General features: G+C 44.5%; 2 protein-coding genes across 3 annotated transcripts; one reads left to right on the top strand and one right to left on the bottom strand.

The window, feature by feature from the left end:
• The first annotated feature begins 48,035 nt into the window (after positions 1–48,035).
• On the top strand, positions 48,036–51,960 carry LOC123104995 (transmembrane emp24 domain-containing protein p24beta3). Its single transcript, XM_044526953.1, has 4 exons — positions 48,036–48,407; positions 50,271–50,457; positions 50,641–50,748; positions 51,530–51,960. Exons 1-4 carry the CDS (start codon positions 48,195–48,197, stop codon positions 51,661–51,663), a joined length of 642 nt encoding a protein of 213 aa, XP_044382888.1. The 5' UTR covers positions 48,036–48,194; the 3' UTR covers positions 51,664–51,960.
• Positions 51,961–52,229: 269 nt separating this feature from the next.
• LOC123104994 (uncharacterized) lies at positions 52,230–55,062 on the bottom strand. Of its 2 annotated transcripts, none has more exons than XM_044526951.1 (7): positions 54,895–55,062; positions 54,050–54,379; positions 53,844–53,963; positions 53,592–53,747; positions 53,053–53,225; positions 52,751–52,856; positions 52,230–52,661 (listed from the first exon to the last, which is right to left on the bottom strand). In XM_044526951.1, exons 2-7 carry the CDS (start codon positions 54,290–54,292, stop codon positions 52,632–52,634), a joined length of 828 nt encoding a protein of 275 aa, XP_044382886.1. In that variant the 5' UTR covers positions 54,293–54,379; positions 54,895–55,062; the 3' UTR covers positions 52,230–52,631. The 2 variants fall into 2 exon arrangements, with proteins under 2 accessions (XP_044382886.1, XP_044382887.1); XM_044526952.1 differs by having other exon boundaries at positions 54,889–54,971.
• Positions 55,063–72,089: the final 17,027 nt, after the last annotated feature.

Here is a 72,089-nt window from a genome sequence, read left to right as displayed (position 1 = left end):
TTGTATGCAATGCAATCGCCCTGTAATGCTTTACTTTATCACTAAGCGGTAGCGATAGTCGTAGAAGCATAATATTGGCGTAACAACAATGATGCTACGATGGAGATCAAGGTGCCGCGCCGGTGATGATGGTGATCATGACAGTGCTTCAGAGATGGAGATCACAAGCACAAGATGATGATGGCCATATCATATCACTTATATTGATTGCATGTGATGTTTATCTTTTATGCATCTTATCTTGATTTGATTGACAGTAGCATTATAAGATGATCCCTCACTAAATTATCAAAGTGTAAGTGTTCTCCCTGAGTATGCACCATTGCAATAGTTCTTCGTGCTAAGACACCACGTGATGATCGGGTGTGATAGGCTCTACGTTCAAATACAACGGGTGCAAAACAGTTGCACACGCGGAATACTCAGGTTAAACTTGACGAGCCTAGCATATAACAGATATGGCCTCAGAACACGGAGACCGAAAGGTCGAGCATGAATCATATCGTAGATATGATCAACATAGTGATGTTCACCATTGAAACTACTCCATCTCACGTGAAGATCGGACATGGTTTAGTTGATATGGATCACGTGATCACTTAGACTTGACGAGCCTAGCATATAACAGATATGGCCTCGGAACACGGAGACCGAAAGGTCGAGCATGAATCATATCATAGATATGATCAACATAGTGATGTTCACCATTGAAACTACTCCATCTCACGTGAAGATCGGACATGGTTTAGTTGATATGGATCACGTGATCACTTAGAGGATTAGAGGGATGTCTATCTAAGTGGGATTCTTAAGTAATATGATTAATTGAACTTAAATTTATCATGAACTTAGTCCTGGTAGTATTAGCATATCTATGTTGTAGATCGAAACCTCGCGTTTAGCTCCCCTGTTTTATTTTTGATATGTTCCTAGAGAAAACTAAGTTGAAAGATGTTAGTAGCAAGGATGCGGATTGGATTCGTGATCTAAGGTTTATCCTCATTGATGCATAGAAGAATTATGTCCTTGATGCACCGCTAGGTGACAAACCTATTGCAGGAGCAGATGCAGATGTTATGAACGTTTGGCTAGCTCAATATGATGACTACTTGATAGTTTAGTGCACCATGCTTAAACGTCTTAGAATCAGGATTTCAAAGATGTTTTGAACGTCATGGACCATATGAGATGTTCTAGGAGTTGAAGTTAATATTTCAAGCAAATACCCAAGTTGAGAGATATGAAGTCTCCAACAAGTTCTATAGCTAAAAGATGGAGGAGAATAGCTCAAGCAGTGAGCATGTGCTTAGATTGTCTGGGTACTACAATCGCTTGAATCAAGTGGGAGTTAATCTTCCAGATAAAATAGTGATTGACAAAATTCTCTAGTCACCATCACCAAGTTAGTAGAACTTCGTGATGAACTATAATATGCAAGGGATAACGGAAACGATTCCCAAGCTCTTCGTGATGCTGAAATCGGCGAAGGTAGAAAGCAAGAAAAGCATCAAGTGTTGATGGTAAACAAAACCACTAGTTTCAAGTAAAGGGACAAAGGGAAGAAAGGGGAACTTCAAGAAGAACGGCAAGCAAGTTCCTGCTCAAGTGAAAAAACCCAAGTCTGGACCTAAGCCTAAAACTGGGTGCTTCTACTACAAAGGGACTGCTCACTGAAAGCGGAACTACCCCAAGTAATTGGCGGATAAGAAGGATGGCAAAGTGAACATAGGTATATTTGATATACATGTTATTGATGTGTACTTTACTAGTGTTTATAGCAACCCCTCAGTATTTTATACTAGTTCAGTTGCTAAGAATAGTAACTCGAAACAGGAGTTGCAGAATGAAAGAGACTAGTTAAGGGTGAAGTGACGATGTGTATTGGAAATGGTTCCAAGATTGATATGATCATCATCGCACACTCCCTATACTTTCGGGATTAGTGTTAAACCTAAAATAAATGTTATTTAGTGTTTGCGTTGAGCATGAATATGATTGGATCATGTTTATTGCAATACAATTATTCATGTAAGTTGGAGAATAATTGTTGTTCTGTTTACATGAATAAAACCTTCTATGGTCATACACCCAATGAAAATGGTTTGTTGGATCTCGATCGTGGTGATACACATTTTTATAATATTGAAGTCAAAAGATGCAAAATTAATAATGATAGTGCAACTTATTTGTGGCACTGCCGTTTAGGTCATATTGGTGTAAAGCGCATGAAGAAAATCCATGCTGATGGGCTTTTGGAATCACTTGATTATGAATCAGTTGATGCTTGCGAACCATGCCTCATGGGCAAGATGACTAAGACTTCATTCTCCGGAACAATGGAGCGAGCAACAAATTTGTTGGAAATCATACATACTGATGTATGTGGTCCGATGAATATTGAGGCTCTCGGCAGGTATCATTATTTTCTGATCTTCACAGATGATTTGAGCAGATATGAGTATATCTACTCAATGAAACACAAGTCTGAAACATTTGAAAAATTCAAAGAATTTCAGAGTGAAGTGGAGAATCATCGTAACAAAAATAAAAGTTTCTACGATATGATCGCAGAAGTAAAATATATGAGTTACGAGTTTGGGCTTCAGTTAAAACAATGTGAAATAGTTTTACTACTCACGCCACCTGGAACACCACAGTGTAATGGTGTGTTCGAACGTCGTAACCGTACTTTATTATATATGGTGCGATCTATGATGTCTCTTACCAATTTACCACTATTGTTTTGGGTTATGCATTAGAGATAGCTACATTCACGTTAAATAGGGCACCATCTAAATCCGTTGAGACGACACCGTATGAACTATGGTTTGGCTAGAAACCTAAGCTGTCGTTTCTTAAAGTTTGAGGTTGCAATGCTTATGTGAAAAAGTTTCAACCTGATAAGCTCAAACCCAAATCAGAGAAGTGCGTCTTCATAGGATACCCAAAAAGAAAATGTTGGGTACACCTTCTATCACAGATCTGAAGGCAAGATATTCATTGCTGAGAATGGATCCGTTCTAGAGAAGGAGTTTCTCTCGAAAGAAGTGAGTGGGAGGATAGTAGAACTTAATGAGGTAACTGTACCCGCTCCCTTATTGGAAAGTAGTTCATCACAGAAATCTATTTCTGTGACTACTACACCAATTAGTGAGGAAGCTAATGATGATGATCATGTAACTTCAGATCAAGTTACTACCAAACCTTGTAGGTAAACCAGAGTGAGATCCGCACCAGAGTGGTATGGTAATCCTGTTCTAGAGGTCATGTTACTTGACCTTGACGAACCTACGAACTATGAGGAAGCGATGATGAGCCCAGATTCCGCGAAATGGCTTGAGGCCATGAAATCTGAGATGAGATCCATGTATAAGAACAAAGTATGGACTTTGATTGACTTTCCCAAAGATCAGCGAGCCATTGAGATTAAATGGATCTTCAATAGGAAGACGGACGCTGATAGTAGTGTTACTATCTACAAATCTAGAATTGTCGCAAAAGGTTTTCGACAAGTTCAAGGTGTTGACTACGATGAGAGTTTCTCACTCGTATCTATGCTTAAGTCTGTCCGAATCATGTTAGCAATTGCCACATTTTATGAAATCTGGCAAATGGATAAACAAACTACATTCCTTAATGGATTTATTAAAGAAGAGTTGTATATGATGCAACAAGAAAGTTTTGTCAATCCTAAAGGTGCTAACAAAATATGCAAGCTCTAGCGATCCATCTATGGACTAGTGCAAGCATCTCGGAGTTGGAATATACACTTTGATAAGTTGATCAAAGCATATAGTGTTATACAGACTTGCGGTGAAGCTTGTATTTACAAGAAAGTGAGTGGGAGCACTACATCATTTCTGATAAGTATATGTGAATGACATATTGTTGATCGGAGATAATGTAGAATTATTCTGCAAAGCATAAAGGAGTGTTTGAAAGGAGTTTTTCAAAGAAAAACCTCAGTGAAGCTGCTTACATATTAAGCATCAAGATCTATAGAGATAGATCAAGACGCTTGATAAGTTTTTTCAATGAGTACATACATTGACAAGATTTTGAAGTAGTTCAAAATGGAACAGTCAAAGAAGGAGTTCTTGCCTGTGTTACAAGGTGTGAAGTTGAGTAAAGACTCAAAACCCGACCACGGCAGAAGATAGAGAGAGAATGAAAGTCATTCCCTATGCCTCAGCCATAGGTTCTATAAAGTATGCCATGTTGTGTACCAGACCTATTGTATACCCTGCCCTGTTTTTGGCAAGGGGTACAATAGTGATCTAGGAGTAGATCACTGGACAGCGGTCAAAATTATCCTTATTGGAATAAGGATATGTTTCTCGATTATGGAGGTGACAAAAAGGTTCGTCATAAAGGGTTACGTCGATGCAAATTTTGACACTGATCTAGATGACTCTAAATCTCAATCTGGATACATATTGAAAGTGGGAGCAATTAGCTAGAGTAGCTCCGTGCAGAGCATTGTTGACATAGAAATTTGCAAAATACATATGGATCTGAATGTTGCAGACCCGTTGACTAGACTTCTCTCACAAGCAAAACATGATCACACCTTAGTACTCTTTGGGTGTTAATCACATAGTGATGTGAACTAGATTATTGACTCTAGTAAACCCTTTGGGTGTTGGTCACATGACGATGTGAACTATGGGTGTTAATCACATGGTGATGTGAACTATTGATGTTAAATCACATGGCGATGTGATCTAGATTATTGACTCTAGTGCAAGTGGGAGACTGAAGGAAATATGCCCTGGAGGCAATAATAAAGTTATTATTTATTTCCTTATTTCATGATAAATGTTTATTATTCATGCTAGAATTGTATTAACCGGAAACATAATACATGTGTGAATACATAGACAAACAGAGTGTCACTAGGATGCCTCTACTTGACTAGCTCATTGATCAAAGATGGTTAAGTTTCCTAACCATAGACATGAGTTGTCATTTGATTAATGGGATCACATCATTAGGAGAATGATGCGATTGACTTGACCCATTCCGTTAGCTTAGCACTTGATCGTTCAGTTTGTTGCTATTGCTTTCTTCATGACTTGTACATGTTCCTATTACTATGAGATTATGCAAGTCCCGTTTACCGGAGGAACACTTTGTGTGCCACCAAACGTCACAACCTAACTGGGTGATTATAAAGGTGCTCTACAGGTGTCTCCGAAGGTACTTGTTGGGTTGGCTTATTTCGATATTAGGATTTGTCACTCCGATTGTCAGAGAGGTATCTCTGGGCCCACTCGATAATGCACATCACTATAAGCCTTGCAAGCATTGCAACTAATGAGTTAGTTGCGGGATGATGTATTACGGAACGAGTAAAGAGACTTGCCGGTAACGAGATTGAACTAGGTATTGAGATACTGACGATCGAATCTCGGGCAAGTAACATACCGATGACAAAGGGAACAACATATGTTGTTATGCGGTCTGACCGATAAAGATCTTCGTAGAATATGTAGGAGACAATATCGGCATCCAGGTCCCGCTATTGGTTATTGACCAAAGAGGTGTCTCGGTCATGTCTACAAACTTCTCGAACACGTAGGGTCCGCACGCTTAACGTTCGTTGACGATATAGTATTATATGAGTTATGTATGTTGGTGACCGAATGTTGTTCGGAGTCCCGGATGAGATCACGAACATGACGAGGAGCTCTGAAATGGTCCGGAGGTAAAGATTCATATATTGGATGACATGGTTTGGCCAAGGGGTCACGCCCATGGGGCTATAAGTTAGTGCAAAAGGAGTTTTGCAGAGGCCAGGGGGCCAAACACCAGAGACCCTGGCGTCTGGCCCTGGGCCAGACGCCAAGGATTGTGGCGTTTGGTCCTGGAGTCCGAGTGGGACTCTTGCCTTTCGGGCAAAACCGACTTTGAGGAGGCTTTTGCTCCAAGTTTTGACCCCGGGGCTCAACATATAAATAGAGGGGCAGGGCTAGCACCAAAGACACATCAAGAAACACCAAGCCGTGTGTCGGCAACCCCGTCCCCTCTAGTTTATCCTCCGTCATAGTTTTCATAGTGCTTAGGTGAAGCCCTACAGAGATTGTTCTTCACCAATACCATCACCACGCCGTCGTGCTGCCGGAACTCATCTACTACTTCGCCCCTCTTGCTGGATCGAGAAGGCGAGGACGTCACCGAGCCGAACGTGTGCAGAACTCGGAGGTGCCGTGCTTTCGGTACTTGGATCGGTCGGATCGTGAAGACGTACGACTACATCAACCGCGTTGATATAACGCTTCCGCGAACGGTCTACAAGGGTATGTAGACAACACTCTCCCCTCTCGTTGCTATGCATCACCATGATCCTGCGTGTGCGTAGGATTTTTTTTGAAATTACTACGTTCCCCGACACTATGAGGGTACATAAACAACACTCTCCCCTCTCATTGCTATGCATCACCTAGATGGATCTTGCATGTGCGTAAGAATTTTTTTGAAATTACTGCGTTCCCCAACAGTGGCATCCGAGCCAGGTCTATGCGTAGATTTTATATGCACAAATAGAACACAAAGGAGTTGTGGGCGTGGGTATATAAATATTGCTTGCCATGAGTAGTTGATTCTTGATTCAGCGGTATTGTTGGATGAAGCGGCTCAGACCGACATTACGCGTACGCTTACGCGAGACTGGTTCTACCGACGTGCTTCGCACAAAGGTGGCTGGTGGGTGTTAGTTTCTCCAACTTTAGTTGAATCGGATTCAATGAACTGGGTCCTTTCTGAAGATCAAAAAGCAATCACTATACCGCGTTATGGTTTTTGATGCGTAGGTAAGAACGGTTCTTGCTCAGCCCCTAGCAGCCACGTAAAACTTGCAACTACAAAGTAGAGGACGTCTAACTTGATTTTGCAGGCCATGTTGTGATGTGATATGGTCAAGACATGATGCTAAATTTTATTGTATGAGATGATCATGTTTTGTAACAGAGTTATCGACAACTGGCAGGAGCCATATGGTTGTCGCTTTATTGTATGAAATGCAATCGCCGTGTAATTGCTTTACTTTATCACTAAACGGTAGCAATAGTCATAGAAGAAATAGTTGGTGAGACAAAAACGATGCTTCGATGGAGATCAAGGTGTCAAGCCGGTGGTGATGGTGATCATGATGGTGCTTTGGAGATGGAGATCAAAGGCACAAGATGATGATGGCCATATCATATCACTTATGTTGATTGCATGTGATGTTTATCTTTTATGCATCTTAGTTTTCTTAGTTCGGCGGTAGCATTATAAGATGATCTCTCACTGAATTTCAAGGTATAAGTGTTCTCCCTAAGTATGCACCGTTGCTACAGTTCATCGTGCCAAGACACCATGTGATGACCGGGTGTGATAAGCTCTACGTTCACATACAATGGGTGCAAGCCAGTTTTGCACACGCGGAATACTCGGGTTAAACTTGATGAGCCTAGCATATGCAGATATGGCCTCGGAACACTGAGACCGAAAGGTTGAGCGTGAATCATATAGTAGATATGATCAACATAGTGATGTTCACCATTGAAAACTACTCCAGCTCACGTGATGATCGGACATGCTTTAGTTGATATGGATCACGTGATCACTTAGATGATTAGAGGGATTTCTATCTAAGTGGGAGTTCTTAAGTAATTTGATTAATTGAACTTTAATTTATCATGAACTTAGTACCTGATAGTATTTTGCATGTCTATGTTGTTGTAGATAGATGGCCCGTGTTGTTGTTCCGTTGCATTTTAATGCATTCCTATAGAAAGCTAAGTTGAAAGATGATGGTAGCAACTACATGGACTGGGTCCGTAACTTGAGGATTATCCTCATTGCTGCACAGAAGAATTACGTCCTGGAAGCACCGCTAGGTGACAAACCCGCTGCAGGAGCAACGCCAGATGTTGTGAACACCTGGCAGAGCAAAGCTAATGACTACTTGATAGTTCAGTGTGCCATGCTTTACGGCTTAGAACCGGGACTTCAAACGACGTTTTGAACATCATGGAGCATATGAGATGTTCTAGGGGTTGAAGTTAATATTTCAAGCAAATGCCCGGATTGAGAGATAGGAAGTCTACAATAAGTTCTACAGCTACAAAATGGAGGAGAATAGTTCTGTCAGTGAACATATACTCAGAATGTCTGGGTACCATAACCACTTGACTCAACTGGGAGTTAATCTTCCTGATGATAGTGTCACTGACAGAGTTCTTCAATCACTGCCACCAAGCTACAAGAGCTTTGTGATGAACTATAATATATAAGGGATGGATAAGACGATTCATGAGCTCTTCGCAATGCTAAAGGCTGCGGAGGTAGAAATCAAGAAAGAGCATCAAGTGTTGATGGTCAACAAGACCACCAGTTTCAAGAAAAAGGGTAAAGGCAAGAAGGGGAACTTCAAGAAGAATGGCAAGCAAGTTGCTGCTCAAGTGAAGAAGCCCAAGTCTGGACCTAAGCCTGAGACTGAGTGCTTCTACCGCAAAGGGACTGGTCACTGGAAGCGGAACTGCCCCAAGTATTTGGCGGAGAAGAAGGATGGCAAAGTGAAAGGTATATTTGATATACATGTTATTGATGTGTACCTTACTAATGCTCACAATAGAGCCTGGGTATTTGATACTGGTTCAGTTGCTAATATTTGCAACTCGAAACAGGGGCTACGGATTAAGCGAAGATTGGCTAAGGGCGAGGTGACGATGCGTGTGGGAAATGGTTCCAAAGTCGATGTAATCGCCGTTGGCACGCTACCTCTACATCTACCTTCGGGATTAGTATTAGACCTAAATAATTGTTATTTGGTGCCAGCGTTGAGCATGAACATTATATCTGGATCTTGTTTGATGCGAGATGGTTATTCATTTAAATCAGAGAATAATGGTTGTTCTATTTATATGAGTAATATCTTTTATGGTCATGCACCCTTGATGAGTGGTCTATTTTTACTAAATCTTGATAGTAGTGATACACATGTTCATAGTATTGAAGCCAAAAGGTATAAGTTTAATAATGATAGTGCAACTTATTTGTGGCACTTCCGTTTAGGTCATATTGGTGTAAAGCGCATGAAGAAACTCCATGCTGATGGGCATTTGGAATCACTTGATTATGAATCACTTGATGCTTGCGAACCATGCCTCATGGACAAGATGACTAAGACTCCATTCTCCGGAACAATGGAGCGAGCAACAGACTTGTTGGAAATAATACATACTGATGTATGTGGTCCGATGAGTGTTGATGCTCGCGGCGGGTATCGTTATTTTCTTACCTTCATAGTGATTTGAGCAGATATGGGTATATCTACTTAATGAAACATAAGTCTAAAACATTTGAAAAGTTCAAAGAATTTCAGAGTGAAGTGGAAAATCATCGTAACAAGAAAATTCAGTTTCTACGATCTGATCGTAGAGGTGAATATTTGAGTTATGAGTTTGGTCTTCATTTGAAACAATGCGGAATAGTTTCGCAACTCACGCCACCTGGAACACCACAACATAATGGTGTGTCCGAATGTCGTAACTGCACTTTATTAGATATGGTACGATCTATGATGTCTCTCACTGATTTACCGCTATCATTTTGGGGTTATGCTTTAGGGACGGCTACATTCACGTTAAATAGGGCACCATCAAAATCCGTTGAGACGGCACCTTACAAACTATGGTTTGGAAAGAAACCCAAGTTGTCATTTCTTAAAGTTTGGGGTTGCGATGCTTATGTGAAAAAGCTTCAACCTGATAAGCTCGAACCCAAATCGGAGAAATGTGTCTTCATAGGATACCCAAAGGAAACTTTTGGGTACACCTTCTATCATAGATTCGAAGGCAAGATATTCATTGCTAAAAATGGATCCTTTTTAGAGAAGGAGTTTCTCTTGAAAGAAGTGAGTGGGAGGAAAGTAGAACTTGATGAGGTAATTGTACCTACTCCCTTATTGGAAAGTAGTTCATCACAGAAATCAGTTCCAGTGATTCTTACACTAGTAAGTGAGGAAGCTAATGATGATGATCATGAAACTTCTAATCAAGTTACTACCGAACCTCATAGGTAAAGCAGAGTAAGATCCGCACCAGAGTGGTACGGTAATACTGTTCTGGAGGTCATGTTACTTGACCATGACGAACCTACAAACTATGAGGAAGCCATGATGAGCCCAGATTCCGCAAAATGGCTTGAGGCCATGAAATCTGAGATGGGATCCATGTATGAGAACAAAGTGTGGATTTTGGTTGACTTGCCCGATGATCGGCATGCCATAGAGAATAAATGGACCTTCAAGAAGAAGACTGACGCTGACGGTAATGTTATTGTCTAAAAAGCTCGACTTGTTGCAAAAGGTTTTTGACAAGTTCAAGGAGTTGACTATGGTGAGACCTTCTCACCCGTAGCGATGCTTAAGTCCGTCTGAATCATGTTAGCAATTGCCGCATTTTATGATTATGAAATTTGGCAAATGGATGTCAAAACTGCATTCCTTAATGGATATCCTAAAGAAGAGTTGTATATGATGCAAACAGAAGGTTTTGTCGATCCAAAAGGTGCTAACAAAGTGTGCAAGCTCCAGCGATCCATTTATGGACTGGTGCAAGCCTCTCGGAGTTGGAATATACGCTTTGATAGTGTGATCAAAGCATATGGTTTTATACAGACTTTTGGTGAAGCCTGTATTTACAAGAAAGTGAGTGGGAGCTCTGTAGCATTTCTGATATTATATGTGGATGACATATTGCTAATCGGAAATGATAGTGAATTTCTGAATAGCATAAAAGGATACTTGAATAATAATTTTTCAATGAAAGACCTTGGTGAAGCTGCTTATATATTGGGCATCAAAGTATCGAACGAATACCAAATTCACATGACTACTTATAGCAAGACTTCTCCCATGTCCTTAGTGTTGGGGAACGTAGCAGAATTTTTAAATTTTCTACGCATCACCAAGATCAATCTATGGAGTCATCTAGCAACGAGGGAGAGAGGAGTGCATCTACATACCCTTGTAGATCACGAGCGGAAGCGTTCAGAGAACGGGGATGATGGAGTCGTACTCGCCGTGATCCAAATCACCGATGACCAAGTGCCAAACAGACGGCACCTCCGCGTTCAACACACATACGAAGTGGATGACGTCTCCTCCTTCTTGATCCAGCAAGGGGGAAGGAGAGGTTGATGAAGATCCAGCAGCACGACGGCGTGGTGGTGGATGCAGCAGTGATCGCAGTAGGGCTTCGCCGAGCTTCTGCGAGAGGGAAAGGTGTAGCAGGGGAGAGGGAGGCGCCAAGGCTTGGGGTGCGGCTGCCCTCCCTCCCCCCTCCTTTATATAGGCCCCCTGGGGGGGCCGGCCCTGGAGATGGGATCTCCCAAGGGGGCGGCGGCCAAGGGGGGTGGAGTGCCCCCCAAGGCAAGTGGAGGCGCCCCCCACCCTAGGGTTTCCAACCCTAGGCGCAGGGGGCCCAAGGGGGGCGCACCAGCCCACTATGGGATGGTTCCCCTCCCCACTTCAGCCCATGGGGCCCTCCGGGATGGGTGGCCCCACCTGGTGGACCCCCGGGACCCATCCGGTGGTCCCGGTACAATACCGGTGACCCCGAATCTTTCCCGATGGCCGAAACTACACTTCCTATATATAATTCTTCACCTCCGGACCATTCCGGAACTCCTCGTGACGTCCAGGATCTCATCCGGGACTCCGAACAACTTTTGGATTACTGCATACTCATATCTCTACAACCCTACCGTCATCGAACCTTAAGTGTGTAGACCCTATAGGTTCGGGAGACAAGCAGACATGACCGAGACGACTCTCCGGTCAATAACCAAGAGCGGGATCTGGATACCCATGTTGGCTCCCACATGCTCCTCGATGATCTCATCGGATGAACCACGATGTCGAGGACTTAATCAATCCCGTATTCAATTCCCTTTGTCATTCGGTACGTTACTTGCCCGAGACTCGATCGTCGGTATCCCAATACCTTGTTCAGTCTCGTTACTAGCAAGTCACTTTACTCATACTGTAATGCATGATCCCATGATCAACCACTTGATCACATTGAGCTCATTATGATGATGCATTACCGAGTGGGCCCAGAGATACCTCTCCGTCATACGGAGTGACAAATCCTAGTCTCGATTCGTGCCAACCCAACAAACACTTTCGGAGATACCTGTAATGTAACTTTATAGTCACCCAGTTACGTTGTGACGTTTGGCACACCCAAGGCACTCATACGGTATCCGGGAGTTGCACAATCTCATGGTCTAAGGAAATGATACTTGACATTCAGAAAAGCTACAGCAAACGAACTACACGATCTTTGTGCTATGCTTAGGTTTGGGTCTTGTCCATCACATCATTCTCCTAATGATGTGATCCCGTTATCAATGACATCCCCATGTCCATAGCCAGGAAACCATGACTATCTGTTGATCAACGAGCTAGTCAACTAGAGGCTCACTAGGGACACATTGTGGTATATGTATTCACACATGTATTACGATTTCCGGATAATACAATTATAGCATGAATAATAGACAATTATCATGAACAAGGAAATATAATAATCATTTTATTATTGCCTCTAGGGCATATTTCCAACAGTCTCCCACTTGCGCTAGAGTCAATCATCTAGTTACATTGTGATGAATCGAACACCCATGGAATTCTATTGTTGATCATGTTTTGCTCTAGGGAGAGGTTTAGTCAACGGATCTGCTACATTCAGGTCCGTATGTACTTTACAAATTTCTGTGTCTCCATTTTGAACACTTTCACGAATGGAGTTGAAGCAATGCTTGATATGCCTGGTCTTCCTGTGAAACCTGGGCTCCTTGGCAAGGGCAATAGCTCCAGTGTTGTCACAAAAGAGAGTCATCGGCCCCTACGCATTGGGTATGACTCCTAGGTCGGCGATGAACTCCTTCACCCAGATTGCTTCTTGTGCTGCCTCCGAGGCTGCCATGTACTCCGCTTCACATGTAGATCCCGCCACCACGCTTTGCTTGCAACTGCACCAGCTTACTGCCCTACCATTCAAAATATTCACGTATCCGGTTTGTGACTTAGAGTCATCCAGATCTGTGTCGAAGCTAGCATCAACATAACCCTTTATGACGAGCTCTTCGTCACCTCCATAAACGAGAAACATTTCCTTAGTCCTTTTCAGGTACTTCAGGATATTCTTGACCGCTGTCTAGTGTTCCATGCCGAGATTACTTTGGTACCTTCCTACCAAACTTACGGCAAGGTTTACATTAGGTCTGGTACACAGCATAGCATACATGATAGACCCTATGGCTGAGGCATAGGGGACGACACTCATCTTTTCTCTATCTTCTGCCGCGGTCGGGCTTTGAGCCGTGCTCAATCTCGTACCTTGCAATACAGGAAAGAACCCCTTCTTTGACTGATCCATCTTGAACTTCTTCAATATCTTGTCAAGGTACGTACTCTGTGAAAGACCAATGAGGCATCTCGATCTATCTCTATAGATCTTGATGCCTAATATATAAGCAGCTTCTCCAAGGTCCTTCGTTGAAAAACACTTGTTCAAGTAGGCCTTTATGCTTTCCAAGAATTCTATATCATTTCCCATCAACAGTATGTCATCCACATACAATATGACAAATGCTACAGAGCTCCCACTCACTTTCTTGTAGATGCAGGCTTCTCCATAAGTCTGCATAAACCCAAACGCTTTGATCATCTCATCAAAGCGAATGTTCCAACTCCAGATGCTTGCACCAGCCCATAAATCGAGCGTTGGAGCTTGCACACCTTGTCAGCATTCTTAGGATCGACAAAACCTTCCGGCTGCATCATATAGAATTCTTCCTTAAGGAAACCATTAAGGAATGCTGTTTTGACGTCCATTTGCCATATTTCATAATCATAGAATGCGGCAATTGCTAACATGATTCGGACGGACTTCAGCTTCGCTACAGGTGAGAAAGTCTCAACGTAGTCAACCCCTTGAACTTGTCGATAACCCTTAGCGACAAGCCGAGCTTTATAGATGGTCACATTACCATCCGCGTCTGTCTTCTTCTTAAAGATCCATTTATTTTCTATGGCTCGCCGATCATCGGGCAAGTCAGTCAAAGTCCATACTTCGTTTTCATACATTGATCCTATCTCGGATTTCATGGCTTCCAGCCATTTGTCGGAATCCGGGCCCGCCATCGCTTCTTCATAGTTCGAAGGTTCACAGTTGTCTAACAACATGATTTCCAAGACAGGGTTGCCGTACCACTCTGGTGCGGAACGTGTCCTTGTGGACCTACGAAGTTCAGTAGCAACTTGATCTGACGTTTCATGATCATCATCATTAACTTCCTCTCTGGTCGGTGCAGGCACCTCAGGAACATTTTCCTGTGTTGCGCCACTTTCCGGTTCAAGAGGTAATACTTCATCAAGTTCTACTTTCCTCCCACTTACTTCTTTCGAGAGAAACTCTTTCTCTAGAAAGGATCCATTCTTGGCAACAAAGATCTTGCCTTCAGATCTGAGGTAGAAGGTATACCCAATAGTTTCTTTAGGGTATCCTATGAAGACGCATTTTTCTGACTTGGGTTCGAGCTTTTCAGGTTGAAGTTTCTTGACATAAGCATCGCATCCCCAAAATTTTAGAAACGACAGCTTAGGTTTCTTCCCAAACCATAATTCATACGGTGTCGTCTCAACGGATTTCGATGGAGCCCTATTTAAAGTGAATGTGGCAGTCTCTAAAGCATAGCCCCAAAATGACAGCGGTAAATCGGTAAGAGACATCATAGATCGCACCATATCCAATAGAGTGCGATTACGACGTTCGGACACACCATTACGCTGAGGTATTCCAGACGGCGTGAGTTGTGAAACTATTCCGCATTTTCTTAAGTGTGTGCCAAATTCGTGATTCAAGTATTCTCCCCCACGATCTAATCGCAAGAACTTGATTTTCCTGTCACGTTGATTCTCAACCTCACTCTGAAATTCCTTGAACTTTTCAAAGGTCTCAGACTTGTGTTTCATTAAGTAGACATACCCATATCTACTCAAGTCATCAGTGAGGGTGAGAACATAACGATAACCACCGCGAGCCTCAACACTTATTGGACCGCACACATCTGTATGTATGATTTCCAATAAGTTGGTTGCTTGCTCCATTGTTCCTGAGAACGGAGTCTTGGTCATCTTACCCATGAGGCATGGTTCGCACGTGTCAAATGATTCGTAATCAAGAGACTCTAAAAGTCCATCTGCATGGAGCTTCTTCATGCGTTTGACACCTATGTGACCAAGGCGGCAGTGCCACAAGTATGTGCGACTATCATTATCAACCTTACATCTTTTGGTATTCACACTATGAATATGTGTAGCATTACGCTCGAGATTCATTAAGAATAAACCATTCACCATCGGAGCATGACCATAAAACATATCTCTCATATAAATAGAACAACCATTATTCTCGGATTTAAATGAGTAGCCATCTCGTATTAAACGAGATCCTGATACAATGTTCATGCTCAAAGCTGGCACTAAATAACAATTATTAAGGTTTAAAACTAATCCCGTAGGTAAATGTAGAGGTAGCGTGACGACGGCGATCACATTGACCTTGGAACCATTCCCGACGCGCATCGTCACCTCGTCCTTCGCCAGTCTCCGCTTATTCCGCAGCTCCTGCTTTGAGTTACAAATGTGAGCAACCGCACCGGTATCAAATACCCAGGAGCTACTACGAGTACTGGTAAGGTACACATCAATTACATGTATATCACATATACCTTTCGTGATGCCGGCCTTCTTGTCCGCTAAGTATTTGGGGCAGTTCCACTTCCAGTGACCACTTCCCTTGCAATAAAAGCACTCAGTCTCGGGCTTGGGTCCATTCTTTGGCTTCTTCCCGGCAGCTTGCTTACCGGGCGCGGCAACTCCCTTGCCGTCCTTCTTGAAGTTCTTCTTACCCTTGCCTTTCTTGAACTTAGTGGTTTTATTCACCATCAACACTTGATGTTCCTTTTTGATTTCTACCTCCGCTGATTTCAGCATTGAATATACCTCAGGAATGGTCTTTTCCACCCCCTGCATATTGAAGTTCATCACAAAGCTCGTGTAGCTCGGTGGAAGCGACTGGAGGATTCTGTCAATGACCGCGTCATCTGGGAGATTAACTCCCAGCTGAGTCAAGCGGTTATGTAACCCAGACATTGTGAGTATGTGCTCACTGACAGAACTATTTTCCTCCATTTTACAGCTGAAGAACTTGTTGGATACTTCATATCTGTCGACCCGCGCATGAGCTTGAAAAACCATTTTCAGCTCTTCGAACATCTCATATGCTCCGTGTTTCTCAAAACGCTTTTGGAGCCCCGGTTCTAAGCTATAAAGCATGCCGCACTGAACGAGGGAGTAATCATCAGCACGCTGCTGCCAAGCGTTCATAACGTCTTGGTTCTCTGGGATGGGTGCGTCACCTAGCGGTGCTTCTAGGACATAATCTTTCTTGGCAGCTATGAGGATGATCCTCAGGTTCCGGACCCAGTCCGTATAGTTGTTGCCATCATCTTTCAGCTTGGTTTTCTCTAGGAACGCGTTGAAGTTGAGGACAACGTGGGCCATTTGATCTACAAGACATATTGTAAAGATTTTAGACTAAGTTCATGATAATTGAGTTCATCTAATCAAATTATTCAATGAACTCCCACTCAGATAGACATCCCTCCAGTCATCTAAGTATAACATGATCCGAGTTAACTAGGCCATGTCCGATCATCACGTGAGACGGACTAGTCAACATCGGTGAACATATTCATGTTGATCGTATCTTCTATACGACTCATGCTCGACCTTTCGGTCTTCTGTGTTCCGAGGCCATGTCTGTACATGCTAGGCTCGTCAAGTCAACCTAAGTGTATCACGTGTGTAAATCTGGCTTACACCCATTGTATTCAAACGTTAGAATCTATCACACCCAATCATCACGTGGTGCTTCGAAACAACGAACCTTCGCAACGGTGCACAGTTAGGGGGAACACTTTCTTGAAATTATTTCGAGGGATCATCTTATTTAAGCTACCGTCGTTCTAAGCAAATAAGATGTAAAACATGATAAACATCACATGCAATCAAACAGTGACATGATATGGCCAATATCATTTGCTCCTTTGATCTCCATCTTCGGGGCTCCATGATCATCATTGTCACCGGCATGACACCATGATCTCCATCATCATGATCTCCATCATCGTGTCTTCTTGAAGTTGTCTCGTCATCTATTACTTCTACTACTATGGCTAACGCTTTAGCAATAAAGTAAAGTAATTACATGACGTTTATGTTGACACGCAGGTCATAAATAAATAAAGACAACTCCTATGGCTCCTGCCGGTTGTCTTACTCATCGACATGCAAGTCGAGATTCCTATTACAAGAACATGATCAATCTCATACATCACATATATCATTCATCATTCATCACAACCTTTGGCCATATCACATCACAAAACACTTGCTGCAAAAACAAGTTAGACGTCCTCTAATTGTTGTTGCAAGTTTTTACGTGGCTACTATAGGTTTCTAGCAAGAACGTTTCTTACCTACGCCAAAACCATAACGTGAATTGCCAATTTCTATTTACCCTTCATAAGGACCCGATTCATCGAATCCGATCCGACTAAAGTGGGAGAGACAGACACCCGCCAGCCACCTTATGCAACTAGTGCATGTCAGTCGGTGAACCGGTCTCACGTAAGCGTACGTGTAAGGTTGGTCCGGGCCGCTTCATCCCACGATGCTGCCGAATCAAGATAAGACTAGTAACGGCAAGCAAATTGACAATATCGACACCCACAACTACTTTGTCTTCTACTCGTGCATAGTAACTACGCATAAACCTGGCTCATGATGCCACTGTTGGGGAACGTAGCAGAATTTTTAAATTTTCTACACATCACGAAGATCAATCTATGGAGTCATCTAGCAACGAGGGAGAGAGGAGTGCATCTACATACCCTTGTAGATCACGAGCAGAAGCATTCAGAGAACGGGGATGATGGAGTCGTACTCGCCGTGATCCAAATCACCGATGACCAAGTGCCGAACGGACGGCACCTCTGCGTTCAACACACGTACGGAGCGGATGACGTCTCCTCCTTCTTGATCCAGCAAGGGGGAAGGAGAGGTTGATGAAGATCCAGCAGCACGACGGCGTGGTGGTGGATGCAGTAGTGATCGCAGCAGGGCTTCACCGAGCTTCTGCGAGAGGGAGAGGTGTAGCAGGGGAGAGGGAGGCGCCAAGGCTTGGGGTGCGGCTGCCCTCCCTCCCCCCTCCTTTATATAGGCCCCCTGGGGGGCGCCGGCCCTGGAGATGGGATCTCCCAAGGGGGCGCCAGCCAAGGGGGGTGGAGTGCCCCCCCAAGGCAAGTGGAGGCGCCCCCACCCTAGGGTTTCCAACCCTAGGCGCATGAGGGCCCAAGGGGGGGCTGGTTCCCCTCCCCACTTCAGCCCATGGGGCCCTCCGGGATGGGTGGCCCCACCCGGTGGACCCCCGGGACCCATCCGGTGGTCCCGGTACAATACTGGTGACCCCGAATCTTTCCCGATGGCCGAAACTACACTTCCTATATATAATTCTTCACCTCCGGACCATTCCGGAACTCCTCGTGATGTCCAGGATCTCATCCGGGACTCTGAACAACTTTCGAATGACTGCATACTCATATCTCTACAACCCTAGCGTCACCGAACCTTAAGTGTGTAGACCCTATGGGTTCGGGAGACAAGCAGACATGACCGAGACGACTCTCCGGTCAATAACCAACAGCGAGATCTGGATACCCATGTTGGCTCCCACATGCTCCTCGATGATCTCATCGGATGAACCACGATGTCGAGGATTTAATCAATCCCGTATTCAATTCCCTTTGTCAATCGGTACGTTACTTGCCCGAGACTCAATTGTCGGTATCCCAATACCTTGTTCAGTCTCGTTACCGGCAAGTCACTTTACTCGTACTATAATGCATGATCCCGTGATCAACCACTTGATCACATTGAGCTCATTATGATGATGCATTACCGAGTGGGCCTAGAGATACCTCTCCGTCATACGGAGTGACAAATCCCAGTCTCGATTCGTGCCAACCCAATTGACACTTTCGGGGATACCTGTAATGTACCTTTATAGTCACCCAGTTATGTTGTGACGTTTGGCACACCCAAGGCACTCATACGGTATCCGGGAGTTGCACAATCTCATGGTCTAAGGAAATCATACTTGACATTCAGAAAAGCTACAGCAAACGAACTACACGATCTTTGTGCTATGCTTAGGTTTGGGTCTTGTCCATCACATCATTCCCCCAATGATGTGATCCCATTATCAATGACATCCCCATGTCCATAGCCAGGAAACCATGACTATCTGTTGACCAACGAGCTAGTCAACTAGAGGCTCACTAGGGACACATTGTGGTCTATGTATTCACACATGTATTACGATTTCCAGATAATACAATTATAGCATGAATAATAGACAATTATCATGAACAAGGAAATATAATACTCATTTTATTATTGCCTCTAGGGCATATTTCCAACACCCAGGAACAAACGTAACCACTCACAAATAATATTCATGTTCATAATCAGAGGGGTATTAATATGCATAAAGGATATGAACATATGATCTTCCACCGAATAAACAAACTAGCATCAACTACAAAGAGTAATCAGCACTACTAGCAACCCACAGGTACCAATCTGAGGCTTTGGGACAAAGATTGGATATAAGATATGAACTAGGGTTTGGGATGAGATGGTCCTGGTGAAGATGTTGATGGAGATTGACCCCCTCCCGATGAGAGGATCATTGGTGATGACGATGGTGATGATTTCCTCCTCCCGGAGGGAAGTTTCCCCGGCAGAACAGCTCCGCCGGAGCCCTAGATTGCTTCCGCCAAGGTTCCGCCTCGTGGCGGCGGAGTTTCATCCCATGAGCTTGCTTATGCTTTTTTTTCTCGACGAAAGACTTCATATAGCCAAAGTTGGGCATCAGAGGGCTGCCAGGGGCCCACGAGGTAGGGGGCGCGCCCAGGGGGGTAGGGCGCGCCCCTCACCCTCGTGGACGGTGGGTTGCCCCCCTCTGGTACTTCTTTCACCAATATTTTTTTTATATTATGAAACATGCTCCCGTGAAGTTTCAGGACTTTTGGAGATGTGCATAATAGGTCTCTAATATTTGCTCCTTTTCCAGCCCAGAATTCCAGTTGCCGACATTCCCCCTCTTCATGTAAACCTTGTAGGCATAAGTATTGTGACATAATGTGTAGTAACAGCCCATAATGCAATAATATCGATATAAAAGCATGATGCGAAATGGACGTATCAACTCCCCCAAGCTTAGACCTCGCTTGTCCTCAAGCGAAAGCCGAAATCGAAAAATATGTCCACATGTTTAGAGATAGAGGTGTCGATAAAATACAATACGGACATGAGGGCATCATGATCATTCTTAGAAGAGCAACATATATATATATATATATATATATATATATATATATTGTCATATGATCTCTTAAGCTATAGTAATAATTCAGCCACAATTTCAAGTATGAATTAGAAACTTCATTGAGAACCAACAAACTGTAATCTCAGTCATTGAGGCAATTGCAATTTATCATAACATCAGAAAGAGTCAATAAGAGCTTTTCAGCAAGTCCACATACTCAACCATCATTTAGTCTTTCACAATTGCTAACACTCATGCGATATTTATGGTTATGAAGTTTTAATCGGACACAGAGGAACATAGGGGCTTATAGTTTTGCCTCCCAACCTTTTACCTCAAGGGTAATGTCATCAATAATAGTTCATGAAAACTCACATCCAATTAGCTATATATACCAGGATATTTCCAACACATTGTGCTTGCCAAAGGATAAAATGTAAAAAGGAAAGGTGAAGATCACCGTGACTCTTGCATGAAGTATAGGACAAGAATAAAAAGATAGCCCCTTCGCAGAGGGAAGCAGAGGTTGTCATGTGCTTTTATGGTTGGATGCACAAAGTCTTAATGCAAAAGAACGTCGCTTTGTATTGCCACTTGTGATATGGACCTTTATTATGCAGTCCGTCTCTTTTATTTCTTCCACATCACAAGATCGTATAAAGATTATTTTCTCCACACTAATAAATCATACATATCTAGAGAGCAATTTTTATTGCTTGCAACGATGACAACTTACTTGAAGGATCTTACTCAATCCATAGGTAGATATGGTGGACTCTCATGGCAAAACTGGGTTTAAGGATATTTGGAAGCACAAGTAGTATCTCTATTTGGTGCAAAGAATTTGGCTAGCATGAGAGGGAAAGGCAAGCTCAACATGTTAGATGATCCATGACAATATAATTTATTTTAGATGTAAGAAAACATAACCCATTAGGTTATCTTCCTTGTACAACCTCAACTCTTTAGCATGTCATATTTTAATGAGTGCTCACAATCATAAAAGATGTCCAAGATAGTATATTTATATGTGAAAACCTCTCTTTCTTTATTACTTCCTATTAATTGCAAGATGACCAAAACTATGTTTGTCAACTCTCAAAAAAATTTATTCACCATACTCTTTATATGTGAAGTCATTACTCTCCATAAGATCCACATGATATCTTTATTTCTTTTTATATTTTCTTTTATTCCCTCAAGATCATAGCAAGATAACCATGCCCTTGACTAAACACTAATCTTTATTATATATAGCTCATGGACTCGATTACATAGAAAGATCATAAGGCAAAACTCAAAACTAGATCATACTAAAACTTTATTCTACTAGATCAAGATATTACCAAAAGGATCGAACTAAGAAAAATGGTAAAGATAGAAGTGTGATGGTGATACGATACCGGAGCACTCCCCCAAGCTTGGCAGTTGCCAAGGGGAGTGCCCATACCCATGTGTTTATATCTCCTTCCTTGGAGATGGTGATGATGGAGTTGTTGATGATGTGGGCTTATCGTCCATCTTCCAAGGCATAGGCTCACCATCATAAAAGGATGATCGAGTCTCCGGGATCCTCAAATTTGCAGCCAAACTCATCCTCTTGAATCTATATTCATACTCACAGTTTTGGTTTTGCAGGTCATAGATCTGGGCTTGGAGGCGCTCAATTTTCTCGTGAAGCTTGAAGATGGCCTCCCCAATGTTCTTGTCATCCAGCTTGTGGTTGTGGGTGAACTCCATGATCATTATATGATTGGAGTCGAGTCCATGTTCCACCATCTCCTGGCACTTGAAAACTTGTTACTCCATTGCCTCGAGCCTTGTCTCCATGCTTCCGGTCCTCCTTGGTCCCTCAACATCGTGGATGTGCAGCAACCCCTCACGCATCTCAATGGTTTGAGGGTGTTGCAGCACCTCCACGAGGTAGGGGTTGATGACCTTCCCGAAGAACTTGTCCTTGGGAGCACTTGAAGACGCCATGGCGATCTAGATCTGTCAGAGAAATAGCTCGAAACAAAGACAGAAGATATTCACGTCATACGGTGGTCAAAACCTTTAGGAGATTATTTAATGAATTTTTACCGACCAAAAGAAGTATCGTGCAAGAAAACAGAGTCCGGAGAGCACACGAGATGCCCACGAGGCAGGGGGTGCGCCCTCCACCCTCGTGGACGCCTCGTGTCCTTCCCAAACTACTTATTTTCCTATTTTCTTAAATATTCCAAAACGGAGAAAAATTGCCATTAGAACTGTTTTGGAGTCGGTTTACTTACCGTACCACGTACCTATTCCTTTTCGGAGTCTGAAACATTATGGAAAGTGTCCCTTATGTATTCCTCCGGGGTTACGGTTTCAGTAACATTAGTTTCAACATTTATGGGATTACCTAAGATATAATGTTTGATTCTTTGACCGTTCACCACCCTCGGATTTGTGCCTTCGAAGTTGTTGATTTTTATTGCACCGGAACGATAGACCTTCTCGATGACGTAAGGACCTTCCCATTTAAAGAGGAGTTTGCTTGCAAAAAATCTTAAACAAGAAATGTATAACAATACATTGTCACCTACATTAAACTCACGCTTTTGTATCCTTTTGTCATGCCATCTTTTAACTTTTTCTTTAAACAGTTTGGCATTCTCATAGGCCTGGGTTCTCCATTCATCAAGTGAGCTAATGTCAAAAAGCCTGTTCTCACTAGCAAGTTTGAAATCATAATTGAGCTCTTTAATGGCCCAATATGCCTTATGTTCTAGTTCGAGAGGTAATTGACAGCTTTACCATAAACCATTTTATACGGAGACATGCCCATTGGATTTTTATAAGCAGTTCTATATGCCCATAATGCATCATCAAGTTTCTTGGACCAATTCTTTCTAGATCTATTAACAGTCTTTTACAAAATTAATTTAAGCTCTCTATTACTCAATTCTACTTGACCACTAGACTGTGGATGATATGGAGATGCAATTCTACGATTAACATCATACTCAGCAAGCATTTTACGAAAAGCACCATGAATAAAATGTGAACCACCATCAGACATTAAATATCTAGGGACTGATAACCCACAAGTATAGGGGATCGCAACAGTTTTCGAGGGTAGAGTATTCAACCCAAATTTATTGATTCGACACAAGGGGAGCCAAAGAATATTCTCAAGTATTAGCAGTTGAGTTGTCAATTCAACCACACCTGGAAACTTAATATCTACAGCAAAGTGTTTAGTAGCAAAGTAATATGATAGTAGTGGTAACGGTAGCAAAAGGTAATGATAGCAAAAGTAATGTTTTTGGTATTTTGTAGTGATTGTAACAATAGCAACGGAAAAGTAAATAAGCAAGAACAATATATGGGAAGCTCGTAGGCAATGGATCGGTGATAGAGAATTATGTCGGATGTGGTTCATCATGTAACGGTCATAACATAGGGTGACACAGAACTAGCTCCAATTCATCAATGTAATGTAGGCATGTATTCCGAATATAGTCATATGTGCTTATGGAAAAGAACTTGCATGACATCGTTTGTCCTACCCTCCTGTGGCAGTGGGGTCCTAGTAGAAACTAAGGGATATTAAGGCCTCCTTTTAATAGAGTACCGGACCAAAGCATTAACACATAGTGAATACATGAACTCCTCAAACAACGGTCATCACCGGGAGTGGTCCCGATTATTGTCACTTCGGGGTTGCCGGATCATAACACATAGTTGGTGACTATAGACTTGCAAGATAGGATCAAGAACTCACATATATTCATGAAAACATAATAGGTTCAGATCTGAAATCATGGCACTCGGGCCCTAGTGACAAGCATTAAGCATAGCAAAGTCATAGCAACATCAATCTCAGAACATAGTGGATACTAGGGATCAAACCCTAACGAAACTAACTCGATTACATGATAAATCTCATCCAACCCATCACCGTCCAGCAAGCCTATGATGGAATTACTCACGCACGGCGGTGAGCATCATTAAATTGGTGATGGAGGAAGGTTGATGATGACGATGGCGACGGATTCCCTTCTCCGGAGCCCCGAACGAACTCCAGATCAGCCCTCCCGAGAGGTTTTAGGGCTTGGCGGCGGCTCCGTATCGTAAAACGTGATGAATCCTTCTCTCTTATTTTTTTCTCCCCGAAAGCAAATATATAGAGTTGGAGTTGAGGTCGGAGGAGCTCCAGGGGGGCCACGAGGTAGGGGGCGCGCCCAGGGGGCAGGCGCGCCCCCCACCCTCGTGGTTAGGGTGTGGGACCCCTGGTCTTCATCTTTTGCAAGGATTTTTTATTATTTCCAAAAAGACGTTCCGTGAAGTTTCATGTTATTCCGAGAACTTTTGTTTCTGCACATAAATAACACCATGGTAATTCTGCTGAAAACAGCGTCAGTCCGAGTTAGTTCCATTCAAATCATGCAAGTTAGAGTCCAAAACAAGGGCAAAAGTGTTTGGAAAAGTAGATACGATGGAGACGTATCAGGGACTCCAAACCTCGAAAAAATAACCTCTTTAAGCATCTTAATAGAGGTGTTATGATCAGCACTACTAGTTGGAATAGCTTCTACCCACTTAGTAACATAATCAACAACAACTAAAATATGTGTGTAACCATTAGAGGAAGGAAATGGTCCCATATAATCAAAGCCCCAAACATCAAATGGTTCAATAACAAGTGAATAATTCATAGGCATTTCTTGACGTCTATTAATATTACCAATTCTTTGACATCATCACAAGACAAAACAAACTTACGGGCATCCTTGAAGAGAGTAGGCCAATAAAAACCAGATTGCAATACCTTATGTGCAGTTTTATCTCCAGCATGGTGTCCTCCATAAGCATCGGAGTGACACTTGTGTAGGATCTGTTCCTATTCATGCTCAGGTACACAACGTCTAATAACACCATCTACTCCTTCTTTATAAAGATGTGGGTCATCCCAGAAGTAATGTCTTAAATCATAGAAGAACTTTTTCTTTTGCTGGTATGTGAAACTAGGTGGTATAAACTTAGATACGACGGAGACGTATCAACTCCCCCAACTTAGACACTTTTGCTGGCACATAAATAACACCATGGTAATTCTGCTGAAAACAACGTTAGTCCGGGTTAGTTCCATTCAAATCATGCAAGTTAGAGTCCAAAACAAGGGCAAAAGTGTTTGGAAAAGTAGATACGATGGAGACGTATCAACTCCCCCAAGCTTAAACCTTTGCTTGTCCTCAAGCAATTCAGTTGATAAACTGAAAGTGATAAAGAAAAACTTTTACAAACTCTGTTTGATCTTGTTGTTGTAAATATGTAAAGCCAGCATTCGAGTTTTCAGCAAAGATTATGAACTAACCATATTCACAATAATGCATAGGTCTCATGTTTACTCATATCAATGGCATAATCAACTAGCGAGCAATAATAATAAATCTCGGATGACAACACTTTCTCAAAACGATCATAGTATGATATAACAAGATGGTATCTCGCTAGCCCTTTCTGAGACCGCAAAACATAAATGCAGAGCACCTTCAAAGATCAAGTACTGACTAGACATTGTAATTCAAGGTAAAAGAGATCCAGTCAAGTCATACTCAATGTAAACTAATAGTAATGAATGCAAATGACAGCGGTGCTCTCCAACTGGTGCTTTTTTATAAGAGGATCAATCCATGGCTTGCTCGAAACAACGAGTGCCTCCAACTAACAAGAGTCCCAGGGGGAGTTTTGTTTGCAATTATTTTGATTTGATTTGCATAAAGCATGGGACTGGGCATCCTGGTGACCAACCATTTTCTCGTGAGTGAGGAGCGGAGTCCACTCCTCTTGAGAATAACCCGCCTAACATGGAAGATACGTACAGCCCTAGTTGATACATGAGCTATTCGAGCATACAAAACAAGATATTTATTTGAAGGTTTAGAGTTTGGCACATACAAATTTACTTGGAACGATAGGTAGATATCGTATATAGGTAGGTATGGTGGACTCATACGAAACAACTTTGGGGTTTATGGAGTTGGATGCACAAGCAGTATTCCCGCTTAGTACAGGTGAAGGCTAGAAAAAGACTGGGAAGCGACCAGCTAGAGAGCGACAATAGTCATGAACATGCATTAAAATTAATCAACACCGAATGCAAGCATGAGTAGGATATAATGCACCATGAACATAAATATCATAGAGGCTATGTTGATTTTGTTTCAACTACATGCATGAACATGTGCCAAGTCAAGCCACTCGAATCGTTCAAAAGAGGATACCACCCTATCATACCACATCACAACCATTTTAATAGCATGTTGGCATGCAAGGTAAACCATTATAAGCTCCTAGCTAATTAAGCATGGCACAAGAAACTATGATCTCTAGTTGTCATTGCAAACATGTTTATTCATAATAGGCTGAATCAGGAACGATGAACTAATCATATTTACAAAAACAAGAGATGACGAGTTCATACCAGCTTTTCTCATCTCGGTCAGTCCATCATATATCATCATAATTGCCTTTCACTTGCACGACCGAACGATGTGAATAATATTAAGAGTGCACGTGCATTGAACTAAGCTGGAATCTGCGAGCATTCAATAAACAGGAGAAGACAAGGCAATATGGGCTCTTGGTTAAATGAACAATAATGCATATAAGAGCCACTTCAACAATTTAATCATGGTCTTCTCCTATCGACCCCCAAAGAAAAGAAAAGAAATAAAACTATTTACACGGGAAAGCTCCCAACAAGCAAAAGAAGAACAAAAAATCTTTTGGGGTTTTTTTAATTGCTACTATAAGCATGGAAATTAAAACTAGCTAAAAGCTACAACTAATTTCTTTGTTTTTCTTAAAGTTTACTAAACACACAAGAAGAAAGCATAAAAAGGAAATAAACTAGCATGGATGATACAATGAAAAAGTATGAGCACCGACATCTAGCAATGAGTGTGTGTGAACATGAATGTAATGTCGGTGGGAAATACGTACTCCCCCAAGCTTAGGCTTTTGGCCTAAGTTGGTTTATTGCCACGGATGGCCTGACGGATATCCATAGTTGTAGCTGGGGTCGTACTGCAATGAAGAAGACTCTGATTGCCACTGGTTGGCAATCATCTCCGGATCCCGCTGGTAATTAGACTATCGTGGAGGATCAACTTGTGGTTCCGACTCTGGCTCTGTGGCTGATGTAGGGTTCCGGTAGGCGTGAATAGCCTCTAACAGAACAAGGTACTTGCCTGCAGATAAATCAAACAAGGAAGGAGCAGGCGGGGTAATAGTCTCAGGATGATGTTTATCAAAGAACAATTTGTATTTAAGCTCCCCTTCCCTATTCTTAACAATAAAATCGTGTGCCACCATACTCTTATAATCTAAATAAACAGGGGGGCAGGAATTTTTCTTCCTTCTCATAATGCCTAATAGGTATGTTAAAATGTGCAGCTAGGCGTGAAGCATAGATGCCTCCAAAGATGGGGCCCTTCGTACGGTTCAGACTTAACCGTTTAGCAGTAATACCGCCCATACTAATAGAGTTATCACAGAATAAACCATAGAACAAAATAATAATATCAGGAACACTAAGGTTTCCACAGTTTCCGCGACCAATTAAGCAACGACTAGCAAATATTGCAAAGTAGCGTAAAACAGGAAAATGTATGCTAGTGATTCGTGCATCGGAAACCTTCCTCGTTTCCCCTACAATGATGGTATCAATAAACCCATCCACATCACCACGATGTGGTTCCTCTATTGTGCCCTCGAAAGGGATCAAACAAACACGGCAAAAATCATAAAGTGACATCTCCTTATGCTCATCATATAAATAAAAGTCCACCATAGGTGGTGGGCTCCTAGCATGGAAATGAAAGTTTTGCACAAAGATATTGGTGAGTAAGAGATATTGTTCACATTGGTCGTGGAGGAAGGCGGTGAGGCCTGCATTCTCAGCCAATTCATAAAAATCATCATAAATCCCGGCTGCTCTCAAGAAATCATCGGAAGGCCATTCACACGGCCGAACCTCCGTGGTGCGAGGCAGATTATATTTGGGCCTCTCTGCTTTTTCATTTTGCTTTTCCTTCGACCTTCGGCTCGATGAGCCCCTCAAAAATCTCTTCATTATTTTCTAAAAAATTCTGAAATTTTTAGTAACTTCAAATAAAAGTGAGCCAAGCTCGACAAAATTGATAGCAACAACTCCTACAAGTGCCTAGAGCCTATATCATGCATTAGAACTACTTGGGACCATATATATTTGACATGCAAGCTCAAGAACAGGGTCACCTAGGCAGCACAAATTTGCAATGAATAAAGCACTAGAACAAAAACTAATTGGACCAATGGAGGAGTCACATACCAAGGAACAATTCCCCCAAGCAGTTTTGTGAGAGGTGCTTTGAGCAAGGAGATCGAAAATGGCAGCAAAATGAGCTTGGACTTGGGTTTGAACTAGATAATCATGTTTGTGGGAGGAAGAAGGAGTGTGTGGGTGCAGGAATAAGTGGAGGAGGGCCACCATGGGCCCACGAGGCAGGGGGCGCGCCATGTAGGGGTGGGCGCGCCCTGGACCCTCGTGGCCAGGTGCTTGCTCCCCCTGTTGTGTTCTCAGTGCCAGATATTGTAGCGACCCGACCTCAAACGGTCAAGTCTCTGTGCTTCAGTGTCATCCCTGGATCCGTAATGCTGACACACATAGTACTCGAGGATTTATAGCAGAGTAGAAATCACACACTTATTACATCGAATGTCTCCAAAGAGAACTTATTACAAAAAATATGGCTTAAGGCCATCTAATGCGATAACAACGGAAGGCTTGGAAGATAAAGTGAGTCCATCAACTCCAACGGCATAGCTGAGCTGCACGGCAACGACCTAACGAACCTTACTCTTCGTCTGAAAAGTCTGCAACATAATACGTTGCAGCCCGAAAACGGGTCAGCACATGGAATATGCTGGCAATATAACACAGTACAGCATGAACATAGTAATGCTATATCTATATGCATATTTGGCTGGTGGAAAGCTCTATGGTTATAGTTTTGCAAGAAGCCAATTTTTTCCTACAACAAAGGAATAAATTTTAATATAACTATCATGGTGGTTGAACACTATTGAGAAGGTACCCCCAACTCAATCCCAAATTAAAGTAGTTAATAACCCAACAATATTAGTTAAGAGTGATGAGATACATGTCATAACCCAAGTACTAGATACTCAAGATTGTCCATAACCGGGGACATGGCTAACCATGATTAGATTGTACACTCTGCAGAGGTTTGCGCACTTTTCCCCACAAGACTCGATCGCCTCTGTGGATTTCTCGCACTGCATGGTGTTTGAGATATGGATGATCGAGACACAGTCTTTCAGAAACATTAACTCTCTACTCCGGGTAGACCATACCAAACCTACAAAACCCACTACCTGCTGATCTACCTCTTCAAGAGCTTCACGTAACTTCAACTATGCTAGAGCCCATAATAGCTTGTGGCTGCACACGGAAGTTTCTAGCATGAATCATCTCGGTTCCCTCTGAGCCTGGGTGGCGGTCCATAGGAAGATCACATGGGTACCCCGAGATTTCCAAACAAAAACAGACAACACTGGGTTCCCCAGGTGCCTCAATCCACCCAGATGTTTATTTAAGTTGCCACCTTAAGTTGAACCATTAATTAACAATCTCACATCTGTCATGGATTTCACCCAAACCCAAACCACATCTACGAGTATAGCATAGCATAGTAATATAAGCAACGCGTAGAAGTAACTCCCAAGGTTTGATAGTAACAGGGCAATAGGTTCTACCTTAACAACTACTTCCCATCCCACAAGTTAATGACATCCTAATCATGCAATTTTTGAGGATTTGAACTAATACATAAAAACTGGGTATGGAAAGAGTATGATCAATGTGTTACTTGCCTTGCTGACGATCCGCGAATCCTAGGGACTCGTAGTAACACGCTTCGCACTCCGGGTGTTCTATCGCAAACAAACAATAACAATATATAAGCAACACTCAAATATGCACAAGCAAAACACAAATAAGAGAGGTTGACCAGAAAGTTCAACTTAAGAAATCCGGTTTGCAAAAAGAGTCAAATCAAACAGAGGAACGAAACTCAAACGGCGAAAGAAACAAGATCCGTTTACTAATCTGGACTAACATTAAATTTTACAGTAGCAAAAACTTGTGCAAGTTGGTTAAACAGAAAGAGGGTCTCGATATGAAGATCTAGGCGCTTGAATCGTTTGATTCCGACTAACGAGCGAAAAGATAAACAAAAACTAAGATCGGATCAGAAATTGCGATCGAAAATAATCGCAGATAAATCCGACAAGAAGAAAACTGACGAACAGACTAACGAACGAGCGTTCGTTAACTGTAACTAACGGGCAAAACCGTTCGTAAAAACGAACGTACGGACGAACGCCCGCTATTTAGAAGAACCGAGAAAAATCGGCGAATCGATCTAAAAAATGAACTAGGGTTTCTAAAAAACCGAACGATTTTTAAAAAAATGGCGGCTCGGAACCGGCGCGGTACCTCCGGCGAGGGGCTCCGGCGAGGCGGGGTTGGGCGGCGGGGCGGCGGTTCGCGGGGCGGCGGGGCTCGGTGGCGGCGCGGGCGGCGGCAGGCGGCGCGGGGCGGCTGCGAGCAGCGCGGGCGGCTGCGGCGGCGGCGGTGGTGTGGTGGTCGGGGTCGGGGCGGCGCGTATATAAGGGGGGCGGCGACTTGGGGGAGGGGGCAAGGCACGGCGGAGGAGGAGTCCGGCTCGGACTCCTGTCCGAGTCGGCGGCGGCGATTGGGCCGGCGGCCCGACTGGGCTTCGGCCCAGTCGGCTGGAGATTTTTTTAAACAATTTTGCTGACAGAAATAAAATCCTAGAAAATAAAATAAAAATCAAAAAATGCCAAAACAAATTTTCACCATCTAAATAAAATATTTAGAACAAGATGAACATTTTCTTGGCCCTAAAATGCAATTTTGAAAACGTGCAATTTTCTAATTGCAAATAAAATCCAAATAAAATCAAATAAATGATTTTAACATTTTTCCTCTAATATTTCATTTATTTTGGAGAAGTCATATTATCTCCTCTCTTATATTTTAATACGAAATATTTTCCGGAGAGAAAAATAATAATTAAAATCGAAATCCTCGATTCATTATTTGATAAAAATCAAATATGAAAACCGGGAAATCCCCAACTCTCTCCGAGGGTCCTTGAGTTGCTTAGGATTTCGAGGATTGCAAAACGAAAATGCAACAAAATATGATATGCATGAATGACCTATGTATAACATTCCAAATTGAAAATTTGGGATGTTATAGATATTCTCAAATATTCCAGAAAAAATCATATTTAAATTTCAGGGCATTTGGAGAATTTTTATTTTTGGGGTATTTTTATATTGCACGGATGATGTAGATAACAGACAGAAAATATTATTTTTATTTTATTTAATATAAATAACATAAAGTAAAAGGAGGGTGCCGAGAGTTGTGTTTTCTAAATTCATCCATCTCATTATCATCAAAAGGAACCCATTAACAAGGTTGATCAAGTCTTGTTAACAAACTCATTCCGAATAACATGGAACCGGAGAATTTTCGAATAACACTAAGTTACCTCAACGGGGATATGCACATCCCCAACAATAAGAATATCATATTTCTTCTTGACAGTAGGAAGAGGAAATTCAAAACCTCCAAAAATAATCGATGGAATTTTTCCAATAGAATTGATACTGTGGACTTGAGGTTGTTTCCTCGGAAAGTGTACCGTATGCTCATTACCATTAACATGAAAAGTGGCATTGCCTTTTTTGCAATCAACAACAGCCCCTGCAGTATTCAAAAAGGGTCTTCCAATAATAATAGACATACTATCGTCCTCGGGAATATCCAGAATGACAAAGTCCGTTAAAATAATAACGTTTGCAACCACAACAGGCACATCCTCACAAATAACGACAGGTATAGCAGTTGATTTATCAGCCATTTGAAACATATCTCAGTAGGTGTCAACTTATTCAAATCAAGTCTACGATATAAAGAGAGAGGCATAACACTAACACCGGCTCCAAGATCACATAAAGCAGTTTTAACATAGTTTCTTTTAATGGAGCATGGTATAGTGGGTACTCCTGGATCTCCAAGTTTCTTTGGTATTCCACCCTTAAAAGTATAATTAGCAAGCATGGTGGAAATTTCATCTTCCGGTATCTTCCTTTTATTAGTGGCAATTTCTTTCATGTATTTAGCATAAGGATTCATTTTAAGCATATCAGTTAATCGCATACGCAAAAAGATAGGTCTAATCATTTCAGCAAAGCGCTCAAAATCCTCATCATCCTTTTTCTTGGATGGTTTGGGAGGAAAAGGCATGGGTTTCTGAACCCAAGGCTCTCTTTCCTTTCCGTGTTTCATAGCAACAAAGTCTTCCTTATCATAACGTTGATTCTTTGATTGTGGGTTATCAAGATCAATAGCAGGTTCAATTTCTATATCATTATCATTACTAGGTTGAGCATCATCATGAACATTATCATTAACATTATCACTAGTTTCAGGTTCATTACTAGATTGTGTTTCAGCATCAGAAAATAGAAATATCATTTGGATTCTCAGGTGTTTCAGCAATAGGTTCACTAGAAGCATGCAAAGTCCTATCATTTTTCTTTTTCTTCCTTTTAGAAGGACTAGGTGCATCTATATTATTTCTCTGAGAATCTTGCTCAATTCTCTTAGGGTGGCCTTCAGGATATAGAGGTTCCTGAGTCATTCTACCAGTTCTAGTAGCCACTCTAACAGCATAATCATTATTCTTACTATTCAATTCATTGAGCAAATCATTTTGAGCCTTAAGTACTTGTTCTACTTGAGTGGTAACCATAGAAGCATGTTTACTAATAAGTTTAAGTTCACCTTTGACATTAGCCATATAATCACCCAAGTGTTCAAGCATATTTGAATTGTATTTGAATTGTCTACCAAAATAAGCATTAGAATCTTCTTGCTTCACCATAAAATTATCAAACTCATCTAAGCATTGGCTAGCAAACTTAGTAAGAGGGATTTCAGCTTTATCATATCTATAGAGAGTTTACCTTTACTACCTGTGTCAGGTTATCAAGACCATGTATTTCTTCAATAGGTAATGGATTAAGATCATATGTTTCTTCAACAGGCGGTAAATTAAGACCGTGTATTTCTTCAATAGGAGGTAAATTCTTAACATCTTCAGCTTTAATACCTTTTTCTTTCATAGATTTCGTTGCCTCTTGCATATCTTCAGGACTGAGAAATAGAACACCTCTTTTCTTTGGAGTTGGTTTAGGAATAGCCTCAGGAAGTGTCCAATTATTTTCATTTGTCAACATATTGTTCAATAGAATTTCAGCTTCATCCGGTGTTCTTTCTCTAAAAATAGAACCAACACAACTATCCAGGTAATCTCTGGAAGCATCGGTTAGTCCATTATAAAAGATATGAAGTATTTCATTTTTCTTAAGAGGATGATCAGGCAAAGCATTAAGTAACTTGAGAAGCCTCCCCCCAAGCTTGTGGGAGACTCTCTTCTTCAATTTGCACAAAATTATATATATCCCTCAAAGCAGCTTGTTTCTTATGAGCAGGGAAATATTTAGCAGAGAAGTAATAAATCATATCCTGGGGACTACGCACACAACCAGGATCAAGAGAATTAAACCATATCTTAGCATCACCCTTTAATTAGAACGAAAATATTTTAAGGATATAAAGGTAGCGAGATTTCTCATCATTAGTGAACAGGGTGGCTATATCATTTAATTTAGTAAGATGTGCCACAACAATTTCAGATTCATAGCCATGAAAAGGATCAGATTCAACCAAAGTAATTATATCAGGATCAACAGAGAATTCATAATCCTTATCAGTAACACAGATAGGTGAAGTAGCAAAAGCAGGGCCAGGTTTCATTCTAGCATTAAGAGATTGTTGCTTCCATTTAGCTAATAACCTCTTGAGCTCGTATCTATCTTTGCAAGCTAAAATAGCTAAAGCAACTTATTTTTCCAAAACATAACCCTCAGGAATAACAGACGATTCATATTTATTAGGGGGAGAGTCTTCATCATCACTTTCATCAATATTATCAGTTTCAATAATTTCATTCTCTCTAACCCTAGCAAGTTGTTCATCAAGAAATTCACCAAGTGGCACAGTAGTATCAAGCATAGAAGTAGTTTCATCATAAGTATCATGCATAGCACAAGTGGCATCATCAATAACATGCGACATATCAGAACGAATAGCAGAAGCAGGTTTAGATGTCGCAAGCTTACTCAAAACAGAAGGTGAATCAAGTGCAGAACTAGATGACAGTTCCTTACCTCCCCTTATAGTTGAGGGGTAAATCTTGGTTTTTGGATCTCTCAAGTTCTTCATAATGATAAGCAGATATAAATCCCAAGTGACTCAAATAATAGAGCTATGCTCACCGGCAACGGTGCCAGAAAATAGTCTTGATAACCCACAAGTATAGGGGATCGCAACCGTTTTCGAGGGTAGAGTATTCAACCCAAATTTATAGATTCGACACAAGGGGAGCCAAAGAATATTGTCAAGTATTAGCAGCTGAGTTGTCAATTCAACCATACCTGGAAACTTAATATCTGCGGCAAAGTGTTTAGTAGCAAAGTAATATGATAGTAGTGGTAACGGTACCAAAAGGTAATGATAGCAAAAGTAATGTTTTTGGTATTTTGTAGTGATTGTAACAATAGCAATGGAAAAGTAAATAAGCGAAGAACAATATATGGGAAGCTCGTAGGAAATGGATCGGTGATAGAGAATTATGCCGGATGCGGTTCATCATGTAACAGTCATAACATAGGGTGACACATAACTAGCTCCAATTCATCAATGTAATGTGCGCATGTATTCCGAATAAAGTCATACGTACTTATGGAAAAGAACTTGCATGACATCTTTTGTCCTACCCTCCCGCGGCAGCGGGGTCCTAGCGGAAACTAAGGGATATTAAGGCCTCCTTTTAATAGAGTACCGGACCAAAGCATCAACACATAGTGAATACATGAACTCCTCAAACTACGGTCATCACCGGGAGTGGTCCCGATTATTGTCACTTTGGGGTTGCCGGATCATAACACATAGTAGGTGACTATAGACTTGCAAGATAGGATCAATAACTCACATATATTCATGAAAACATAATAGGTTCAGATCTGAAATCATGGCACTTGGGCCCTAGTGACAAGCATTAAGCATAGCAAAGTCATAGCAACATCAGTCTCAGAACATAGTGGATACTCGGGATCAAACCCTAACAAAACTAACTCGATTACATGATAAATATCATCCAACCCATCATCGTCCAGCAAGCCTATGATGGAATTACTCATGAACGGCGGTGAGCATCATGAAATTGGTGATGGAGGAAGGTTGATGATGACGATGGCGACGCATTCCCCTCTCCGGAGCCCCGAACGGACTCCAGATCAGCCCTCCCGAGAGGTTTTAGGGCTTGGCGGCGGCTCCGTATCGTAAAACGCAATGAATCCTTCTCTCTTATTTTTTTTCTCCCTGAAAGCAAATATATAAAGTTGGAGTTAAGGTCGGAGGAGCTCCAGGGGGCCCATGAGGTAGGGGGCGCGCCCAGGGCGGCAGGCGCGCCCCCACCCTCGTGGCTAGGGTGTGGGCCCCTGGTCTTCATCTTTTGCAAGGATTTTTTATTATTTCCAAAAAGACGTTCCGTGAAGTTTTAGGTTATTTCGAGAACTTTTGTTTCTGCACATAAATAACACCATGGTAATTCTTCTAAAAACAGCGTCAGTTCGGGTTAGTTCCATTCAAATCATGCAAGTTGGAGTCCAAAACAAGGGCAAAAGTGTTTGGAAAAGTAGATACGACGGAGACGTATCAGGGACTCCAAACCTCGGAAAAATAACCTCTTTAAGCATCTTAATAGAGGTGTTATGATCAGCACTACTAGTTGGAATAGCTTCTACCCACTTAGTAATGTAATCAACGACAAATAAAATATGTGTGTACCCATTAGAGGAAGGAAACGGTCCCATATAATCAAAGCCCCAAACATCAAATGGTTCAATAACAAGTGAATAATTCATAGGCATTTCTTGAGTCTACTAATATTACCAATTCTTTGACATCATCACAAGACAAAACAAACTTACGGGCATCCTTGAAGAGAGTAGGCCAATAAAAACCAGATTGCAATACCTTATGTGCAGTTTTATCTCTAGCATGGTGTCCTCCATAAGCATCGGAGTGACACTTGTGTAGGATCTTTTCCTGTTCATGCTCAGGTACACAACGTGTAATAACACCATCTACTCCTTCTTTATAAAGATGTGGGTCATCCCAGAAGTAATGTCTTAAATCATAGAAGAACTTTTTCTTTTGCTGGTATGTGAAACTAGGTGGTATAAACTTAGCAACAATATAATTAGCAAAATCAGCATGCCATGGAGCAGTACGAGAAGAATTTATCACAGCTAATTGTTCATCAGGAAAGCTATCATCAATAGGTAGTGGGTCATCAAGAACATTCTCTAACCTAGACAAGTTGTCTGCAACGGGGTTCTCATCTCCCTTTCTATCAATAATATGCAAATCAAATTCTTGTAGCAAGAGAACCCATCTAATAAGTCTAGGTTTAGCATCTTTCTTTTTGATAATATATTTAATAGCAGCATGATCAGTGTGAACAGTTACTTTAGAATCAACAATGTAAGGTCTGAACTTATCACAAGCAAATACAACTGCTAAAAATTCTTTTTCAGTAGTAGCATAGTTTCTCTGGGCACTGTCTAGAGTTTTACTAGCATATTGAATGACATTTAATTTCTTATCAACTCTTTGTCCTAGAACAGGCCCTACAACATAATCACTAGCATCACACATAATTTCAAATGGTAAATTCCAATCAGGAGGCTGAACAATAGGTGCAGAAATCAAAGCTTTCTTAAGTATTTCAAATGCTTCTACACAATCATCATCAAAGACAAATGGAACATATTTTTGTAAGAGATTGGTCGGAGGCCTGGAGATTTTAGAGAAGTCCTTAACGAACCTCCTATAAAAACCGGCATGACCAAGAAAACTTCTTATACCTTTAATGTCCTTAGGACACGACATCTTTTCAATAGCATCAACCTTAGCTTTATCAACTTCAATACCTCTTTCAAAAAATTTATGCCCCAAGACAATACCTTCATTAACCATAAAGTGGCACTTCTCCCAATTCAAAACAAGATTTGTTTCTTCACATCTTTGCAAAACTCGATCAAGGTTGCTTAAGCAATCATCAAAAGAAGTTCCATAAACGGAGAAATCATCCATGAAAACCTCAACAATCTTTTAACAAAAGTCAGAGAATATAGCAGTCATACATCTTTGAAAGGTAGCAGGTGCATTGCATAAACCAAAAGGCATATGTCTATAAGCAAAGGTATCGAAAGGGCAAGTAAAAGTTGTCTTTTCTTGATCCTCTTTTGACACATGTATTTGAGAGAAACCAGAATAACCATCTAGAAAGCAAAAATGTGTATGTTTGGATAATCTTTCTAGCATTTGATCAATAAAAAGGTAAAGGGTAATGATCCTTTTTAGTGGCTTTATTTAATTTGCAGAAATCAATTACCATTCTATAACATGTAACAATTCTTTGTGGGATCAATTCATCTTTATCATTAGGAACAACAGTAATACCTCCCTTCTTAGGGACACAATGGACAGGACTTACCCACTGACTATTAGCAATGGGATAAATTATACCTGCCTCCAGAAGCTTTAGTATTTCTTTTCTTACCACTTCTTTCATCTTAGGATTTAACCGTTGTTGGTGATCAACAACCGGTTTCACGTCTTTCTCCAATTTTATTTTGTGCTGGCAGAGAGTGGGACTAATGCCCTTAAGATCATCAAGAGTATATCCAATAGCAGCACGATGCTTCTTCAGAGTTTTCAATAATTTCTTTTCCTCATGCTCTGAAAGGTTAGCACTAATAATAACAGGATATATCTCTTTCTCATCAAGATAAGCATATTTAAGAGTATCAGGTAAAGGTTTAAGCTCAAACACGGGATCACCCTTGGGTGGGGGAGGATCCCCTAGGATTTCAATAGGCAAGTTGTGTTTCAAAATAGGTCCCTGTTTAAAGAATACTTCATCTATTTCCCTTCTTTCATTCATAAACATATCATTTTCATGGTCTAGCAAATATTGTTCTAAAGGATCACTAGGAGGCACAACAATAGAAGCAATACCAATAATTTCATCTTTACTAGGCAATTCTTTATCATGGGGTTGTCTACAAAATTTAGCAAAATTAAATTCATGAGATATCCCCTAAACCAATAGAAATAATATCCTTATTGCAGTCTATCTTAGCATTAACAGTATTCAAGAAGGGTCTACCAAATATAATGGGACAAAAGTTATCTTATGGGGAACCAAGAACCAGAAAATCAGCAGGATATTTAACTTTCCCACACAATACTTCAACATCTCTAACAATCCCATCTAGTGAAATAGTGTCTCTATTGGCAAGTTTAATAGTAACATCAATTTTCTCTATCTCAGCAGGTGCAATATCATGCATAATTTCTTTATATAAGGAATGAGGTATTGCACTTGCACTAGCACCCATATCACATAAGCCATGATAGCAATGATCTCCTATTTTAATAGAAATAACAGGCATGCCTACAACAGGTCTATGTTTATTTTTAGTATCAGGTCTAGCAATTCTAGCAACTTCATCACAAAAGTAAATAACATGCCCATCAATATTATCAGCCAAGATATCTTTAACCATAGCAATACTAGGTTCAACTTTAATTTGCTCAGAGGGTGTAGGTGTTCTAGTATTACTCTTACGAACTACAGTTGAAGCTTTAACATGATCCTTTATTCTAACAGGGAAAGGTGGTTTGTCAATATAAGCAGTAGGAACAACAGGATCATTATAATTGATAGTCTTTTCTTCAACTTTAATAGGTGCAACTACTTTTACTTAAATGGGAGGATTATATTTAAACCACTTCTCCTTAGGGAGATCAACATGAGTAGCAAAGGATTCACAGAAAGAAGCTACTATCTCAGAGTCAAGTCCATATTTAATGCTAAATTCACGGAAAGCATCGGTATCCATAAAAGATTTAACACAATCAAACTTAGGTGTTATACCCGACTCATTACCTTCGTCGAGGTCCCAATCTTCAGAGTTGCGTTTAATTCTTTCCAATAAATCCCATTTGAATTCAATAGTCTTCATCATAAAAGAATCAGTACAAGAAGTATCGAGCATGGAGCGATTATCGAGAGAAAGTCGAGCATAAAAATTTTGAATAATAATTTCTCTTGAGAGCTCATGATTGGGGCATGAATATAACATTGACTTAAGCTTCCCCCAAGCTTGAGCGATGCTTTCTCCTTCACGAGGCCAAAAATTATATATGAAATTATGATCACGATGAACAAGATGCATAGGATAAAACTTCTGATGAAATTCCAACTTCAATCAGTTGTAGTTCCATGATCCCATATCATCACATAGCCTAAACCATGTCAATGCCTTTCCCTTCAAAGATAAAGGGAAGACCTTCTTCTTGATAACATCCTCGGGCATACCTGCAAGCTTAAATATTCCACAAACTTCATCCACATAGATTAGGTGCAAATCGGGATGTAATGTCCCATCTCCTGTAAAAGGATTAGCTAGCAGTTTCTCTATCATACCCGAAGGAATTTCAAAGTAAACATTTTCAGTAGGTTCAGTAGGTTGAGGAGCAACTATTTTCTCTACTGGTCGGGGTGAAGATACCCCGAACAAGCCCCTCAAAGGATTAAGTTCCATAGTAACAAATGACAGTAAATTTCAGCACACTATATAAATTTTTCTTTACCAAATTCCACCTACCAAAGGCGCTTCACTCCCCGGCAACGGCGCCAGAAAAGAGTCTTGATGACCCACAAGTGTAGGGGATCTATTGTAGCCTTTTCGATAAGTAAGAGTGTCGAACCCAACGAGGAGCAGAAGGAAATGATAAGCGGTTTTCAGCAAGGTATTCTCTGCAAGCACTGAAATTATCGGTAATAGATAGTTTTGTGGTAAGGTAATTTGTAACGAGTAACAAGTAATAAAAGTAAATAAGGTGCAGCAAGATGGCCCAATCCTTTTTGTAGCGAAGGACAAGCCTGGACAAACTCTTACATAAAGGAAAGCGCTCCCGAGGACACATGGGAATTATCGTCAAGCTAGTTTTCATCACGTTCATATGATTTGCGTTCGGTACTTTGATAATTTGATATGTGGGTTTACGCGCTCCCGAGGACACATGCATAAACTAGGGTTTAAGCTTCTGTCACTCTAGCAACCCATCATCTACTTATTACTTTCCAATGCCTTCCCCTAGGCCCAAACACTGGTGAAGTATCATGTAGTCGACGTTCACATGACACCACTAGAGGAAAGACAACATACATCTCATCAAAGTATCGAACAAATACCAAATTCACATGACTACTTATTGCAAGACTTCTCCCATGTCCTCAAGAACAAACGTAACTACTCACAAATCATATTCATGTTCATAATCAGAGGGGTATTAATATGCATAAAGGATCTGAACATATGATCTTCCACCGAATAAACCAACTAGCATCAACTACAAAGAGTAATCAACACTACTAGCAACCCATAGGTACCAATCTGAGGCTTTGGGACAAAGATTGGATACAATAAATGAACTAGGGGTTGGGATGAGATGGTGCTGGTGAAGATGTTGATGGAGATTGACCCCCTCCCGATGAGAGGATTGTTGGTGATGACGATGGTGATGATTTTCCCCTCCCGGAGGGAAGTTTCCCCGGCAGAACAGCTCCGCCGGAGCCCTAGATTGGTTCCGCCTCGTGGCGGCGGAGTTTCGTCCCGTGAGCTTGCTTATGATTTTTTTTCTCAACAAAAGACTTCATATAGCCAAAGATGGGCATCAGAGGGCTGCTAGGGGCCCCACAAGGCAGGGGCGCGCCCAGGGGGTAGGGCACGCCCCGCACCCTCGTGGACGATGGATGGTCCCCCTCTGGTACTTCTTTCGCCCAATATTTTTTATATATTCTGAAACGTGCTCCCATGAAGTTTCGGGACTTTTAGAGATGTGCAGAATAGGTCTCTAATATTTTCTCCTTTTCCAGCCCAGAATTCCAGCTGCCGACATTCCCCTGTTCATGTAAACCTTGTAGAATAAGAGAGAATAGGCATAAGTTTTGTGACATAATGTGTAATAACAGCCCATAATGCAATAAATATCGATATAAAAGCATGATGCAAAATGTACGTATTAGTGACAAAGAGCTCATCGTAAATGGTTACGTCGATGCAAGCTTTGACATTGATCCGCATGACTCTAAGTCACAAACCGGATACATATTTTTATTGAATGGTGGAGCTGTCAGTTGGTGGAGTTCCAAGCAGAGCGTCGTGGCGGGATCTACGTGTGAAGTGGAATACATAACTGCTTTGGAAGCAACGAATGAAGGAGTCTCTGGATGAAGGAGTTCATATCCGATCTAGGTGTCATACCTAGTGCATCGGGTCCAATGAAAATCTTTTGTGACAATACTGGTGCAATTGCCTTGGCAATGGAATCCAAATTTCACAAGAGAACCAAGCACATCAAAAGACGCTTCAATTCCATTCGCGATCAAGTCAAGGAGGGAGACATAGAGATTTGCAAGATACATACAGATCTGAATGTTGCAGACCCGTTGACTAAGCCTCTCTCATGAGCAAAACATGATCAGCACCAAGACTCCATGGGTGTTAGAATCATCACAATGTAATCTAGATTATTGACTCTAGTGCAAGTGGGAGACTGAAGGAAATATGCCCTAGAGGCAATAACAAAGTTTTTATTTATATTTCCTTATATCATGATAAATGTTTATTATCCATGCTAGAATTTTATCAACCGGAAACTTAATACATGTGTGAATACATAGACAAACAGAGTGTCACTAGTATGCCTCTACTTGACTAGCTCGTTAATCAAAGATGGTTAAGTTTACTGGCCATAGACAAAGAGTTGTCATTTGATGAATGGGATCACATCATTAGAGAATGATGTGATTGACTTGACCCATCCGTTAGCTTAGCACGATGATCATTTTGTTTACTGCTATCGCTTTCTCCATAACTTATACATGTTCCCATGACTATGAGATTATGCAACTCCCGAATACCGGAGGAACACTTAGTGTGCTATCAAACGTCACAACGTAACTGGGTGACTATAAATATGCTCTACAGGTGTCTCCGATGGTGTTTGTTGAGTTGGCATATATCAAGATTAGGATTTGTCACTCCGTGTATCGGAGAGGTATCTCTGGGCCCTCTCGGTAATGCACATCACTACAAGCCTTGCAAGCAATGTGTCTAATGAGTTAGTTACGGGATGTTGCATTATGGAACGAGTAAAGAGACTTGCCGGTAACGAGATTGAACTAGGTATTGAGATACCGACGATCGAATCTTGGGCAAGTAACATACCGATGACAAAGGGAACAATGTATGTTGTTATGCGGTTTGACCGATAAAGATCTTCGTAGAATATGTAGGAACCAATATGAGCATCCAGGTTCCGCTATTGGTTATTGATCGGAGATGAGTCTCGGTCATGTCTACATAGTTCTCGAACCCGTAGGGTCCGCACGCTTAACGTTTGGTGACGATCGGTATTATGAGTTTATGTGTTTTGATGTACGGAAGGTTGTTCAGAGTCCCGGATGTGATCACGGGCATGACGAGGAGTCTCGAAATGGTCGAGACGAAAATATTGATATATTGGATGACTATGTTTGGACATCGGAATGGTTCCGGGTGAGTTCGGGCATTTACCGAAGTACCGGGAGGTTACCGGAACCCCCCGGGAAGTATATGGGCCTTATTGGGCCATAGTGGGAGAGAGGAGAAGGAAGACTAGGAGGGGGCGTGCCCCCCCAAGCCCAATCCTAATTGGGTGAGGGGCCGGCCCCCCTTTCCTTCCTCCCCCTTCCTTCCTCTCCTAGTCCAACTAGGGAAGGGGGGGGAATCCTAATCCCGGTGTGAGTAGGACTCCTCCAGGGCGCGCCATAGAGGGCCGGCCCTACCCCCTCCTCCACTCCTTTTATATACGGGGGAGGGGGCACCCCAAAGACATACAAGTTGACAATTGTCTTAGCCGTGTGCGGTGCCCCCCTCCACCATAATCCACCACGGTCATATCGTTGCAGTGCTTAGGCGAAGCCCTGTTCCTGTAGCTTCATCATCACCGTCATCACGCCGTCGTGCTGACGAAACTCTCCCTCGACACTCAACTGGATCTAGAGTTCGTGGGACGTCACCGAGCTGAACGTGTGCAGATCACGGAGGTGTCGTACCTTCGGTGCTAGGATCGGTCGGATCGTGAAGACGTTCGACTACATCAACCGAGTTGTCATAACGCTTCCGCTTACAGTCTATGAGGTACGTAGACAGCACTCTCCCCTCTCCTTGCTATGCATCACCTAGATGGATCTTGCGTGTGCGTAGGATTTTTTTTTTGAAATTACTGCGTTCCCCAATAGGTATGACCCGCCTAGGAGGGGCCGGGTCATACCACTGGCGGCTTAAAGATGAAGAGGCCCGATAAGGTCCAAGAAGATGTGAACATGGCGGTTCATAGAGAAAGCTTATTGAGGGCCCAAGACCCAGGGACGACTTGAGGCCCATGAGTGTGAGCCGCCGTATGTTTAACTTGTATTGTAAGGCAAGCTTAGTTAGATACCGAGCCGGACATGTTTTGTATGAGCCGGTCGGGACTCTGTAAGCCGCCGGGCATCAACCTGTATATAAAGGGGTGACCCGGCAGCGGGTTAACTCGAGAAACAACTCATCGAGAACTAGGTCAAGCATATTCACTCCCTGGTAATCGAAACCCAAGCAATACAACCTAAAGCAGGAGTAGGCTTTTACCTCATTGAGAGGGGCCGAACCTGGGTAAATCCTTTGTGTCCTTTGTCCCGTTTAACCCCTTCAAGCTAATCTAGTTGCGATGGCTCCACACCTAAGTCCTTTTGCTAGGGCATCTGTCGTGTTAAGTCCATGACAAGTTCTTGGGTCCATGGACTATACACACTCTACCTTTCCGCAACTTGCTAGCCTCTATGGTACCGTGCATTGCCCTTTTTCGCCTCGAGAGTCGGTGCAAACTTCGCCGGTGCATCCAAACCCCGTGATATGATATGTTCTATCAACATAAGCCTTATTATATCTTCCTCTAAACAGCCACTATACCTACCTATTATGGCCTTTCTATATCCATTCCGAGATATATTTCCATGCAACTTCCATCGCTTTCATTTTGATGACTTGAGCATTCATTGTCATATTGCTTTGCATGATCGTAAGATAGATAACATGATATTTCCATGGCTTGTCCGCCTTTTGATATCTCTACTGCGCTAGATCATTGCACATCCTGATACACCGCCAAAGGCATTCATATAGAGTCATACTTTGTTCTAGGTATCGAATTGTAATTTTTATTTTTATTTTTATTTTGAGTTGTAAGTAAATAGAAGTGTGATGATCATTATTATTCATTATTAGAGCATGTCCTAGTGAGGAAAGGATGATGGAGACTATGATTCCCCCACAAGTCGAGATGGGGCCCCGGACAAATATATAAAAAATGAAAAAATGAAAAAAAGTGAGGCCAAAAAGAGCCCAAGAAAAAAAGAAAAAAAGAAAAAGAAAAAAATGAGAGAAAACAAAGAAGGGGCATGCAAATACCACACTTGTGCTTCAAAGTAGCACCATGTTTTTTATATAGAGAGTCTCCTAAGTTGTCACTTTCATATACTAATGGGAATTTTTCAGTATAGAGTTAGATGCACACCCACTTAGTTTTCATATTAAGCTTTCATACAATTATACTCCCTCCGTTCCAAATTACTCATCATGGTTTTAGTTCAAATTTGAACTAAAACCACGACGAGTAATTTGGAACGGAGGGAGTAGCTCTTAGTGCATTCGTTGTATGGCAATCCCTACTCCTCGCATTGATATCAATTGATGGGCATCTTCATAGCCTGTTGGTCAGCCGCGTCGATGTGAGACTTTCTTACTTTTTTGTCTTCTCTATATTTACCCCTATCATCATACTCTATTCCAGCCGTAGTGCTATATCTATGGATAACGCTCATGTATTGTGTGAGGGTTGAAAAGATGAAGCACGTTAAAAAGCATGAACCAATTGCTTGGCTGACACCGGGGTAGTACATGATAAATACTTTGTGTTAAGAAGATGGAGCATGATAAGACTATATGATTTTGTAGGGATAGCTTTCTTTAGCGTTGATATTTTGAAAGACATGATTGTTTGTTGGGATGCCTGAGTATTGATGTCTTTATGTTGAATTATAGACTATTGTTTTGGATCATTCATGTCTTAATATTCATGCCATGATTAGATATATGACCAAGATTATGCTAGGTAGCATTTCACATAAAAAATTAACTTTTTTTTATCATTTACCTACTTGAGGACAAGCAGGAATTAAGCTTGGGGATGCTGATACGTCTTCATCGTCTCTATAATTTTTTATTATTTCATGCCAATATTATACAACTTTCACATATTTTTGGCAACAATTTATATGATTTATTGGACTAACCTATTGATCCAGTGCCCAGTGTCAGTTCCCATTGTTTGCATGTTTCTTGCTTCGCAGAATATCCATATCAAACAAAGTCCAAACGCGATAAAAATTTACGGAGAATTATTTTGCGGTATTTGTGATTTTTGGGAGGTGGAATCAACGCAAACGGGGGCCCACAGCCACCACAAGACACCTGGGCACACCAGGCAGCCCAGGCACGTGGTGGTGGGTTGTGCCCTCCTCGAACGTCGGTTGGAGCTCTACTTTGGGCGCAAGGAAGCTTATATTCAGAAAAAAATCGTGTTAAAATCTCAGCGCAATCGGAGTTACGGATCTCCGGGAATATAAGAAATGGTTTTCGGCCAGATCTGAGGAACGCGAAACAGAAGAGAACAGAGAGGGAGATCCAATCTCAGAGGGGCTCCTGTCCCTTCACCGCCATGGAGGCCATGGACCAGAGGGGGGACTCTTCTCCCATCTAGGGGAGAGGCCAAGGAAGAAGAATGAGGGGGCTCTCTCCCCCCCTCTCTCTCCCGGCGCCGGCACGCCGCCAGGGCAATCACCATGATGGTGGTCTATACCAACAACTTTGGCGCCGTCAACACCAACTCTCTCCCCCTCTATGCAACGGTGTAACACCCCTTCTCCCTGTTGTAATCTCTACTTAAACATGGTGCTCAATGCTATATATTATTTCCCAATGATCTATGGCTATCTTATGATGTTCGAGTAGATCCGTTTTGTTCTATGGATTAATCATGATCTTGGTTGGTATGAGTGTATATTTTATTATGGTGCTGTCCTACGGTGCCCTCTGTGTCGCGCAAACGTGAGAGATCTCCGCTGTAGGGTGTTGCAATATGTTCATAATTCGCTTATAGTGGGTGGCGTGAGTGACAGAATACACAGACCTGAGTAAGTGGGCTATTGCGAATGGGAATAAAGAGGACTTGATACTTAATGCTATGGTTGAGTTTAACCTTAGTGATCTTTGGTAGTTGCGGATGCTTGCTAGAGTTCCAATTATAAGTGCATATGATTCAAGTAGAGAAAGTATGTTAGCTCATGTCTTTTCCTCATATAAAATTGCATGAATGATTACCGGTCTAGTTATCAATTGCCTAAGGATAAATGACTTTCTTGTTGACAAAAGCTATCTACTTTTATTACCTTGCAATTTACTCGTAATTTTATTCTCGCAAAGTACTCATAATTTTGTTCTTGCAAAATAGTTTCATTCAAGGGCAGTGATGATGAGTTCGAATCGTCCTTAAACAGATCCTTGCTCACTCGCCATGATGAAGCCACCATCATAATGACCTCCAACGCAGCAGCGAGAAAGGAGATAATCCATCTGCAGCGAGCGCCGGTGAGAACCAATCCTTCGATAGGCAGCACCACGCCACCATCTTCAGGAGAACCACCACCGCTAGCCATCAGACGCTGCTCGCACGCACCAGCATCACACCTCTCACCGGCATGTCGCCGGTAACCGGCACGACGCCAAGCTTCTTTAAGAAAACACCATAGCTAGCCCTACTATGTTTGGCGGAGCACCGAGCACCTCCCCCATCTCCTCCTTGTCCGCCACTTGGCAACACTGTGGCCAATGCGTCTCCTTTATTCTCTTTACGTAATCACTCAAAGGCGCCTTTAAACGGCAGCTCAAGCCTCAAGGAGGCCACGCAGTCAGACAACGCAGCCACTCGCAGTCACACGGCCACGTCGCACAAACTCCACGTCGGCATGTTGCACTATTACGCAAATAGCAGAGTCCTTTATTGCAAAAACACGCGACATCTGCCCCCTCCCCGTCTGCAACCTTGCCCTCGTGACCTCCGTCTCGCGTGCCCTCCCCTCCCTCCCCTCCCCCGTCGTGCGCGACCGGAGCTCGCCGCCCACTCCCCGTGAACCCCAGCCCTAGACCAGCGGCGCTGGTGCTTCTGGTGCGAGCGTTGGATCAGCTACCCACCGGCGGGCCATGGCGAGGTGGCGGCCGGCGATGCTGCTGGTAGCGGCGCTGGCGCTGGCGGCGGCCGCCGGGTGGCGGGCGGAGGCGCTGTCGGTGACCGTGACGGACACCGAGTGCATCCACGAGTTCGTGCCCTACGAGGGCGACTCCGTCTCGGGCAACTTCGTCGTCGTCGACCACGACATCTTCTGGAGCTCCGACCACCCCGGCATCGACCTCACGGTACGGCGCCCGGCCGATCCCTCCACCTCCTGTCGCCTACCTTCCTCCTGCGCCTGTTATCTGGATACGACGGTCTGGAGTTAGCTGGGTTTATGGGTTGTTTTATTAGTTGGGATCTGAGGGATTGGATCGGGAATCGAGTGGGAATTGGGGCCTCCTCGTGGGATCTGCGGCTCGTGGTGCGAAATACCTGCGGCGATCTGGTGATCTCAAGTGATGTCGATCAGTAACACCTTTGCGATTTAGGTTGCTTTTGATTGTCTAGCTTTAATTCGTTCCTGTTGTTGATTGATCGTTCAGTCGATTCTGTTATGCTCTGGCTCAAAGTCCGGATCTTTGGAGGAGATTTGGTGGATTGTTGCACTTTTGTCATACATTTGCCTTAGCAAGCTACCGATCATTCAGGCTGGATGGATTACGTGTGGATACAGTTGCCTCAGAAGATGCTAATTTATGTGTGGGTGGTCTATTATATGATTTGGTTATTTTTTCACTGGAGAAAACGTTGTATTAATCCTTTCGCACTTATATTTATGCATTCATGATTCCTTGGTGTATAGAAGTCAATGAACCTACCGTACTTCCCCAACAGCAATAGGTTTTCTTTACTTGAATCACAGTTAAAGGATCAGTTCTCAACTTATCTTCATTTAGAAGTAGCATCTGAACTACCTTTCACTGTTTAGAGGTATTATATGCTTGATAATTGATGTGTTTGTTTATCTACATGTAAAATGGTTGTCTTCTCTGGTTTCCTTTGCATTTGCATGCTTTGTTATCTGGTGTATAAAGGACAATAAGACTGACATCTGGATTTAATTGACAATCTGATTCAGTCAACCTGTTTATTTAGAATTTGCTTTCAACAAATGCAGACTCAAGTAGAGAACCCAGGCCGAACTGGTCAGCAAAACACTGAAATATTTTGCTACAGTGATTCAGTTTTACTAAAACAACAAAACAGTTGAACTCGGAAAAAATCACATCAGTGGAGAAGGCTCCAAAGAGTTGCTTCCTGTCATGCTGGGATGTTGCATAAGCAGCAAACGTGGGAAAACCTCTTCCCAAAGTTTAAATGGCTAAATGACCTGTTTTGTAGTAGAGGGCAAAAATCAATTCTTACCCATTATTGTCTAAGATCTGCAAATTAGAAGCCTGTTTGTGCATTACTATTAGCAGTGAGGAATTCCTACAGTTCTCTTTGGAAGAAGAAACCTGTAAAAATTTTGTTTGGAACTCAGACGTGTATGTTTTTCATCCTACTTGGTTGAGAATAATGCTAAATGAATTGGTCTTGCAGTATTGCTAGTTAGCGTAGGCATTTTGTAGATGATTGATGAGGCAAATTAAACATCAACTTGTTTTTGCTTCACCTCGATACTAGCATCAGCATATGAACACAGTTGACTTCACTCCAGCTATATTAGATGGTTTATAGTTCATGTGTTGAGAAAAATGCTGGTTTGTTTTACGCCAGTGCATATATTATTTGTTTCTCCTTATGACCAACAATGCTGTTGGCTACTGGAAAATATTGGAGTCCATCCTACATAGTGTATTACTACTCTGATTTTCTTACTTTGGCTGGGATGTGTCATTTTTGTTTCCCATGTGAAGAATTATTTATTTCTTAATAAAGTTGATCTATTTCGAAGACTTATCCACTCCTCTTTTCTTCATTTACTTTGTTATAGTATACATACTAGCAAAACTAATTTTGCACTGGTTGCATCTGTTATGTTCACTTGTGAAATATTGAATTGTAAGCCTGCATTTTATGTCAGTACTTAAGTATATTATTACGTTCACTTAACAATCCATCAACTTCTTCTGATAGTCCAAGTGCATTTTCCATCAATGTAGGTAACTTCACCAGGTGGTAACACCGTATATACGATGAAGGGAAAGTCTGGTGACAAATTTGACTTCAAAGCTCCAAGGGGTGGAATGTACAAGTTTTGCTTCCATAATCCATATGGGGCACCTGAAACTGTTTCTTTCTACATTCATGTTGGGCACATACCCAATGAGCACAATTTGGCGAAAGATGGTCAGTGTACTGACTGTCCCTTGAGATTTTCAGCATCTGCCTATTCTTTTAAAAAAAAAATGTGTGTATTGAGCAACAATCAGTTTGATTGGTTTATGTGATCTTAGGCTTGCTAGTTCATCAAGATATCTGTTCTCAACTTCTGATTCCTTCAGTTTTAACACTTTTTTGTTCCTGTTCCAGAGCACTTGGACCCTATCAATGTGAAAATTGCAGAGCTGAAGGAAGCACTGGAATCTGTCACTGCTGAGCAGAAGTACCTAAAAGCACGTGATGCTCGTCACCGACACAGTAAGCTTCATAAACTTTCTTCTGTAGATGTTATCTAGTGATTTTGGCCTTATTGTATGGCCCTGTTAACCATGTATAGAGTACATAAATTTCCTGTGAGTTTACTCTGATCCACCCAGTACTTAGACTTTTTAAGTGAAGTATGATACTAAACTAAACTGCAAGAGGCATGACGTCGGCTTGATGGCAGCCATGCCTCATGGGCAGGGATGAACTAATGAAGGAGATTTATTTTTATAGAGGCAGTAGACTCCTAAAGATAAGATGGAGATAATTCCTAAAGCTATCAACTAGTCAAAGGGTGTCAACTAAATTTCTAAAGCTAGCAACTAGTCAAAAATACCCGAACTTCTGAAGGAAATGCACTAGGACAGTTGGAACACTTGCATGTGCATGGTTTCTTAAGTGGGGAGGCAGTGACTAATTTCCATTGGAGTTTAAGCCTCCTTCTCTCCAGTTATACTCCCTTGTAGAATTGGCATATTTTCTTTTACCCGCACCATAGCAGTGTGTCGTTCAATGGTGACTACTTGATCTTGAATAGGGAACAATATTCAAACTTATTTTGTTTAACCTGCCTATCTCAGTTTCTTTCTTTAGTTTGAAAAACACCAGAGTCAAATTAGACACCGAGAATAACAGGGGAATTATTGATATTTAACACATCCAAGCTGCCAAGGATACTGCTCATTATCCTTTTATTGCTTTGCTGTCTTTACATTTACCCTATCTTCATATGATTTTTGTGATGATGGTGATGTTCATGGCCAACTGAATCCAGCAAACGAGAGCACCAGAAGGCGTGTCATGTTCTACACGATGGCAGAGTACGCGGCTTTCATGGCCGCCAGTGCGTTGCAAGTCGTTTACATCCACCGCCTGTTCAGTAAAAACGTGGGATACAACAGGGTCTAGGGCACCGTCTACTTCAAGGCATGGAGCAGCAGGTGGCTCCAACAGGGAATGTTTTATGTCATATTGTAGCTTTTCACCCCTTTTTTTTGGTGTTAGTCTGAAAATACTCTTTAATTTATATCACCATGTACCTTTAGCAGCAACTATCGTGAAATGTGAAGGGCACTTGTGGGACATAGATACATAATTAATCCTCAGAGTCTTCATCATATTGAAAGGGAAAAAAAGGGTGTCGAGAGTACCGATGATGTGCTATGAAGTTTGTAAATCCTGGTATAAAGTTCTGGTTCTCTCTTATTCTATCATGTCTTGGTCCAGGGGCAGGGAATGGGCTAATGGCTTGCGATGAAACTGCGTTGATCTAGCTGAGCCTCATGGGGTGTGATTTTTGTGTCCATTATGCCAAAAAGCTTCGAAATATCATGGATGGTAAACTCTGTTTACAGTGTCAAAATGTCCTGGGTATTTATTGCTTCTCTTTTGTGAAAGGTACACTACACGCAAATGAAACTTTACAAGACATGTTGTTTGTAAAACAGCTAACGTGCTAATAGTTAGAAATCCAATGACAGTAGTAAGTATTGTGAGCCCATTTGTTTTGTACAAAAGGAGAAGTGAAGTAATCTGCTAGCGCTAAAATCATAACGCCAGAAAGACCAAGACAAATTCTTGAGGAATTCGACGCATGTCTAGCAAACTAAACGGCAAAAAAGTGTGCGAACCAGAGAGGTGTAGCAGTCACATACATGTTCGGTTCCATTATATCGTAGCTGAAGACGAAGATTTACAGCAGCTGTGGGTTCTATATACATGTATTTACCAAATATTTCACAATCTTCAGTGCAATAGACCTGTTTCTTCAGTACATTCACATTAGAGAAAGAAGAATCGTCCCTGGCTTTGGATGTGGCATGGGTTCTGTAGACTTGCAGGCCTTTGTATGATCATATTGCTTGCTCTTCCCTCCATCACACTCTTGGCCATTGGGGGCTGACTACCTACAGAGTTGAACAAGAACCAGGCAAACCAGTGAGGATGTAATTTCACTTGACTAGTTTCCAGAGATTCAATGATTGCTGCTACGAACCTCTAATGTACTGAAAACTAACTGCATCCGACTTGCTACTAGCGATGGCTCCTCCGAACTGCCTGTCACAGCCATCTGTTCCAGCTGCAATGTTTTCACTGGTAGCCTGCGTCGAAGTTTCGTCCGCGTTGGATTTGATCAGTAGTGAGTACTACCTTTGCCCCTTAATATAAGACGTTTTTGCAGTTCAAATTGAACTGCAAAAACATCTTATATTAAGGGACAGAGGGAGTAGTATATAATACTGTATAGGATATTATAAGATAAAAGAAAGAAAGCATCGACAGATAAAACATTCTTACCATGCCATGCCCTTGGTGTAGTAAGCGTTTGCTATCAGGGCACAAAATCCTTTCCACTGATGCAAGACATCCGCCGACACCGGTGGGGTGGTAGACCACCTGATGACCGTCGGCTGTGGCGTGCACAAGATTGTAATGAACACTATACTGAGCCACAGGATGCACTCCTTTACCTATGGTTAATGAAAAAAAAATCATCGTTGAGACTTGAGACGAATGGAAACGAAATGCCCGAAGATCTCGTCAAGGGTTTTTGCACAATGAACAATGTCCTCTACTGGGCTATATGATACCATATGTCAAACTTCATATATCTTGCCAATGTCACTTATCGGACTTCATCTACCGACAGTCATTAAAAGATTCAGAAGAAAGTAAAGACATGGTGACGGAATGGATCAAAGCAAGCTCATTGGTTTGAGTGTAAAACTGTGAATACTTCAGAGCAGAGCATAGTTGCAATGCAAGACATATGAAGATAAAAGATACTGTAGTGAAAAAGCTGAAGCAGACTAATTTATATATTTGAGCATGCTAACCTCAAAAGAACGAACTTTGAAGCTCAAGCTTGTTCCTCCATAGGATTGCAGGCCTTCGATCTTGACACCAGAATTTTTTATATCCATAAGTTCCTTTCTAAGCCCCTCTTCTGTACAGCCTAGGGCATATGCTTGCACCCCAGCACTAACAAACCCCTGCAAAACATTAAAAGGCGACATAATGATTACAGACAGAAGGTATGTCAAGAACACCAGTGAAGAATCTCAACAAGAACCAACAAGAACCAATACTTTTATGTTATCTCCACCTCCTCGATCAATGACATTCTTATACTGCTTGAACAGGCTGGTTGCTATATTACGCGACGAGCGGAAGTCCTCGTCCGATGAAGCATTAACATGAAACCGATGCTGCGCCCAACACAATCGTTCGAACGTAAACAAATAGTGATTGAGTTTTGAGAAGAATAGGTGGTCAGTGGAAAAGCATACCGTACCAGCCAGTGCCGTGTAGTTCTCTCATTTAAGCTTCTCTGAAGATAATGGCTGACTCTGGTAAAGTTAACTCTGAAGCTGGAAACAATGTGTGGTTTCTGTACATGATGGTCTTCGACGGAACTACAAATTGTGTTGCAACCCAATAAATTGCTACACGAACCAGCGGCGTTTTTCGGGAACGGTTTCAGCTCTTGGTAAGCACCGGGCCTGACGAACAGAACGGGTCCGTGTAGCGTCGGCATGGCTGAACGCTCATCAAGCTGCGGCAAGCTGCTCACGCATTTCTCCAGCAACAGGAGAAGATTTCAGAAGCCGCGGGTAACTCAAATCTACAATAGAGAATGATTTGGTCAGCCAAGAGACAGGTGCTCAGGGCTCCAAAACTACTATATCTTCCTAGGAAATTGCAACAAAATAACTGCTAGTACTCACAGAAACCCTCTCTATTTCTTCCAACGATTACTGAATTTAAAGTCGAAATTTTACAAGCTACTGCAACACTCTAACATACTGCTTCATCGTAATAATATGAATTGCCCTGTCGATCTGGTGCTAAACCAGATGTCGATTACATTACTGCGTCACACCTAGTGATTGCTTAGCATTATAGTAGGATATGCATAACCAGTAGCTCATGAAAGGTCCACGCACAAATCCGGCCATTTCTGGACAGTCGACAACCCAGCCTAGTGAAAATCTTGGAAAGGACACGGAACAGAAATCCCAACCCCAGACAGCCAAATACTCAACATGCCGGATCGGACAGATACAGATAATCAATCCGTTCAACCGGAACTAACTAAAATGACAGAGAATTAAAGCGGGGCAGGCGAGCAACCATTACCGCCGGAGGAGGCGGGGAGCGACCGGAAGCTGGCCTGAGAATCCGCGGGAAGACGGAGAAGGGGATTGTGTGGTGAGGAGGTGAAAATAAAAACACCGTGGAGGGTTTGCTGGTTAAAAGAAGGGCGACGGAAATGCTGCGGAGAAGGGAGGGGAAAATTCAGGGGCCACGAGAAAAAACGACTGGCGAGGCGAGCGGCGACGTGGACCCCGCGGAGAGCAGCCCATCGCTCTCGCTGAATCTGTTTTTAGTCGTGGCCCGTTCGTAGCCCATGAGAAGCTCTTTTTTTTAGGGACATGAGATGGGAGCAACTAGTTAACGAGCGCTCCTTCGGAAGCCTCGCAACGATCAGCGTCACTTGACGTATTCTCAGACATTCGCCACGTGTCGCGCTCTGGATGCTTCCTTTGAATTTTGTTTTTTTATTTTTCTACACGCGTTTTTGGCTTTTTAAACGGGTTTTTTTCCGATTTTTTTGGACATTTTGGTTTTCGCCCGGTCTTTCTTAGCTTTTTGATCAAAAAAATTTTGAATTTTTTTTGCGCGAAAAAACGCGTTTTCTTTTTTTTCTTTCGTAAAAGTCACGGTTTTTTTTCCGCGAGAGGCACGGTTGTGCTTTATCGAGAGTCACGGCCGTGCCTTTCGAAAACGAAAAAAAACACATTTTCTGTTTTTTTTTCTTTTGCGAGAGCCACGGTTTTTTTCCGCGAGAGGCACGGTTGTGCTTTGTGAGAGTCACGGCCGTGCCTCTCGGAAAGGGAAAAACAAAACGTGTTTTTTATTTTTTTTTCTTTCGTGAGAGTCACGGTTTTGCTTCCGCGAGAGGCATGGTTGTGCTTACGCGAAAGTCATGGTCGTGCCTCTCGGAAAGGGAAAAAATACGCGTTTTCTGTTTTTTTTCTTTCACGAGTCACGGTTGTGCTTTCGCGAGAGTCACGGTTGTGCTTTCGCGAGAGTCACGGTTGTGCTTTCGCGAGAGTCACGGTTGTGCCTCTCGAAAACGGAAAAAAACGCGTTTTCTGTTTTTTTCCTTCCACGGGAGTCACGGTTTTGCTTCCACGAGAGGTACGGTTGTGATTTCGCGAGAGGCACGGGTGTGCCTCTTTCGGAAAGGGAAAACAACTATGCTCCCGGTTCGGTTTTTTCGTCCGGTTTTTTTGTGAAAAAAAAGTTTGTCAAAACCTATCAACATGAGATCTAGTTTTGAAGATCTCGACGCGAGGAATCCAATGGTGAAAACGGTTCGAGATTTGGACGCACGGTTTAAGAGATAAAACGTTTTGAATAAACAGATCTACGAAAAAAGGGAAAATTTTCAGGTTGCGACAAATGGCGCGCTGCATGTGCACCACTTGTCGCGACCTGGGAAAGTGAAGTGTTCTTTGCAACGAGTACTCCTTAATTAGTGATTTCGACATGAAATGCTCTTTGTTAGTCCATGAATAAATCCGTTTGGATGTTCTCAACAACAACAAAAAAACTCCCTTTACATTTTTTTACCCTGATAAGTGTCACACGTGTGACATGAAGCAATTTCGTCCTGATGTTTTTTTATGAAAACTTTAGCTATGCGAGGATGGCAACTTTAGTTGTGAAGCATGACAACTTTCTATTTGGATGACAAGTTTTAGCTTTTTTTTGGTTTTTATGGCAATTTTAGTTATAAAAATATTAGGGCAGTGTTACTTTATGCCACTCGTGTGAAACTTATTATTTAAATATTTTAGGTATCTCTAAGCTTTATTGATCATGGTCCACATGAATCAACCAAAGAATCATGGGAATGAATCAACCAAAGGTGCCGCCCCTGATCAAGAGAGTTTGAAAACTTAATTAATCTATCTGCATAAGTGTTTGATCCGCGACCTTCAAAAATAAACTTGTAATTAACTAAATTAGCTCGCTGCTTTATCTTTGTTTACATCTAAAATAAAAGGTTGAGCACACCATAGACAATCCAGGATCATGTTTTCTGTACTAGCATCTTTATTTTCGCAATGCTTTTATTTGAAACAAGGCAAAAAAATAAGAGAGTTGTTCGATTAATTAGAGAAAAACAGGGTAAACGCTTAAATTACAAACCTCACATGAAACACTCACGGATGACTTTCTTTTTCAAAAAAAGGTGCTTTATTAAGCATTACATCCGGCTTCTGTATAACTAAAATGCACACGACCAAACAAGGTTCTCTCACACAAACAAAAAATAAAAAGACGAAATACAAACAAACATGAAGAGTTCGTATAACGCCTAGAGTGGAGGGGGCCACTCCTAAGATCATGCTGCCACCCATGTTGAGTAAAAGTATCCCTTGCCGTAACCTCCAATCATGTACACACATCCGTAAATAGGTCTCGATTCTCCAAGCGTTGTAGATAGGACCATAAACGAAGAGTCCTGGTACATATGTAGATAACCCGCATCACAGAAGTACTTTTATCATTAAAAACCTTATCATTTCTACATAGCCAAAGCGATGAAATAACAGAAAGTGCTCCCACCCTGAGAAGAGTTCTAAACCTGTGATCAATTTTATGTAACCAGTTGCCAGATACATTATCACACTACAAGGAGGATACAAGACAGAAGCTATTTCAATGACTAACCATATAAAATGAGCCAATTTGCATTGGAAGAATAAATGTTTTATCGTCTCACCATGGTGACAAAAGACACATTGCGGACTTCCATCCCAATTCCTCTTAATAAGGTATCTTCATCTTCTAGATCTTCTTATTATTAACAACTAGCACATCAGACTGGATTAACGCTCTATACATAGACTCCACTGAAAATTGTCCATTCCCTTGGATGTTCAATCGGAATATATCAGACCCATGTGACAATTGCACCGTGGACAACCGCTAGACAGGATGTTCGACGAATGGAGTCTTGGTCCAACTAAATCTCTTCTAAACATCACATTTTGGCATAAATGAATCCATTACCGTGGCGATAGTGTCACTCTTGTGGCGCACAATGTTGTATAGAGTCGGATATTGTTCCCGGAGTGTGGTATTTCCTAACCCCTTATCCTCCTAGAGTCTAATTTCCGAGCCATCCTTAATTGAGAAGGATCCATAGTAGAAGAAATATTCCTTCGTAGCCATTAGACCCCCCCCCCCAAAAAAAGTGGAAATCCCCAGGCTTCCAGTATACTTGGAACACCTCCTTGGAACCCACATATTTCCTCCTTAGGAGGGTTTGCCATACACCGTTTTTCGTCAGTAATTTAAACAACCATTTGTTGACGAGGGCCCTATTCTTAACCTCAAGGTCACAACACAACAAGATCACTACACAACCAACGACACAATTGGATCATCAACACCAACCGAGAACGTCATCGGCACCATCCATCATATCAGATCAGGTAACTTCCACTTCGCCTTGGACAAGCACAAAGTTACCAACCGTCGAGAGGTGTCGACCGGGGCGTCGAGGCCATGGCAATTCTGATTTTGCCGAAGAGCTTCACAGGAGAAAGTTGCAAAACTCGCACCAACCTAGTCCAGCGTAACATCCGGAGAACACTGCCCGCTTGAAACCATCATCATGGAGTCATCGTTGCCGCAGTGGCACTGCCGCCTGCAGCTCCAACTTCTCTGTCACAGCAAGAAACCAACATGGGCACACCCATTGGTGCACCGGACCGTCGACATCAAAAGGGTAAGCCATGACTCGGCTCTGCTCTCCACCAACATCGTTGCCACACAAGTAGCACCGCCACATCAATCTCCCACACCGCCAGTCAGGCACCCGCCAACCGTGATGCCATGCACGCCCAGCCCGCATGAAGCACAAATGAGGCCAAGATCACCAAGATGGTGCCCTTAAGAGGGAAAACAACGTCGGAGCCGCCGCCTGATCCAATATGATCATGCATTTCACCCAAAGATCTTGACACGTGAGTTGAGGATGCACTAATCTCCCCGACGACGCCTCAAAGGAAGAAAGTGATGCCCACAGGGACCGTCGGTCGACCAACATCGAACAAGCTTCCTCCTAGAGCAGCAAAACCTCCATTCCCACACGGTTAACCAACGCCAACTAGCATCTCCATTGACCCATGCACCACTGCACAACAATTGTGCCATCACCACATAGGGACCGCCACCATGTCTCAGTGTCGAACCAGATCTGGCCGACCGCTAAATCTGACATGCATCCACCGCAGGGAACCACAACAAGCCACCAGCATGAGGGCTCGCGCATGTCCTCTAGGTAGGGAAGGGCGGGCTACCACCTGCACCCTCTAACCAGCCAGATCTGGTGGCCTAAAGCCCGTACAGAACGCCACCGCTGCAGTCTGCATAGCGCTGGAATTTTGAGCCATCAAAGAAACACAACTAAGGATGCCTCACCAAGCTACCCAGACAGAGGGGAAACAAGTCTCCCACCACCACTAACCCGGATCGAGCCGAGCTCCACACTGGCACGGAGGCCCTGTCGGCGTCCTGGGAACGGGGGTCCCCAGACTTGTCTGCCTGCGGCCCATGGCGTGGCTCCGCAGTGGCCCTGTACGACCCATCTTCACCAGCAAACACTCAAGACCCTCACGAGGGGCCAAGCCTCGCGAGACGGACGATGCAAGACCTCCTCGGGGGCGGCCCAGCTAGGCTGGCTTGCGAGGGGCGGAGAGATCATGGCGAGGGGCACCTCGCGAGGTTCCTGTGACGCAAGCCATGACGACCAAGGCCAGGCGGGTGCCAGTGCGCGCAGTGTCCTCATTTCCTCTTTGGTGCTAAAGGGACAGGCGCATGCGAGGAGTCCGGAGGCATCAGGCAAAGGTTTCCATATCGGTGCAACAAGACCAAGACCAGCAGGACGGCAGGACAGAGGTCACCATGGAGCCCAGGACGTCATCACCACCAAGCCTTTGGCAGACGAAGACCACCTTTTGTCAGGATAGCTTGTACTAGTTGTCCCCCTTCAAATTGGCCGTTGTGGGATCCCTTCCCGCCTAACATTTGGGAAGAGGACCAGGGCCTCTATAAATAGGACTAGCCACCACCGTAGGGAGGCATCTCATCTTGGACCGGATCCATTCCACCAAGGCCACCAGACAAGCTCACCGAGCTCAAGGACACCTCTCCTCAGGAGGCTGTTCTTCCCTTGTACCCGTTCATTCTCAGCCCAAGAGGCAATCCACCACACCACACTAGAGTAGGGTATCACACCACATCGGTGGCCCGAACCAGTATAAACCCTGTGTCCTTTGTTCTACGAGTTCGACGTGTTGAGATTTGAGATTGCGGTGAGAGCGTGAGCTAGGGGAGGAGAGATCTTCGTGCGCACCCCAGAGTTCGAACCTCAAGGGTTTTGCCGGAACCCGAAATCCGACATTTGGGCGCTCCAGGTAGGGGGTGCGCCGAAACTTCGCCTCTCCGCTTGCTTCGTCCAGCTCCATGGCAGACGCCATCCCTCTAGTTAGGCAGGCGGGCGCCTGCGGATGCGTCGCGGGCGTCCGGGCCTTCACCCACACCTTGCGACAGGTGCAGTGGCCGCGCAAGTTCAAGCCAGAGATATCGCCCCGCTACGACGACGCGGCAAATCCGGCGGCCTTCCTGCAGGCGTATGAGTAGGCCGTCCTTGAAGCCGGAGGCAACGACCAGGTCATGGCTAACTGGTTCCCCCTAGTCTTGGCCGGCGTGCCACACACTTGGCTGCTCAGCCTACCAGGATCTTCGCTGGCCTCCTGGGAGGAGCCGCGCGGTCTCTTCGTCGCGCGCCTCATGGCACAGGTGCCTCTCGCCGTAGCAGCCCTCCTCGGCGGCTCACAGGCACCGCCCTCCGACCGTCACACCAAGCCGTTCTTCTGTCAGATTGGCGCCACTTCCGTGCGGCAAGGAGCTCCCCCGGGCTGGGTGGCACCCAAGGCCGACCTCACCTTTGACTCGGGGGATCACCCCGTCACCACCGTCGGCTCGGGCGTGCTCCCAATGCTTTGCACGCCCACCATCTGCAGCGTAACTATCACCAAGACCCTCATCGACGGTGGCGCCAGTCTCAACGTGCTCTCTGTGGAGGATTTTAGCCTTCTTCACATACCACTCGAACGGCTCCACCCCAGCAAGCCCTTCTCCGGGGTTGGTGGCGGCTCCACCATCCCCTTGGGGCAAATCCGCCTTCCTATGACCTTCGACACTCGCGATAACTACCGCACCGAGCTGATCGACTTTGACATCGCCCGCATCGGCCTCCCATACAACGCCATCCTCGGATACCCGGCTCTAGCTCAGTTTATGGCAGCGACCCATCTGGCCTACAACCTCATGAAGATGCCCGGGAGCAAGGCCGTCCTCACCGTAGTTGGGGACACCAAGGAGGCTCTGGTAGCTCTCAAGTGTGCCCTCAAAACCGCCGTAGCAATGCAACCGGCCAACGAGGCCACCCCAGGGGCTAAAGAGGCCGCGCCAGTAAAGAAGAAGCAGTTGTTCACTCAAGATTGGGCCGAAACCAAGCAGGTGCTAGTCGAGGAAGATGGGTCCTCAGGAGCCACCTTCACCATAGGCGCCAACCTCGACCCGGATCAAGAGGCGGAATTGGTGAAGTTCCTGCGCGCGAACAAGGATGTATTCGCCTGGGAACCCAAGTAGCTAGTAGGGGTCCCAAGAGGGGTGATCGAGCATCACTTGAGGGTGTGCCCCAATGTGCACCCTGTGAAGCAGAAGGCGTGGCGATAGTCCACAGAGAAGCAGTCCTTCATCATCCAGGAAACCCGCAAGCTGGAGGCAGCAGGTGTCATTCGCGAGGTTCGGTACCCTGAGTGGCTGGCGAACCCCATCGTCGTACCGAAGAAAGGCGGGAAGGAGCGCATGTGTGTCGAGTTCACCAACCTCAACAAGGCCTGTCCCCAAGACCCGTTCCCGCGCATCGACTAGTTTGTCGACTCCACTGTCGAATGCGACCTGCTGTGCTTCCTGGACGTGTTTTCAGGCTATCACCAGATTAAGATGGCAATGAAGAATGTGGAGAAGACGGCCTTCCTGACCCCGTGTAGGGTGTACTGCTACACTTGCATGTCGTTTGGGTTGCGCAACATAGGCGCGACCTTTCAGCGGCTGATGCACATCGCCCTGGGTCAGCAGCTCGGGAGGAACGCTGAATCCTACGTCGACGACATTGTGGTAAAGTCTCGGGAGGAAAGAATTTTGATTCAAGACCTGGAGGAGACCTTCGCAAGCCTGCGCCAGGTAGACCCACATCTCAACTCAGAGAAGTGCGTATTCGGTGTCCCCTTTGGCAAGCTGCTGGGCTTCCTCGTGTCCCACAGGGGGATCGAGGCTAACCCAGAGAAGGTCAAGAGATAGAAGACATGAGCCCACCACAAACTCACAAGGAGATGCAGAAGCTTGCAGGCTGCGTGACCTCACTGTGACGCTTCATCTCCAAGCTAGGAGAGCGCACCCTGCCATTCTTCAAGGTGATGAAGAAGAAGGGCCCATTCGAATGGACCCCGGAGGCTGACCAAGCATTTCAAGTCCTCAAGAGATACCTGACCAGCCCTCCGGTGATGGTGGCGCCTCGCCCTCTTGAGCCCCTGGTGCTTTACCTTGCCGCCACTCCCCACTCCACTCGCGCAACTCTAGTGTCGGTTTGGTAAGAGCGCCAGACCAAGGGTCTGCCGCGCCATGCCGCGCCCCCAGCCGGGGCGATACAGGACCCAAAGGGCACTGCAAAGGCTCCGACAACACCAACGAGTGACCAGGCCCAACAAGGCGGCGTTCGCGGGCCAGCAGAGGCCCCAGTGGGCGACCAGACTCTTGGGGCCCCGTCACCTCAGGAGACGCCCCAACTTCCGGCAGGCGCAGGCTCTGTCGACGCTCCCGCCCTCGTCGAGCACCTGGTGTACTTCGTCAACACGGTACTGCCGGATGCAAGGGCATGGTACCCCATGCCTTGGAAGCTCTTGCTCGCACTCTTGGTGGCCTCGCATAAACTGCGGCACTACTTCCCAAGGTCACCCAATCAAGGTCGTCTCGGCCTACCCGCTGGAGAGGGTACTCAGGAGACCCAACGCTGCTGGAAGAGCCACCGAATGGAACATTGAGCTGCAAGCATTCCAGCTGGAGTTCAACACAACTAGGGTCATCAAGGGGGCTGTGCTCGCCGACTTCGTGGCGGAATGGACTGATGCCCCAGGGTTTGAAGCAGGCGAGGACCGATCCCTCTCGCCAGGAAGTGAAGCACCAGATGACTGGGTCATGTATTTCGATGGTGCGTTCGCACGCCAGGGCATGGGAGCTGGAGCAGTGCTCATCTTGCCCACTCAGGACAAGCTCTACTATGCCGTGCAGCTCTGCTTCCAGCAAGACAAGAAGGTCTCCAACAACATCACGGAGTACGAAGGCCTCATTGCTGGCCTCAAGGCCGCGGTGGCCCTAGGGGTGAAGCGCCTCACCAGCAGGGGCGACTCGCAGCTCCTCGTCAACTTCTCCAACAAGGTATACGAGCCGAAGGACGAGCACATGGAGGCATACCTCGCGAAGGTACGCAAAATTGAAAAGCATTTCCTGGGCCTAGAGTTGCAGCATGTGCCCCGTGGTACCAACAAGGAGGCCAATGACATCGCCAAAAGGGCATCCAAGTGACAACCCCAAGAGCCTGGCGTCTTTGAGGAGCGGCTCTTCAAGTCGTCGGCAGCACCTCCGCTTTCGGGGCCGGCGCCGCCTCGGGAGGAGCTCCCCCAACCATCTGCCTCAGGAGCCCCGGCCTGTGGCCCGACCTCGGGAGCGTGCCTACTCCTGGCGCTCGAGCCTCAAGAGGGGTGCTGGACCAAGGAGTTCAAGGAATACCTGATGCAAGGGATGTTGCCAGAAAAAGAGGAGGACGCGGAGCACATGGCCTGATAGGCTATGGCATACTGCATCCAGGACGGTGAATTATACAGGAAGCAGCCAAATGATATTTCCTTGCGATGCATCTCTAGGGAATAGGGGAACGAGTTGCTGGCTGACATACGTGGCGGAGACTGCGGGCACCACTCGTCGTCACGAACCCTCATCGGCAAGGCGTTTCATAGCGGGTTCTACTGGTCTATGGTGCTCAACGGTGCAAGCGAGCTGGTGAAGTCTTGCGAGGCCTGCCAATTCCACGCCAAGCAGATCCACCAGCCAACTCAGGGCCTCCAGACCATCCCGCTCTCGTGGCCGTTCGTAGTCCGGGGGCTGGATATCTTAGGCCCGTTCCCTCGAGCGCCTGGGGCCTACCGCTACCTCTATGTCGCCATCGACAAGTTCACCAAATGGGCGGAGGTAGAAGCTGTCTGCACCATCCCGGCCGGATCTGCGGTCAAGTTCATCAAGGGTCTCATGAGCCGGTTCGGGGTCCCTAATCGCATCATCACCGACAACGGCTCGCAATTCACTAGCAATCTCTTCAAGACATATTGTGCTAACCTTAGAACGCAGATCTGCTACGCTTCGATGGCACACCCCAGGAGCAATGGCCAAGCTGAACATGCCAACGCGGAGGTCCTGAGAGGCCTCAAGACCAGGACCTTCAAGAAGAAGTTTGAGGCCTACGGCAGGGGCTGGCATGATGAGCTCCAGTCTATGCTGTGGTCCGTCCGCACCACCGCCACCAAGCCAACAGGCGAGACCCCATTCTTCCTTGTCTACGGAGTAGAAGCGGTTCTCCCTCACGAGGTCAAGCATCGCTTCGCGTGGGTCCTGGCGTTTGATGAGACGCAGCAGCACGCCATGCGGGGGATGGACCTTGTGCCGGGGGAGAAACGCCACCGCGAAGCCATGCTTCGAGTAGCAAGATACCAGCAGGCGCTGCGGCGATATCACTGCTGCAGCGTCTGCTGCAGGACGCTCGAGGTGGGCGGCCTCGTCCTAAGGCAGGTGCTCTCCAGGGAAGGGCTGCATAAGCTCTCGCCCATGTGGGAGGGCCCGTTTAGGGTTGCTTGCGTCTCCAGGCCTGGCGCCGTGCGCCTGGAGACGCATGACGGGATCCCCATCCAGAACGCCTGGAACATCCAACACCTCAGGAAGTTCTACCCATGAAGCAAGGCCCAGCGCCTATGAAGCAAGGCCCCGTGCCTGTGAAGGTCTCCGCTCGTGAGACTCTCACGTAATAATGAGTGGGGTTGTACACACCCCGGAGTCTCAGGAGTGCCGCCCTCGGGTCTCGGGGGTCCCTCCCACGTCCTAGTGGCAGCACTTAGCTCCACGCTGGTGAGAAGACTAGACTAGGTGCCAGATGCGGCTTTTCATTTGCTTTCCGTAGTTGGCTTGCCCCTTTTTTAATGGAAGTTTGCATTCTGGTTTTTCTTGTCATCTTGGTTCGATCGCCTTTTCCTTTGTTCTTCCCTCGGTTCTTTGTTTTGGCCCGTACTCTCCCTCACATGCCTCGCGAGGGGGCTGGACAGGTGCACTCATGAGCGTTTTTCCCGTTCTTCGCGAGGCACCCTCGCTCGAGCTCGCAAGCTGGCGCTCCTCCCTTAATACGTGCCCCTCGGGTATCACGATGTGGAGCTCTGGGTCATGGCCGGCCGCGCCTACGACCTGGGCTTGGAAGAATAAGAGGTTCTTAACAAATTTTTACAGTTCCTCGACACCTCCCAAGCCAATGGCAAGGAGGTCTCACCAGGTACTGGGAGAGGCATGCCTCACGAGGCGGAAACTACTTCAGACACATCAAGCTAAGTTATCTCTACATGCCTACATAGAACGATGATACTGCAACACGACACAGGAACGATAAACATAATATAGCGACTTGGAAATCACGGTTCGTTGCACGCCCCTGCAGGGCCCCATACTTGTTTCTTTTTAGATGCATGAAGAAATGAAAGAACAAAACGAAAGCAGCGCGCACCCCCGTGATGGTTCGTGAGGGTAGGCCCTCGGCGCCCCCTGGACTCAACCAGACCCCTCCTCACGCTTCACTGGGGCGCAGCAACGAGACGATCCGCTACCGCCTTCGAAGAGGGCGCGGCGGCTGGCCATAACCGCCGATGTTGGAGCTGTCGCCGGAGAAAGAGCCGCCGTAACTGGACGAGCCGCTGCCAGCGCTGAGGACGAGTCCACCTTCATCCTCGTCATGGCCGTTGCCAAGGCTGAGCACCTTGCTGCCGTCATTGTCCTTAGGGCAGCATCTGACGCGGCGACCATCTTCCCCGAATACCCGCATGTAGAGGGTCGCGTTGCCGTTGTACTTGAAGTGAAGGATACACCGCCTGCCTAGGCCGCGCGCGCGGGCAAACGTCTGCCAGCCGCGGGCCAGGGCTGCGTTGCCTGCGACAGAGACTTCCACCGTGACCCACGAAGCCTTGCTACAACAGCCGTCCGCCTGCAGCCAGAGACCGCCTGGACCCGTGGCTGACAGTTCGCCGGGGAAGAAGCGCGGGAGCTGAAGCTAGGTGCCGGCCGGGTTCTTCGACCACAAAACAAACTCCAGCAACACCTCCGCCGAGTGGAAGCGTAGCCGAGGAGGCCGCGCAACCATGGCGCGCCTCACTTCTTCGATGGGGCTGCCACAACCTAGGCGACTCCCACCACGCGAGGAGGCGCCGCCGCGGCCGCAAGGGGCCACGACGGGGGTCGCGGCATGCTTACGCGGGCGACCACGCCCTCTCTTGGGCGGCGGAGAGCCGGGCCCCTCCTGGTGGGCCTTCCCCTTCTCTGCGGCCGAGAACCTCTTCACCGGCGCCATAAGGTGTCGCTGCTAGTAGTGAAGCAAGGGAGAAGAAACGAGTGGAGCAGGAAGAGATGAGCGACGAGGGCTCCGCCCCCTCCTCATTTATAGCAAGAGAAGGCCAACCGGTGACTCCCACGATCACACATAATGATGGTTTTCTCTACATGCAGCAGGGACTCATCAAGTTGGGCAGTTGCCGAGGCGGCATGGGGAAGCGGAGACGCCCACATCCCATCAATTGCCATGCATCCACCGAGGCCACAGGCTGTTGGGGCCCGCGACACTCAGCACTTGCCCCTTGGCTTTGCCTCGAAGCCAAGTCCGAGCGCGCCTTGGGCCCGGGGGTTACTGTCGGCGTCCTGGGAACAGGGGTCCCCAGACTTGCCTGCCTGTGGCCCACGGCGTGGCTCCGCCAGCGGCCCTATACGACCCATCTTCACCAGCAAACACTTAAGACCCTCGCGAGGGTCCAAGCCTCGCGAGGCAGATGATGCAAGACCTCCTCGGGGGTGGCCCCGCTAGGCTGGCTCGCGAGGGGCGGAGAGATCAAGGCGAGGGGTGTCAGTGTCAAAACCGGCGGATCTCGGGTAGGGGGTCCCGAACTGTGCAGGTCGATGGTAACAGGATACAGGGGACACAATGTTTTACCCAGGTTCAGGCCCTCTCTATGGAGGCAATACCCTACGTCCTACTTGATTGTTCTTGATGAATATGAGTATTACAAGAGTTGATCTACCATGAGATCGTAATGGCTAAAACCCTAGAGGCCTAGCTTGTATGGTTACGACAATGTATCCTCCGAACTAAGTCCTCCGGTTTATATAGACACCAGGAGGATCTAGGGTTACACAAGGTCAGTTACAAAGAAAGGAATCTACATATTTGGTCACCAAGCTTGCCTTCCATGCCAAGGAGAGTCCTATCCGGACACGGGTGCAATCTTCGGTCTTCGTATCTTCACAGCCCATCAGTCCGACCCATGGCTAACAGGCCGGACGCCCAAGGACCCCTTAGTCCAGGACTCCCTCAGTAGCCCCTGAACCTGGCTTCAATGACAACGTATCCGGTGTGTAGATCTGTCTTCGGCATTGCAAGGCGGGTTCCTCCCTCCGAACTCCAAGATAGTCTTCGGACGTATTTGAAAGTGTCCAGACCTGTAACACAACACCACACACAACCGTAGAGAGAATATAATATTCCATGAGTCCAATCTACTGACAACTTTCTGTAACATGACATCACATCTGTCTGGTCATAATTTTGAACCATTTTTCATCTGCCACTCCATGTTTCCTGACGCGGTTGCCATTGGCATGTCTTGTCAAAGCAGAGATCGTGTCCCCTTATTATGGGATTCTCATCAATACAGGCGTAGGTAACCCAACCGTGCCGTTTACACAGCCCTTAGGAGTAGGAGAATTTTAAGGCGAGTGGGGAGGCGTTCAATATTTACTGCCTTTATAAGGAGATAAGAATCCCTTTTCTTAACCCACACCTTCTCTCTTCCTCTGCCCTTCCATTCTTGAGCTCCAATGCCCAAGTTCTCATCTTCTCCGTCTCAAGCAAGCACTCAACCATGTTTGGATCCGGATGTCAAGGAAAGTGGATGGCCTCCTCCGTCCAGGAGGAGGACATTGCTGTGACAGCCTGGATTTTGCCTTCTCTCTTTTTCTGGACTTGCCCTCTCTCTTTTTTCGAACTTGGTTTTCACCGTGGTTTCTGCCCTGATTTGATGTGGGTATGAGCCATCACCTCTCCTAGACGTAACACTGCATGGTCGAGCACGTAGACAAGGTTTGCCCGCTCCTGGACGTCGTTTTGACCATGCTAGCTTAGTGACCGCGCGAGAACATGGCGCCTGGCAGCGTCTCGACGCGTTTTGGCTGGCGCCTTGCCCTCTGTATCGCGCGTGCTCGTTCCAGCGCTCGCCGCCAACTGCCGCACCGCACCACAAGCCTCGAGCCATCACCCTTGACTGCTGCCTGGCGCTCTCTAACGCTAGAGCCGCCACAGCAAGCACGGGCGCGTCGTGTCCAAAACGCCACAGTGCGCGCGTGCGCTTGTCCTCTTCTCCAACCGCCTCCTATGCTTGTCCGCGAGCGTGGGCAAGCTCTTGCGTTGATGCTGAGCCTTGCCCCCTTGCGTTGGAGCTTCTCTTTGATGTTCACCGCGTGTACAGAGCGCTCTGGCGGCGACACGTCCCCCCTCTTGCTCCGGCTATATAAAGCGACCCTCCCTCGAATTATCGCCAAGCCACACTCCACACATGAAGGAAAAATGCCCTAGAGGCAATAATAACGTTATTATTTATTTCCTTATTTCATGATAAATGTTTATTATTCATGCTAGAATTGTATTAACCGGAAACATAATACATGTGTCAATACATAGACAAACATAGTGTCACTAGTATGCCTCTACTTGACTAGCTCATTGATCAAAGATGGTTAAGTTTCCAAACCATATACATGAGTTGTTATTTGATCAATGGGATCACATCATTAGGAGAATGATGTGATTGTCTTGACCCATTCCGTTAGCTTAGCACTTGATCATTTTTTTACTGCTATTGCTTTCTTCATGACTTATACATGTTCTTATAACTATGAGATTATGCAACTCCTGAATACCGGAGGAACACTTTGTGTGCTACCAAATGTCACAACGTAACTGGGTGATTATAAAGGTGCTCTACAGGTGTCTCTAGTGGTACTTGTTGAGTTGGCATAGATCAAGATTAGGATTTGTCACTCCGATTGTCGGAGAGGTATCTCTGGGCCCTCTCAGTAATGCAAATCACTATAAGCCTTGTAAGCAATGCAACTAATGAGTTAGTTGTGGGATAGTGCATTACAAAACGAGTAAAGAGACTTGCCGGTAACGAGCTTGAACTAGGTATTGGGATACCGACAATCAAATCTCGAGCAAGTAACATACCGATGACAAAGAGAACAACATATAGTGTTATGCGGTTTGACCGATAAAGATCTTCGTAGAATATGTAGGAACCAATATGAGCATCCAGGTTCCGCTATTGGTTATTGATCGGAGACATGTCTCGGTCATGTCTACATAGTTCTCGAACCTGTAGGGTCCGCACGCTTAAAATTCTATGGTGATCGGTTTTATGAGTTTATATGTTTTGATGTACCGAAGGTAGTTTGGAGTCCCGGATATGATCACGGACATGACGAGGAGTCTCGAAATGGTCGAGACATGAAGATTGATATATTGGAAGCCTACATTTGGATATCAGAAGAGTTCCGTGTAAAATTGGGATGTTACCGGAGTACCAGAGGGGTTACCGGAACCCCCAGGAGGCTAATGGGCCTTGTTGGGCCATAAGGGAAAGAGAGAGGGGCCGGCCTAGGGCAGGCAGCGCCCCCTCCCCTCTGGTCTGAGTTGGACTAGGAGAGGGGGGCAGTGCCGCCCTTTCCTTCTCTTTCTCTCCCTTCCTTCCCCCCCTCCTAGTAGGAGTAGGAAAGAGGGGAATCCTACTCCTACTAGGAGGAGGATTCCTCCTCCTGGCGCACCAACAAGGGCCGACTGGCCTCCCCCTTGATCCTTTATATACAAGGGCAGGGGGCACCTCTAGACACACAAGTTGATCACAAAAGATCTCTCCCAGCCGTGTGCGGTGCCCCCCTCCACCATAATCCACCTCGGTCATACTGTAGTGGTGCTTAGGTGAAGCCCTGCCACTGTAGCTTCATCAAGATCTTCACCACGCCGTCATGCTGACGAAACTCTTCCCCGAGCTCTACTGGATCGTGAGTTCACGGGACGTCACCGAGCTGAACGTGTGCTGAACACGGAGGTGCCATACGTTCGGTACTGAGGATCGGTCGATCATGAAGACATACGGCTACATCAACCGCGTTGTCATAATGCTTCCGCTTAACGGTCTACGAGGGTACGTGGACGACACTCTCCCCTCTCATTGCTATGCATCACCATGATCGTGCGTGTGCGTAGGAATTTTTTTGAAATTACTACGTTCCCCAATCGTGTCATCCGAGCCAGGTTTTATGCGTTGATGTTATATGCACGAGTAGAATACAAGTGAGTTGTGGGCGATACAAGTCATACTGCTTACCAGCATGTCATACTTTGGTTCAGCAGTATTGTTGGATGAAGTGGCCCGGACCGACATTGCGCGTACGCTTACGCGAGTCTGGTTCTACCCACGTGCTTTGCACACAGGTGGCTGGCGGGTGTCAGTCTCTCCAACTTTAGTTGAACCGAGTGTGGCTACGCCCGGTCCTTGAGAAGGTTAAAACACCACTAACTTGATGAACTATCGTTGTGGTTTTGATGCGTAGGTAAGAATGATTCTTGCTCAGCCCATAGCAGCCACGTAAAACTTGCAACAACAAAGTAGAAGACGTCTAACTTGTTTTTGCAGCGCGTGTTGTGATGTGATATGGTCAAGACATGATGCTATATTTATTGTATGAGATGATCATGTTTTGTAATGGAGTTATCGGCAACTGGCAGGAGCCATATGGTTGTCGCTTTATTGTATGCAATGCAATCGCCCTGTAATTGCTTTACTTTATCACTAAGCGGTAGCGATAGTCGTAGAAGCAATAGTTGGAGAGACGACAATGATGCTACGATGGAGAACAAGGTGTCGCGCCGGTGATGATGGTGATCATGACGGTGCTTCGGAGATGGAGATCACAAGCACAAGATGATGATGGCCATATCATATCACTTATATTGATTGCATGTGATGTTTATCCTTTATGCATCTTATTCTACTTTGTTTGACGGTGGCATTATAAGATGATCTCTCACTAAATTTTAAGGTAAAAGTGTTCTCCCTAAGTTTGCACCGTTGCCAAAGTTCGTCGTGCCGAGACACCATGTGATGATCGGGTGTGATAAGCTCTACGTTCATCTACAATGGGTGCAAGCCAGTTTTGCACACGCAGAATACTCAGGTTAAACTTGACGAGCCTAGCATATGTAGATATGGTCCCGAAACACTAAGACCGAAAGGTCGAGCGTGAATCATATAGTAGATATGACCAACATAGTGATGTTCACCATTGAAAACTACTCCATCTCACGTGATGATCGGACATGGTTTAGTTGATTTGGATCACGTGATCACTTAGATGATCAGAGGGATGTCTATCTAAGTGTGAGTTCTTAAGTAATATGATTAATTGAATTTAAATTTATCATGAACTTAGTACCTGATAGTATTTTGCTTGTCTATGTTGATTGTATATAGATGGCCCGTGTTGTTGTTCCGTTGAATTTTAATGTGTTGCTTGAGAAAGCAAAGTTGAAAGATGATGGTAGCAATTACACGGACTGGGTCCGTAACTTGAGGATTATCCTCATTGCTGCACAGAAGAATTATGTCATGGAAGCACCGCTGTGTGCCAGGCCTGCTGCAGATGCTGCTGATGACGTTAAGAATGTTTGGCAGAGTAAAGCTGATGACTACTCGATAGTTCAGTGTGCAATGCTTTACGGCTTAGAACCGGGACTTCAACGACGTTTTGAACGTCATGGAGCATATGAGATGTTC

This window comes from Triticum aestivum, chromosome 5A, assembly GCF_018294505.1.
Source record: "Triticum aestivum cultivar Chinese Spring chromosome 5A, IWGSC CS RefSeq v2.1, whole genome shotgun sequence".
NCBI lineage: Eukaryota > Viridiplantae > Streptophyta > Magnoliopsida > Poales > Poaceae > Triticum > Triticum aestivum.
The sequence above is the reverse complement of the archived record's forward strand: the minus strand, read 5'-3'. Positions and strand labels throughout refer to the sequence as shown.

Coding starts and splice junctions, on each gene's coding strand:
- LOC123104995 (XM_044526953.1), top strand. CDS start 48,195: ATGGCGAGGTGGCGGCCGGCGATGCTGCTGGTAGCGGCGCTGGCGCTG. Junction 48,408..50,270: donor ACCCCGGCATCGACCTCACG/GTACGGCGCCCG, acceptor CCATCAATGTAG/GTAACTTCACCAGGTGGTAA. Junction 50,458..50,640: donor GCACAATTTGGCGAAAGATG/GTCAGTGTACTG, acceptor TTCCTGTTCCAG/AGCACTTGGACCCTATCAAT.
- LOC123104994 (XM_044526951.1), bottom strand. CDS start 54,292: ATGCCGACGCTACACGGACCCGTTCTGTTCGTCAGGCCCGGTGCTTAC. Junction 53,964..54,049: donor GAACTACACGGCACTGGCTG/GTACGGTATGCT, acceptor TGTTGGGCGCAG/CATCGGTTTCATGTTAATGC. Junction 53,748..53,843: donor GAGGTGGAGATAACATAAAA/GTATTGGTTCTT, acceptor AATGTTTTGCAG/GGGTTTGTTAGTGCTGGGGT.